General features: G+C 35.3%; 1 protein-coding gene, 1 long non-coding RNA gene, 2 other non-coding genes and 1 pseudogene across 4 annotated transcripts; 1 reads left to right on the forward strand and 4 right to left on the reverse strand.

Annotated features, from left to right (window-relative positions):
- Positions 1-15,779: 15,779 nt before the first annotated feature.
- On the reverse strand, positions 15,780-16,750 carry LOC112778665 (probable ADP-ribosylation factor GTPase-activating protein AGD6; annotated as a pseudogene).
- Positions 16,751-34,452: 17,702 nt separating this feature from the next.
- LOC140181829 (uncharacterized) lies at positions 34,453-35,060 on the reverse strand. Its single transcript, XR_011877328.1, has 2 exons — positions 34,821-35,060; positions 34,453-34,733 (listed from the first exon to the last, which is right to left on the reverse strand). It is a non-coding gene; the product is annotated as an uncharacterized lncRNA (long non-coding RNA).
- Positions 35,061-38,652: 3,592 nt separating this feature from the next.
- LOC112777424 (protein SIEVE ELEMENT OCCLUSION B) lies at positions 38,653-42,463 on the forward strand. The gene is made up of 7 exons (XM_025821791.3): positions 38,653-39,123; positions 39,220-39,306; positions 39,631-40,052; positions 40,171-40,268; positions 40,492-40,637; positions 40,752-41,210; positions 41,532-42,463. Exons 1-7 carry the CDS (start codon positions 38,824-38,826, stop codon positions 42,210-42,212), a joined length of 2,193 nt encoding a protein of 730 aa, XP_025677576.1. The 5' UTR covers positions 38,653-38,823; the 3' UTR covers positions 42,213-42,463.
- Positions 42,464-62,316: 19,853 nt separating this feature from the next.
- Positions 62,317-62,424, reverse strand: LOC112781157 (small nucleolar RNA R71). Its single transcript, XR_003191951.1, has one exon. It is a non-coding gene; the product is annotated as a small nucleolar RNA R71 (small nucleolar RNA).
- Positions 62,425-70,679: 8,255 nt separating this feature from the next.
- Positions 70,680-70,787, reverse strand: LOC112780204 (small nucleolar RNA R71). Its single transcript, XR_003191056.1, has one exon. It is a non-coding gene; the product is annotated as a small nucleolar RNA R71 (small nucleolar RNA).
- Between the last annotated feature and the right edge of the window lie 1,302 nt (positions 70,788-72,089).

Below are 72,089 nucleotides of genomic sequence, written 5' to 3' on the forward strand. Positions count from 1 at the left end.
GATGAGGTGATTGTTAGGGTGAGTTTCCCTCTTGATTCTCATCCGGTTTCAAGAGTGATCCAAACATTCCAAGAGGCATAAATCAATGTTATTGATTCAAAACTCGCAGCTGCAAATGACACCATATTTCACACCTTTGTAATTAAATCCCAACAAGGATGTGAACAGCTCACAAAGATAATTTTGTTATACTGTTGGGGGATCTAAAAAGAAAAGCAATTGGAACTAGGGTAGTAGAATAATAGTTCCTATTAACTGTGTAGGTCAACCAATTTATTAATGTTTGTTTATAGTATACACAGTTTATCATAAGTATTATTCTTGCAATTGTCAAATTATTTTTGGTTTTTGGTTGTTTAGTTTAATGATCATAGGGTTTATTTGTTCTGTCTTCTTTTTTCTTATATCCCATATGCCTTCTCAAATCTCAAGTTCCTATTCTTTCTTTCTTGTATTCTATCAACTTCTGTGCATAAGACATAAGAGGAAAGTAGTGATTAGTTATGTTTTTGTCACCTATAGAGAGAATCATGTCTATATAAATATTTATATTGTAATTAAAAGTTGTAGCATTATTATTATTACCTTGGTTTTAATGTTTAGGCCTTATGAAACATTGCAGTATATATAGTTCTTAGCCAAGCATCTGCTTCTTTTGGTTTTAATATTTAGATATGCTTTTATTACTATTTAACTTTTGAGTTTGGATTTTGATAAGATCATATGTATTTGGTTGATGATATTTTATGTAGTGTTTTAAATTTTGAAGATATTTTAAGATTTATATTAGACTATAATTATATTTTAGGATGTGTATTTATAATTTATTTATTATTCTATTCTAAAACAGTTTTTTCGGTTGAACCACCGGTTGGACCGGTTAGACCAATAAACCAGTAAACCAGTGACTAGAGCGGTTTGATGATCGGTCCGATTTTTTGAACCTTGCTACGAACATATTCACTGCTATCGTAGGTTTATTGCATGCGATATAGATGGGACCAGTATATAACGCAGGCAACCCCTACACATTCACCTGTAGTCATTTTTTAAAATTTATCTGTTTGAATAGAGTGAAAATCGAAAAAGAAAGAAAAAAAAGAGAAGAGGAAAAAAAGAGTTGGCGCGATGACTCGGAGCAACAATGATATCAACCATTTGAATGAAGGCGGACATACTGTGGGTCATATTGATGATCAGATTTAAAACTTAAATTATTATTTTTATTATATTATTACTATTATTATTAGTTGGTTAGGTAATTGTTATAAATTTAGGATAAATCTAATATATCAGGGAATAAATATTTATAAATATATAGATTAGGAAGATTTTTATATTTAAATAGAAATTTTTATATTTAGACTATTTGTTATACATTAGTATTAAATAAGATAAATGTTGATGAGTTAGTAGATAATGAGAACTGGAGGTTCTCAGCATGGTAATGGTGCCAGTATACATAATACATAAGGTCCCGAGAAAGGCAGAGGTGATCTTAGAACTCTAACACTCAGATATAAAATCATAAATTTATAAATTGAAAATTGTAAATAGGGAAGGATATCTAAGGTCCTTATTTCTAATTCATTTCTAACCTAAACCCTAACTTCCACCTTCCTTCTATCCCCCAAAATTCCAGTGCACAGAGAACCATTACAGTTAAAGCAAGTACAAGTAAGATACAGATACAGCGGGTAGCAAATATAGCAGGTAAGCATAATAATCACATAGACAAGCCCAACTAATGCACAATCAAACAATACACACATATGCATATGATGTATACCTATCCTATGGCTGATGAGTCTCATCTGCCGGTTATAAAACCAGCTCGACATGTCTGGTAACTAACTCTAGATAGTCCCTCGTGCGTGCATTCCCAAGAGTCTACGCATAGTTTTCTCAATCATATTTATCAAATTCAGCTCATTGGAAAAATTTTCTGGGAGTTAAAGTGCCCGGCCACATCTTGTGACGTATGGTCAATAGAGTATCGAGTCTTAACCTAGAGCAAGTGGTGGCAAGCCCCTGCATCTACGCAGGAAAATTCGTATCTCATATAATAAGAAGTGCATACTCAATTAATCATTCATATTCAATTCATTTAATATCATCATAGCCATTTATCATCACATATTCAGTGTATAAGCACTTCTCAAGCTCAAATTCACCACATCACAATCACAATTCATTAATTCACCACTTCACAATCATAATTCATCATATCTCAAACTTTCTTCACTTCAAAGTTGCCACCCCTTCATAGTTCAACCCCCTTTACTATCATTACAACTAAGTTTTAGGATCTTGGAGAGTAAAAATAGAGGTTTAGAGGTTTAAAATCATGTTTAAATCACGAAACTCAAGTTGCTGAAAAACAAGATCCCGCGTACGCATGCCTGATCTTTCGTATGCGAGGGTGCATTTTTCTCTGCTCGCGTATGCGGCTAATGTCCGCGTGTGTGAGCCTGATAAACCCATATTTCATGAGTTCTTTTGTGCTTAATTTTTATTCAACTCTTCACCTACTTATTCACATTAATTGCATGGTTTTACTTTCCCTTCCTTATTATGTCATATTGTGAAAAACATGTTTCCTAAGCTTTAAAAAATTAATTATTTTAATTACCTTTATTTCCATTCGATGCCGTGATTAATGTGTTGAGTAGCTTCAGTTTCCTAAAGGCTGAATGACTTAAAGGATGAAAAAGGAAATATACAAAAATGGAAGGAGAAGGCAAAACAGAGCTTTAAGGAAACTGGTATCCACGCGATCGCATGGACGACGCGATCGCGTGCCAGAAGCAAAGAAGCAGCAACGCGGCCGCATGACTGACGCGACCGTGCGCCTTGAGTAGAACACCCACGACGCGGACGCGTGACTGACGCGACCGCGTGGAAAGGAAAAGTTCCAGATGACGCGACCGCGTGACCCACGCGGACGCGTGACAGAGGCCACGTATCAGAATTTACAGAATACGCCCCCAGCGATTTTTGAAGCCCTTTTTGGCCCAGATCCAAGTACAGAAAGCATAGATTAGAGGTTATAAAGTGGAGGAATGCATCCATTCAGAGAGAGCTCGCCAATTTCTAGTTTTCATCATTTAGATTTAGTTTAGAGAGAGATTCTCTCTCTCTCTTAGGATTTAGGACTTCTTCTTGTTTTGGGAGTAACTCTGGATCCAGGTTTTAATGTTCTTTTATTTTAATTTTACTTTTATTTATTTGATTCCAATATTTGAATTGATTATTATAATTTAAATTATGAATTATTCCATGTTACAGATTTCTATTTGAATTAATGATATTTAAGGTACTTTCAGTTTATGATTGTTCTCTTTGATTTAAGTTGCCATTGCTTCCCATCTAAGGACACTTTTATTATTCCAGCAATTTACTTTTTCCCCTTTTGGTCTTGGTTAAGAAATCAGTGACTCAACATTATCGAACTTAGCATAATTGATAATCGTTATCTTGTTAATTGATCTGAACTTCAATAATCCCAACTTTTTCCTAGGAAATAAATAGGATTCGAAGGTCAAACTAATTAGTCCCTTGACTTACCTTTGCTTCATAGGTTAACTAAGTGGAATTAAGATACAACTTTCATTATTGTTGAGAGGGATAACTAAGTTGGACTTCTAATTTCCCTTATCTTGCCAAAAGTTGTTTTACAGTTATTATTTATTTTTAATTGCCATTTAATTCACTCGTCATTTAAATTACTTGCTTCTCACCTTCTAAACCCCGATTACAACCTTTATAACCAATAATAGGAACATACTTCCACGTCGTTCCTTGAGAAGACGACCCGAGGTTTGAATACTCGGTTAACAATTTTTAAGGGGTTTGTTACTTGTGACACCCAAAACGTTTGTACGAAAGGGATTTTTGTCGGTTTAGAGACTATATCTACAACGCGACTCTTTTTATGACATTCTTTACTGGCAGAAATCACGATCATCAAAATGGCGCCGTTGCCGGGGAACTGCTAACGTGTGCCTTATTATTGGTTATTGTAAATATTTTTCTTTTGCTTGTTTATTTATTTTTGTTTTTCCTTTTTATCTTTATTTGCTACTATGAACTCTCACCCCTCTCGCTTTGAGTTTGGTTCTAATATTGTTAAAGGAAATAGAAGTTACAGCAGGAATGTGCATCAAGGTCAGACCAATCAAGGATGGATGGAACCAAGAGGATCTAATCAACCCTTTTGGCAGCAACACCCTCCGAGATATCCTGGACAAAGACCATTCTACCGTGCATACCCAGCTGAAAGACATGGTGGACAACCTTGTAACTACCAACAAGCCCCACCCCGTGCATATGAACCATCCTTTCAACATAACCTCGAACCACCACACTCACAAGCTTCTCTTCACCATTCGCCATCATATGATCCTTCCCTACCCCAATACAAATCCAATCATTCCCAATCATCACCACTTTCCTTTGTATCATGTCCAAGTCCGGCAAACCGCGAAGCAGAGGATCGCCTAAAAGAAACAGTAATTAAATTTCAAACAACCATTCAACAACTGGAGCAAGCACTAATTCAATGGGCCACTAGGCGCTCAAATATACAAGGATCAACCACAGCTCCATGTGGACAGCCCGATGAAGAGCGTAGCATGAAACAAATACTAGAGACTCCAGTGGACAAGACAGAGAATGAATTCATACTAGAACAAGTGGAAGAAGCTGTCATTGTTCAAGAAGAAGAGTTGGTTGAAGATCTAGGAGATGCTGAACTTCCTTGGGAATCTAGAATTGAGGAAAACTCCATCCAAGATGCTACAGTTGATGCTAAGAAGGATACCGTACAATCTCCAAGGCAAGTCGTTTACGAAGAATCAGACGGAATAATCCAAGAAGCAAATTTCCTTGATGATGATAGTCACAAGTCTAGTTCTCCTAGTGATGAACTTGCGTCCGTAAGTGAATTCTCTGAGATCGAAGAATTTTCCCCAAGAGAATATGAAGATGATGCGGAGGTAGATTTCTCTCAACCTCCAATCTATGACTCGAGTGATGAGGAAGACATAGAAGACTTTGACCAGGATACAGATACAATTGAAGATCTTTGCAAGGAAGTGGAAGAATTCACAGAAGAGCACAAGGAAACGGAACTTGCAGAACCACCAAAAACACCTATCCCAAGGCCATTACCACCTAATACAAGCTTCAAGTGGGTACAATCCTTAACTTATAATTTTACTTATTCACTTGAATATGGTTTGCTTGAAACAGATGGCCAACTTAGAGCTCTCTGCGGCTTTAAGAGTAAGAGGGAATTGGCTCGTACTCAGAACTGGTGCACCAGGTTCAATAAGGTTCCACGCTTCACCTCGAAGTACACGGATTGGTATCATGCTCAATTGCATGGATCACAGAGAATGTTTGGTCACCACGGTGAGATTCTACTTTTTAACCCGCTGGAATGAAAACTTACAAATCAAAACGGAGGCGGATCTAAAAACACAGCTTGGGATCATGGATTATATTCTGACATTCGTCATCCCGGGAGGCTGAATATTTGTTTGAAGCTGCTCAGAAGCTTTACATGCCTAGTTTGGGACCCCGGAGGCTATTGGCATTCCAAGCACTGGTGAAAATTTTTGGACGAATTTAAACATAAGCCACCATAACAGGATACTCTCCCAATGTCCAACTTAAGGACTTTAACTAAAAGTGCTAGGTGGGAGACAACCCACCATGGTATGGTCGCTTCTTTCTCAATCTATTTCTTGTTTATTGTTTTCAATTTACCCTTTTTTTTTATTTTAACATTAACCTGGAATCATGCATAGCATTCATGTTAATCATTGCATCCTGCATTTTTCAGTTAAAAAAAAAAAGGGTTGCACGACGCGACCGCATGCCCCATGCGATCGCGTCATATCGCGAAAAACACCACCCATGCGACCGCGTGACCCACGCGGCCGCGTGATATATATATCGGCGTAAGGATCCAACGAACAGAAAGTTGGGCTGGAATCGTGCGGCTCTTGTGCGTTTCGCACAAATTGGCCCACGCGATCGCATTCCCCATGCGATCGCGTCACTTACCCAATACCAATCCCACGCGACCGCGTGAGCGACGCAATCGCGTCGCATGGATTGTATATCACCCCAAAAGGAGACAGAGAGTTGCGCTGAAACGGCGCTGGAGTCGTGCGTTTAGCACGAATTCCAGCGACACAATCGCGCGACCCACGCGATCGCGTCACCTCTCTTTCCCCCCCTCTCATGCGATCGTGCGCCCCACGCGGTCGTGTCTCCCCCATTTTCACCCCAACCATGCGACCGCGTGCCCCACGCGGCCGCGTGGATTCGAAAATATAACCCCCAGCCATGCGAACCCTATCAGTCGCGCAGCCCCCCTTCACCCCCAACCCTCTTCTCCTTCTCTGTTCTTCTTCCCCCAGCCACCGCCGGCCAGCCACCACGCCACCACCCCGACGCCGCCGCCGCCCAGACCCCGCCGCCGTACCACCCCGTCCCCTTCTCTCTTCTTCCTTCTTCCTCTCTCATCCCCTCTCCACCACAGCCACCTCCGCGAGCACCGCCCAGCCCCTGCTGGCCATCCAGCCGCGCCCCCTCAGCCGCCACCGCGACGCCGTGCACCACCACCGCGCCGGACGCCACCGCAGCCACCTTCTTCCCTGTTCCACCCCTTCCGCTTACCAGGTTCCGCAACACGCAACCCTTTTTATCCGTTCGTCACTTTTCTGTATTTTTTATTCCGTTTATGTTCATGATTAGGATAGCTAGACTTGCATGTTGTAGTGGATTTTTAGGTTGTTAGGTAGCTTAGGCTGTGGTTAGTGGATCTAGGTCTGTTTACTTGCACTGTTCTTACTTCTGTTTTATCCTATGTGCAAATCTGTTGCTGCTATAATCATGATTCATATGCTGCTTTCTTGTATGTTGCTGCTGTTTACATTGAGTTTTTATGTTTATTTTATATCTATGTACATGCAGCTTGATTTTTTTAATTTATATGAACTGATATGATTGCTGTTTATTTTCCGGGACAATCCAATTTTAGCCGGAATGCTGCCCAAATTTTTTTGAAAATTGTTTTCATTCTTGTTTTGGTTTGGCAACTCTGTTTTACTCTGCTTCTCCTAAACCATTTCATGAATGCTAGGGCCACTTTCTTATCCTCTTTGATTTCCTGGTTCATAACCTACATTTGTGATTCACTTATTCCAATTTCTGATTTCTTTATTTCTATTCGAATCAGCATCACCCTGTTTTCTTTATTCGATTATGAGTACTTCTATTCTTACCTGTGAATCCTTGTTATATGAAATTTTTTCTATGCCACTTACTTTCCTAACTCACTAATTTTAATTTACTAATTTCTTTTTACCATACTAACCCTCTTTATCTCTTTTCTGATCACTTTCACTTCCTCTAACTTTCTCACTATGGCACATTGAATTTTTTTCTTTCCATTTAATATTAATTCAATCACATTTCAATTACTCATTTTCCTTATTCTATTTCTCCCTTACCGTTTTGAGTTTCCTTTGTTTAAATTGCCTATTTGCTTTCCTATTTTATCCATTTCCTGGTTTTCTATTTTTCAGGATGTCTGCCTCACAAAGGAAAGGCAAAGGCAAGGCTACTGGCAAGCGCAAGAGATGAGATTCCTCCCAGTCCATCATTGCTCTAATGCACGATTCCTCATGGCGGGAGAAGAACTTCACACAGCAGGAAAAAGCTGACCAACTGCTCCCTTCGACTGATCCTATAAAATTTGCAAATCGGTACTGTGAGCTGAAGTACCCGACTTTTGCAAACTCTAGAAATCTATACCTGGAATGTACCTTGAAAATTCCAGAAGCCCTCCAGTAATACACCACTGAGCAAATCAAGCAAAGGGGCTGGTTCTTTCTGGAGAGACCACTGACAGAGGTCAATGCATCTTGGGTCCGGGAATTCTATTGCAACTACTACCTTACTACCCTAGATGCAGTGAACCTGAGGGAAAAGCAAATTCTGGTCACTGAGGAGGCCATAGAGACCATTCTCCAGCTCCCAGCCAAGTCCGATCAGCCAGATGGTTATGCACAGGCTGAGGAGGACATGGGCCAGATGCGGTTTGATTGGGATGCTGTGAAGGCACGGATAGCTCTCGACCCTGCTGTTCCTTGGGAGATGGGTCAGGACACCACTATGCCTACAGGGATCAAGAGATGTACTTGAATGATGAGGCTCGGCTATGGCATCAGATCTTGAGCAACTATGTAATGCCGAGTACTCATGAGACTGAGATCCCGGCTGCCATGATCACCCTCCTCTGGTGTGTGTAGGAGGGTAAGGACATGTACTTGCCTCGTTTTATCCGGCATTATATGGCCAGGGTCCACGTCCGAGGCACCCTCCCCTTTCCTTATCTGGTTACACGGCTAGGCCGTCAGGCTGATGTCCCTTGGGAGGATGCCGATGAGGGACCACCAGCAGCAGACTGCAGGAAGATCATCCCTCACAGTAGGAACTTCCTTGCTTTGGGCTACAGACCACCACCTGTCACTGCTAATGATGAGACAGCCCCTCCGTCTGCTGGACCCTCTTCATCCACAGCTGCCCCAGCTGCCCCTGCTGCCACCACTGCACCTCCACCCGCCTCTGAGCCGGTTTATCGCCTCGTGCACCGTCTATTCCGCCAGCTTGATCAGATGGAGTGCCGTAACAGGCGCCGGTATGAGAGATTGGAGCGCCGCAGCAGGCCACGCTATTCCCATCTGAAGCTGATGATCCGACAGGGCGCCGACATCTCCTCCGAGCCCGACACACCATCAGAGCCATCAGAGGAGGAGGAGGATGAGCACGAGGAGGAGCCTCATTCCCAGGCGGAGACTCATCAGCAGGCAGGTACAGAGCACGCTACACCACAGCAGGAGGCCCCACATCAGCTTGAGGCTGCAGATCCGGAGATCCCGCTCCAGTCAGTCCCCCCTCTACAGCAACCAGACTCTCATCCCACCACCGCCACAGAGACCCCAGCTACCATCCCTACCAGTGATGACACTCCTTCACACCCGGCTTGATTGAGCATCGGGGACGATGCTTTATTTTAAGTGTGGGGAGGTCGCCATCTCTGGCGTTTATTTTGGTGAACTACTACATACTTTTTCTTTTATTTTGGATATTTTTCTGTATTTTTCTCTTTTTCTTTTATTGTTATTTTCTGAGTACTTATACATTGCTACTTGTGTATTTTACTCTATTTTCTGCATTTTGCATTTTTTGTTCATATTTTAGTTATTTAGTTCATTTTAGTTATTTAGTTTAGTTTGCAATTCTAACTTATTAGTGGATCAATTAGTATAGTTTACCCTTTTTACATAAGATAGCTTAGTTATAGCTTAGTTTAAATTGACAAATATAAAAAAAGAGTAAGCTAGGAACTTGAACATAATAGATTTAGATCCATAAAACCTTGTATATATAGCATTACCTGATGTAGTTAAACTGACAATATTTCATCAAGGAGAAACATTAAAACTTCAAAGGCTACCCTAAATTACTTTTTAAGAGAATAATGAAAATTTTTAACTAAACCTGCATGACATACATAAGTGATAAATGATTTTTCAGCTAGAGAACACATAGCCTGTGAGTTTTGAGCTTAACTGTATGGTTACATTCAAACCATAATTTTTATTCTGTTCCAACCTTCTTTCTTATTCTGGTGTTCTTTACTTTGTTTTAGTCTATATGTCCGATTATAGAATATAGGTACATCTCAAAATAATGATTGAGGCCATCATTTGATTTTAGCTCACTTACCCCAAATTAGCCTACCTTTTACATCGCCTTTGTTAGCCCCCTTTGAGCTTTTTAAAAACCCCCCTTATTCTATTTTAGCCAAATTACTAGCCTTAAGCAGAAAAACAAAAGAAAATCCCAAGTGAATCCTTGGTTAGCTTAAGATAGAAAATTATAAATAGAGTAAAATGTGGGAAACTTATTGGGAACATAGTTGATAAAGACAAAAGGTAGAAAAATTAAAAAGAATAAAGCAACTCAAAATTTTGGGAAGCAGGCTCATGAAAATTCAAATTAATTAAAATCACCATGTGTATTCAAAAAAAAAAGTTAGTTTTCAAGCATGTAAATAAGGGGATACAAAAAGAACTCCCCAATGCAAAATAAAAAGCAATGCACATGGGATGAAAACAAGAATTGAAGCATGAGCATGTGACATCAAAAGCGAGAAAATAAGGAGAATAGGTAAAGAAGCATTGTTTTACTAAGTATGTATGTTAGGTGAGATCTTAGTCTAATTAAGGATTCACTTATTAGCTCACTTAGCCTTATACATATATCCTTACCCTTTGCCTTGACCCCATTACAACCTTAATTAAAGACCTCATGAGTTTTGGTATGACTATGTTCTATAATTGTTGATTGGTTAGACGAAAAACAAGGTTATAGAAAGGAAGAATAAAAAGAAGAATAGAGTGATTAACCCAATAAACACTGAGTGATTAGAGAGAAAACACAAAATCCAATGAGGGTTCAAAAGCTCATTAACATTTATCTCTGATTGTCTTGCAAGTTTTTTTTTCTCTCATCTTATTTGCAAAAAAGTGCTTTATTATTTGAGGGTTAGATATATATGTATATATATCTCCTTGAGAATGTGAAATAATTTGACTACATGTAGGCTTTATATATGAGTGGATGAATTAGAATTGCATGACTCATTAGGTAGATGCATTTAGCATAGGTTGCATTTCATAATATTCCATCACTTTAACCTTAATTATTTACCTTGGATTTAGCATGAGGACATGCTAGTGTTTAAGTGTGGGGAGGTTGATAAACCCATATTTCATGAGTTCTTTTGTGCTTAATTAGAGTGATTTATTCAACTCTTCACCTACTTATTCACATTAATTGCATGGTTTTACTTTTCCTTCCTTATTATGTCATATTGTGAAAAACATGTTTCCTAAGCTTTAAAAAATTAATTATTTTAATTACCTTTATTTCCATTCGATGCCGTGATTAGTGTGTTGAGTAGCTTCAGGTTTCCTAAAGGCTGAATGACTTAAAGGATGAAAAAGGAAACATACAAAAATGGAAGGAGAAGGCAAAACGGAGCTTTAAGGAAACTGGTATCCACGCGATCGCATGGACGACGCGATCGCGTGCCAGAAGCAAAGAAGCAGCGACGCGGCCGCATGACTGACGCGACCGCGCGCCTTGAGTAGAACACCCACGACGCGGACGCGTGACTGACGCGACCGCGTGGAAAGGAAAAGTTCCAGATGACGCGACCGCGTGACCCACGCGAACGCGTGACAGAGGCCACGTATCAGAATTTACAGAATACGCCCCCAGCAATTTCTGAAGCCCTTTTTGGCCCAGATCCAAGTACAGAAAGCATAGATTAGAGGTTATAAAGTGAAGGAATGCATCCATTCAGAGAGAGCTCGCCAATTTCTAGTTTTCATGATTTAGATTTAGTTTAGAGAGAGATTCTCTCTCTCTCTTAGGATTTAGGACTTCTTCTTGTTTTGGGAGTAGCTCTGGATCCAGGTTTTAATGTTCTTTTATTTCAATTTTACTTTTATTTATTTGATTCCAATATTTGAATTGATTATTATAATTTAAATTATGAATTATTCCATGTTACAGATTTCTATTTGAATTAATGATATTTAAGGTACTTTCAGTTTATGATTGTTCTCTTTGATTTAAGTTGCCATTGCTTCCCATCTAAGGACACTTTTATTATTCCAACAATTTACTTTTTCCCCTTTTGGTCTTGGTTAAGAAATCAGTGACTCAACATTATCGAACTCAGCATAATTGATAATCGTTATCTTGTTAATTGATCTGAACTTCAATAATCCCAACTTTTTCCTAGGAAATAAATAGGATTCAAAGGTCAAACTAATTAGTCCCTTGACTTACCTTTGCTTCATAGGTTAACTAAGTGGAATTAAGATACAACTTTCATTATTGTTGAGAGGGATAACTAAGTTGGACTTCTAATTTCCCTTATCTTGCCAAAAGTTGCTTTACAGTTATTATTTATTTTTAATTGCCATTTAATTCACTCGTCATTTAAATTACTTGCTTCTCACCTTCTAAACCCCGATTACAACCTTTATAACCAATAATAAGAACATACTTCCTCGCAGTTCCTTGAGAAGACGACCCGAGGTTTGAATACTCGGTTAACAATTTTTAAGGGGTTTGTTACTTGTGACACCCAAAACGTTTGTACGAAAGGAATTTTTGTCGGTTTAGAGACTATATCTACAACGCGACTGTTTTTATGACATTCTTTACTGGCAGAAATCACGATCGTTAGAGCCTCCTAGACAGAATTGATTGCTCGTGTTGTGTGCCACTCAGTCGCGTACACAAGCGTGTAAAACGCACCTCTTACGTATGCATGCACCCTTCCACGTACGCGGGACATCAAAATAGAATATAATGCTTGCGTCGCGTGTGTGCCAGCGTACGCAAGTTCTGCAGAATGGTTAAACATTGTTAAGTGCTGTAGAATCCATTTTACACATCAAACTTTCGACGCGCATAACTTTTTCATTAGAAATCGGTTTTAGCCCGTTATTCAGATGGCATAAACTTTCTAATTTTCATATGAAACAAGTTTAAGAGAAATTGGAGGTCTAGAAGCCAAGTTATGACTCGTCAAAATTTGGCCAAAAACCAAATTTTCATTTCAAAACATAAACCTCGATCCATTTTTACAATTTCTTAACTCAATTCCAAAAATCCAAGTTTCACAACATTAGAAAAACCAACCAAACCATATTCCAATCATACCTAATTACTTCTCATTTATTTTCATAGCCCATTATTATACACAAACTCATCAAATTCAACCCCGAAAGTTCATATTCAATGCAAAATCATATTCAATAATTATTGTATCACCATTACTCATTCAAATTATCATTTCATCAACCATCAACCATAAGCATCAACCACCAATACATTCTCAAACTAATTCAACATTTATCATCAAGGCTACTAAACATTTAACATAATCATGCATTCCAACCTGCTTAAGTTTTTACAAAGCATTATATATTACATACGAAAAACCAAAACTATATCTTAGCCTATTTCTCTCTAAGCCCAAAGACACCTCAAATTGACACAAAACTCAAGCCTCCACCACTAAATATTTAGCACCCAAAGCTCAATCAAGCTTTACATTATCAATTGAATTGAATGTAATGTAAAAGTTCTGTATTAAAAAGAAATATTTTTCTGTATTTGGGTGTAACACGAAGATATTTGGATGTAACACAAAGATATTTGAGCGTATTGTTTAAGAATTTTTGGTGTATATGTGCTGATAAGTTCTGCATAATTCAAAACTCTTCTTCTCCCTCCTCCTCATTTTCTGCTGCTTCTTCTTCTTCTTTTTTATCATCATCATCATCATCATCATCTTCTTCTTTTTTTTTTTATTTTATCTTCTCAAGTTTCTTCTTGTTTTACTCTTTTAACAATAATAAAAACAAAAAAAATCAAACAAAGAAGAAGAAAAAATACATAATGGTACAAAATTACTTGGAAGATGATGAACTTACATTCGTTCAACTAAAAGAAAGAAAGAAATAAGAGGAAAAAAAAAGAAAAAAAATACAACATTAGAAGAAATATTTTTTGTATTTGCAGCAAATTTGGGTGTAATACGAAGATATTTGGGTGTAATGCGAATATATTTGGGTCTATTATTTAAGAATTTTCGGTATATGTGTGCTGATAAGTTCTGCATAATTCGAAACTCTTTCTCTTCCTCCTCCCCATCTTCTACTGTTGCTTCTTCTTCTTCATCATCTTCTTATTTTATATTCTAATAATTCTTCTTGGGAGGAAAAAACAAATAAAGAAGAAAAAAATACATAATATTGCAAAATCAATAGAAAGAGAAGGAGAAAAAAAATATCAATAACAACAATAATTAAAAAATGACGATAAAGATGAAACACGCGAAGAAAAATGGAGTGAAATGCAAAGAAGAAGGAGAAGGAGGAGGAGGAGGAGGAAGAGGAGGAGGAGGAATGCAGAGAAAAAACAACAGTTGTGGTTTTGATCGAAGAAGAAGAAGAAACGTCTTTCATAATAGTGAGTGAGTGCTATGAAAACTGTTGAGTAGCGCATGTTAACACGCTCATATGGGTGAGCGTCCTTTTTATTGGGTTTGACCCAACTTATATGACTTGTAAGTAAAAAAAACTTGTATGTGTAAAAGAATCTTTGGTATTAACGACAAATCTTTTTGATAAATTTATATGTGGATTAGATATGGATATTGATATTAGCGACAGAATTAGCAACAAATGTTATCGCTGGTCAAAGTGGAGTTGATAATAGTTTTTGACGAAATTTTTCATTCATCATTAATTTTTGCACTTTTTAGACTTTAGTGACGAATTTTATCCATCGATATCTTTGGCCAAAATACTGATTTTAGACAACCAGATTGAGGTGTGTCTCCATAATTGTAAAAATACATTGCTTTTACAGCTCAATTTACCTTTCTTGAGTTTTTTAACCGAATAACATGTATTATATCACAAGACTAATATAGATATATTGCACACTCACTATAAATTTTTTAAAAAAAAAAGTGATGAATATTACGATAAATATTTATAAATAATAATAAGTAATATATATATACACTAGCGTCAATACTCAACCTAATTATAGCAGAAAATAGAATAAAAACAGAGTAAAAGTAAGAGTAGAACAAGTTTAAGGAAGGAAGGACCTAAAGCAAAATAGAGGCAGCAAAAATACCTCTAACAAGATAATGAACATCACCATGTCATGAAGGAACGAAGCAGATACCAGTTACGTATTTAATCTTTGAAATTCTATAACCTGCTTAGCCGTTGCATAATGTTGGTTCTTCAATATAGAAAATTTCGTCATGTCAACTGTGCCAATCAATAGCATTAATGCTAGTTATATATATCTTATGAGAATAAGATTCTCATACGAAAATGTGTGAATGTATTTATAGCCACTATATTTATAGTCATTATTATTTTTAATTTTTATTAAAATATAACTAATAAATAAATTAAAATAATTAAATTCTTTATCCAAATAAAATTAAAAATATTTTTGATAATAGAATATGTTTTTAAAAAATTTATACAGATATAAAATAAAATTTCTTAAAAAATATAATTTTTAAAAAATATGAAAAATTAAGTATTTTTTAAAACTAATCGAAACAAACACTATATTACGTTATTTTTTAAAAGCCTAGAATGCAATCAAGTGCTTCCTAAATGATGGTAAGGCGAGAATAAAATATACGAGATGAAATGATAAAGCCATAAAGCTATGGATTCAACTTGACAGCAGAACTAAAGAAATTCTCATATGTACAGTATTATAATTTTTTTTAGAAAAAATGACAAATAGGTTCCTGACCTTTTATCCTACAGACATTTTTGTCCCTGACCATTCGAAAATACTTTTAAGTCCCTGACGTCCTTAAAATTAGGACAGATCAGTCCCTCCGTCAAAAAGCCACCATCAGACCCAACGGAAAAGTCTGACGTGGCTCCCCTTCTGCTTACCTGGCATGACGACTGCCCACGTGGCACGTTAAGGAGATGGAACATTTGAAAAGTGGACAAATAAGTCCCTTGGCGCTCAGAACGACGTCGTTTAGATCGCTGCCCTAATCCTGAAATTCGTTTGGGTTCTTCGTTTGATCCAATTGAACGAACTCAAAACATAAATTATTATATATAAACCCAGATAGCAATTAACACCTTAGCAGTGATTTCCTTGGTGCTTGCCTGAGCAACACTACCAGCAGATTGAGCGGCAGATGCAGCAACCAATGATAATTTACCAATCCCCTAATCACAAAGAGAAACACATCTCCATTCAAATATAAAACAAATTAACAAGCAACACACTCAATTCACTGCAATCGAGAACCACCTGCGAAACAACAGAGATAGTCGTTTTGGGCGGTTTATGTTCTTCTGCGAAGGGGCAGGGCTTGATCCGAACCCGACGTACTTTTCGCCCTGCGACGGCGGGAGCCCCTCAGGCCTCGTGTCATTCTCCGCCATCTTCCGAGCAAAGAAGCTCTCCTTGTTCGCGGCGGAGGCCTCCAATTCTGACTGCCTCCAACCTCCACCACCACCGCCACCGCCGGTGTGCGACAAGTGAGGTTTCCCGGCAGAGGAGCGGAGATCCTCCTTAACAACGGGAGGATCGCGCTAGGGACGGCCTTTGGCGAGGGCCTGGATGCGGTCGCGGTAGATTTTGGCGGCGCTGGTGTTGTACTTTGTGACAATATCAGTTTCCTTTGGAATACCATACTGAGAGAGGAAGGCGTTAAGGGCGTCGTTGCCGCCAGCCTCCATCTTCTTGATCTGGATTTTGGACCAGGAGTCCATGGTGACGGATCTGACGAAGGAGATGTGGACACAGAGGCCGCAGTGCTTGCCGGAGCACTCGAGGCACATGAATACGCCGTCAGAGACGGAGGCCCACTGTGGGTTCTTCTGAGAGCAGTCGACGCAGATCTTGTTCGCTGCCTGGGATTGCAGTTCCCATAACCGCCGCGATACTGCCATGTCTTTTATGTATCCGATCCGGAAAGAACGATAGAAATGAGAATTGGAAATGAACGAGAGTGGGGAAAAGAAAAAAGGGGAAAACAGAGATTCAGAAGAGTTTTGAGTTTTGAAGACACATATTTTGGGATTGAGTGGCCTGTGGGATCACCGACACCGTTAAACGACGTCGTTCTGAGCGCCAAGGACTTATTTGTCCATTTTTCAAATGCTTCATCTCCCTAACGTGCCACGTGGGCAGCCGTCATGCCAGGTAAGCAGAAGGGGGAGCCACGTCAGACTTTTTATTGGGTCTGACGGTGACTTTTTGACAAAGGGACTGATCCGTCCTAATTTTAAGGACGTCAGGACTTGAAAATATTTTCGAATGGTCAGGGACGAAAATGTCTGTGGGGTAAAAGGTCAATGACCTATTTGTCATTTTCTCTTTTTTTTATATTAAAAAATTGCCTAAATAATTATTAAAAAATAATTGTAAATCTGGTCAAATCGTAATTAATTAAATAATAAATTAAATAGGAGTGAATATGGTTAGAAAATCTAGAAATCGGAGTTTGATAATTTAAATATGATATTTGGACTCAGTAAATTTTTCTGAGTCAAAAAACATAGCTTTCTACGTAAAAATGCGCACTGGAATTTTGACCGGCAGTACCAATCGAGATCTGTCTGGTACTACAGCTGAAAAAAATTAATTATAAGTGAATAAGGCTAAGAAATTAGGATTTATAATTAGGGAAGCTAGAAATATTTAAAATTCGATTTGAAACTCTAATCTTAAAGGTTTTGGCCCAAAATTGGGCCAACGGACTAAACCAAGTGAACGGGGCCCAAGTGGGCGCAAGACCCAACATATATAAACATTAGTTATAAGCAATTCAGCTTATTTACCCTAAAGGAAGAGGGTAGGGGCGCAGCTTTGGAGAAGAGAGAAGAGAGGAGAAAATCTAATCCTAGCTCCACCTTCAAATGTCCATAACTTTTGCTACAGAAATCCGATTGATGAGCTGTTTGTGGTCACACGTCGCTCTTCTCATCCTCTACAATTCTATCTAAGTTTTATGGTGATTATTTCATTCATCTCTGCCCCAGTTTTTGAGATTCTCCACTGTTATATATTTTGGGATAGTTAGTGTTAAAATCTTGTGATTTTGGTTGTTTAGGGATACTCTAACATAGATTCTAAGTGGGCTCTATCTCTATTTCATATGGGCTGAGGTAAGATGTGCTCAAACCCTTGTGATTTGTCAATTTCATGAACCCTAGGTTAATGTATATATGTGAAATTGGTTATGTTAGAGTATTGCGTGATTTTGGTGCACAATTGGGAGGTTGGTATTGCTTGAGGAGCTTTGGTAAGACTTGGAGCTAAGGTTGGTGGAGACTTCCAAAGAAGAGGCTCAATTGGTTTGGCTACAAGAGGTACGGTTTAAGTTTCATTTAAGTACCATGTGGTGTGATGAGAATTCCTAGGCTAGATGCCCCTAGGATTAAGTTTAGATTGTGTGAATGGTTGGTGCTAATATGCATAGTTGATATGTAATGTAAATTAATGATTAGGTTGAGAATTGTGTGAAATTGTATGTTTGGTGTGTTGAGAATATGATGAATTGAATAATGAGTATTGATTTGTGGAATATGCATTTAAATTGTGAATTTCGATCGGAGGCCGTGAATTTTGGGCCGGAGGCTGGAAAGAGGTAAGGAAGGTAAGTTGATGTGTGTATTGTGTGATGATATAAGTAAATGGATGGATTTTAGATATTGAATATGTGAATGATTAGGTTGGTTATTGAATAATAAGGTTGAGGAATTGAAGTGTGGAATTTGATGGTTTTGGGTGAAATTGTGTATATGAGGTAGGTTTAGTTTTGGTTGAGTGTAATTATGTGAAAGTGATTGGGTTGTGGTCATTTAGATGAGTGAAAATGAATTTGGCTTGTGAACATTGGAAAAATTGGTGATTTCTATGTTTGGGTAAAAACTAATTTTTGACCAACTTTGGCGGTTTGTAACTCGGTCCACAGAGTTTGGAATTCTTCAAAATTGAATTTTTATGAAAGTTTATTCAACGATCTTTCCAACGGTTCAGAAATGGTTGAAAAAGGAATTTTGTAGAAGGAGTTATGTGTGTTGGAAGTTTGGGGTTTGAAACTGTGAATTCTATAGCTTTTTAACTTAGTAAAATTTTTGGCAGAACGCACCCCCTGATGATTGGACTTTTGACAGTTTAGAATTCACAATAAATTCTCGTTGCAAGTATAGTCTCTAAACCATCAATAATCCTTTCATACAAAAATTTGTTTGTCACTAGAACAAACCCCTAAAATTATAAACCGGAGTATTTAAACCTCGGGTCGTTCTCCCTAGGAATTGCGATAAAGTGTCCTTGTTATTGATTATGGGGTATGTTTGGGGTTTTTGAGATTTTAGACAAGAAATATAAATGGCAAAGAAAATAAACTAACAAATAGCAAAGCTCTTGGCAAGGAATGAGAATTAGAAGTCCTATCCTAGTTATCCTCCTCAATTGTGACCACAAATTGTCCATTGCTACCACTTAGTTAACCTCTAACCATGGAGGAAAGTCAAGTGGATGAATCAACTTGATTCCACAAGTCCTAGCCAACTCCCAAGGGAAAGACTAGCTTTAGTGGTATCCAAATCAATTAGCAACTTCTAATTGTCAATCAACAAAGGAATTAGATAACTCAAGCGTCACTAACTACTCTACCTAGGCCAAGAGGATCAAAATCTATACTAAAACTAGAAGAAGCATTTTATCAAACACATAAGAGACATAAAAGGAAAGCATATGAAATCTACAACAAGAATGAAATCTAACAACAATTATTGCAAGGAATTAACAACAACAATCAAAATGAACATTATTGACATGAATTACCTCAAATTGAATGGAAAAAGAATAGAAGAAACAAGAGTAGATCTACAACAAAATATAGAAACAAAGTAAAAGAAATTACAACAAAAGAATAGAAGAGTGATGATTGCAACAACAAAGAATTGAGAAGGAGAAATAGAAGAAAGCATAAATTGAAACCTAGATCTAAGAACTAAACCTAATCCTAATCCTAATTCTAGAGAGAAGTGAGAGCTTCTCTCTCTAGAAACTACTTCTAACTAATCCTAATGAGTGTAAAATTATGCTAAATGATGCTAAGTTATGATTCCCTTCAATCCTTGGTCCTTATATGCATTTTGGCGCCAAAGTTGGTTGCAAACTGGGCTCCACAGCTCTCAGAAATTGCTGGGCACGTTTTATATTTAAAAAAAATCACGTGCGCCCATCGGCGCGTACGCGTACAGTGCGCGTGCGCGTGCGCGTCCCTTGTGTTTTCGCGATCCACGCATGCGTGTACAGTGTGCGTGCGCGTGGATGAAGATATCCAAATTTTTGGCTTTTTCATGTGTTTTTTACTTTGCATGCTTTCCTCTTCACTCCTTTGATTCATTCCTAGCCTTTTCAACCTGAAATCACTTAACAAACAAATCAAGGCATCTAGTGGAATCAAAGGTGAATTGAATTTAGCTAATTAAGGACCTAGAAAGCATGTTTTCACACTTAAGCACAAATTGAGAGACAATCATGAAACCATGCTATTTCATTGAATAAATGTGCGAAAAAGGTCATAAAATCCCCTAAAATAAACACAAGATAAACCCTACAAATGGGGTTTATCACCCCCACGCATAGGCGTGGCTGACGCGCACGCGTTGTTTTCAAATGTTCACTACCCACGCGTGCACCTGGCCGACGCATACGTGTCAATGTGCTGATCCAATTGCCCAGCCAAATTCCCAAGAGTTGTGCGAGAATTGCGTACGCGTACGCGTGGATACAAAACACACCCACGCGTACACGTGGCTGACGCGCGGGCGTCACTTGGCTTTTCTCCCATCCACGCATACCCGTGGGCGACGCATACGCATCACTATACTTTTTGGCTTTCCACGCGTGTGCGTGGCGTGACCCTGTTTTCACCCCAAGGTTGATTTTTGAGTTTTCAAAGCCAAATTTCAGACTTCTAAGTCTCCATTCTCACCCTTTATGTTCTAAATACTTATAGTATGCCTAGCGATAGGAAGAATCTAGGACAAGTGGTAACTTGTGGATGAAGTAAAGTAAAAATCAATGATGAATGATGATTAATGATGACTGTATGAGTTGTTGAGGGTGATGATGGAAGTGCGGTGTATGCCGTGAGCCAAAGGGCTGTATTTGATAATGATTATTGGCTGGTTAAGGGTTATGCTATGAGCCGGATGGCTATGATAAATATTGATTTATGGATGGAAATAAAAATATGACTTTGAATGATTGCTTTATCTTGAGCTCTCTTTCTCGGAAGTGCGACCCCAAAGAGATGAAGGAAGGTGAGGATCCCCTTCCTTGTTTCTCCTGGTATTGTAAAATCACCCCCAGCGAGATGGTTGGAGGTTAGGATCCCCTCCTTGGTTTCTCCTAGGCATATGAGAACATACCTCTTAGGTAGATGCAAGGGTTGTGATTGCGCCCCACTTGCTCCAGGTTGGTTAGTATAGAGGCTCCCCGGGTGGACGCAAGGGTTGTGGTTTCGTCCCACTTGCGCTGGGTTATGATGAGTGATGTATAAATGTGCAAGCATGTGATGTATAAATGACGACATGGTCATGACAAATGATTATGGAATGTTATGAATGAATGTGGAATAAATATTTGAGATACGAGTTTCCCTAGATGAAAGCAGTGACTAGCCACCACGTGCTCCAGGTTGAGACTCGATACTCTGCTGACCCTATGTCGTAAGTGTGGCCAGACAGTGTGAAAGTTCCAGATGAGCTCGTCCCCGTGGATAAACACCAGTGTGGGTGTGATATGGATAAACACCAGTGTGGGTGTTGTATGATTATGATTATGATCATGATTATGATTGAGAATAATTCGAGTTGGGGATGCACGACAGAGGGACAGTCCAATGGTTAGCTACCAGGACTTGTCGGGTTAGCTATATAACCAACAGATGATATCATCAGCCATAGGGCAGGCATACATCATTTGCATATGTTTGAATTGTTTGGGTTTGCCTACTTATTTTGGATTGCTATATCATATATGCTATGTTACCTGATTATGTGCTACTTGTTTTGAATCTTTGATAAGTTTGGACTTCCCACCTAACCTATGACATTCTATACAATTAAGTTCTAACCTAACTACCCATTCTGCTCACTTTTTTTTTCTTCACATACTCATGCATTCTTTTCTTGATTACAACTCATATGCTCTGATCTTTTTTGAGCTTCACTTTGGGGCATTTTGTCCCCTTTTTATTATTTTTTTTCTTTTTCTTTCTTTTTCTATTTTTTCATTTCTTTTCTTTTTTCACACACACACACACACACACACACACACACACACACACATATATATATATATATATATATATATATATATATATATATATTTCTTTTTCTTTCTCTTTTATTTTTCTCATTTATTTTTTCTTTCTTTTCAAGCTACATACAAGAACATCAATGCATAAGGTCTATACATTTAATCAATACATGAGCATGTACCCAATTCCCAATATTTACAACAAAAATATAAAACTACCCTTTTATTCTCCCAATGTCCCAAGTTTTCCTACACTTGAATGATACACACACTAGCCTAAGCTAATCAAAGATCCAAATAAGGACTTTTATTGTTTTCCGCTTTGAGGCTTGTAATGTGCTAAATTAAGAACAAGTGGGTTAATCGTAGGCTCAAATTGGCTAACAATGGATGATAAAAGGTAAGGCTATTTGGGTAAGTGAGCTAATGAAACAATGGCCTCAATCATATAAATGCATGAATACACAAAATAATGGACTTAAAGAATCAAACAAATCAAAGATTACAATCATAGAAAGAGAACAATTGCACACAAGAAGGAAAATAAGTGGTTATAAGATGTAACCACACCATTAGGCTCAAAAACTCACTTGCTTGTGTTCTTAGCTCAAAAACATGATCCACAATATATATATAACTCAAGAAAGCTCTACGAAAAGTTTTTACTCAAATCAATTGAGGTGTCCTATAGATAAAATTCTTGAAAAATCTCATCATTTTGACTAAGCTTATTATGTTATATATGCAAAATTGAGAAAATGAAAGTAAAAATCCTAGAAGACCTAAAGAAATGAAATGCAAAAGTGTTGAGATTAGAAATTTTGTCACCCAAAATCGCCGAACGGTCAGACGACCTCTCCACACTTAAAAGTTTACACCGTCCTCGGTGCACTCAAAGATGAGCAAGGGGGTACGGCGACTCTCCGGATTGCTACCTTCAGTTAGTAGATCAACCGGTTGTTGCGTATTCTTTCTTCCGCTTTGTTGTTGCTTGTGGTGCATCAATCATGAAAAGTAGAAAATAGCACCATAAGATAAGAAAATACAAAGCAAGGAAGCATAATTGTTGGGATGAGGTAGTAATCACTAGAATTGAGTGGGTGAATTAGTGTGACATTTAAGGAGAGTAGGTGTGTGAATTCTAAGATGCATGCAGTCTAGAACACACACTAGCATAAAAAGCGATGTCACAAAAGAAGTATGCACTTCACTCATTCTAATGTGCTTGAGATGCTTTAAGTATACTTGTAAGGTAAAACAAGCATTAAAGAAGCATGAAAGTATTCAAGCCATAAACATATGGATGTATATAATCATGAAATACCATGTATTAAGATAAATGCATAACATCCATCAAGAAATTACCTAATCGAGGAAAAGGAATCCAATTACATGGTGGCCAAATCATGCAATTCAAAAGGGTGTACAAGCTCGTAGGCAATTCTCATCACTTGGTGTTCTCAAAATGAAGCATGAAGAATTCAAAACCAAGTAGAAAATTATAACCTCAACAATAGACTCCAACAATTGAAATCAACAAAAATTGATGTTAAACTAACATCCTATCAATTATCAGCAGCAAGAAATAGTAAACATGGTTAATAATCCAACACTTATAACAAAAAATAGAAAATGAAATGAAAATAAAACTAACTAACTAATTGACTAACTAAAATAAATGGTTATCAATGGTGTTTGTAAGTGTTGGATGAGTGGTAGGAGAAGGGAAGAAGAAAGGAGGAGGAAGAAATGGAAAGAAGAGAAGAAAAGAAATGTAGTAAAGGAAGGGCATCCGCGCGTACGCGTGTATGGCGCGTGCACGCGGATGATGGTGCAATGGACGCAACACGTACGCGTGCATGGCGCGTCTGCGTCGATGGCTTATTTCGAGAGTGACGCGTACGCGTCAGGTACGTGTACGCGCAAGTTAGTTTGTGCGAAAGGCACAGTGCCAGCACAATGTAGGCGCAACTCTAGGGTCAATGTATGGAGGAATGGAATTTTTGAATCCACGCGTACGCGTGCTTTGCGCGTGCGCGTGGGTGGGCAAAAATGCTTGATGTATGCGTACGCATGGAGTGCGCGTACGCGTGGATGGTTCTCTGTTTTTCAAAAAAATTTTCTATGTTTTTGCACCAATCCAAGCATTCCAAACCTCCAAACAGCTTCCAAAACACCTTAAAACCTTATTTAACATACTAAACTACCAATTAGACTCAATAAATTCAACAAAACATGAAATTAAACTAATTCTACCAATATGTACAAAAAAGAGAAAAATGTAAAGAAGTTACCATGGTGGGGTATCTCCCACCTAGCACTTTTGTTTATTGTCCTTAAGTTGGACTTATGGGGAGCTCCTCTCAAGGTGGCTTGTGCTTGAATTCATCTTGGAACTTCCACCAATGCTTGGTTCTCCATTGTGCCCCAAGATTTCTCATGGATTGAGCCAAGTCTTGATGGAGTTCTTCACAAGTTTGGGGCTCCCAAAGTTGATCCTCTTCTTGTAATTCGGGATCTCACACTTTATTTTCACACCCGTCTTGAAGTTGACTCTCATTATTAGTCCATCCGGGTGATGAACAAGATGAATTCTCTATGAAGTTCCCAACAATCCTCCTAGACCCATCATGTTGAGCACTATTCCAACCTTTGTATTTCATGTTTGATGCATCAACCATAACGAACCTTGATTTGCAATGCCAACCACGAAACATCTTTCTTTTACGCTTCATCCCACAAAGTTCCCTTAGTTGGCCATCCGTTTCAAGCAAACTATATTCAAATGGGATAATAAAGCTAATAGAAATGAATTTCACCTACTCAAATGAAGGTGTAGATGGCAACCTAAGCAAAGAAGCGTCCAAAGATCTTGACAAAGCGTATTCAATTCCCATCCTCCTTTTTCTAAGGACTTCCACCTCTTTACAAGTTTTCTCAAATGTAATCCTTTGTTCAACAATTTTATCTAAGCCTTTTCCCTTACTCAAGTCATAAATGGGAGAGAATTTTACCTCCATATTGCCTTCAAATTCACCGGGAGAAGGTTCTTCAAGCTCAAAGGATTCTTCACCACTAATACTTGATGCTTGATTGTCATCACCAAGGGAATTCAATTCTTGCTCTATCCCATCCAAGTCTTCATAAGGGATATGCGTTGGAGGTTGTGCACATTCCTCCTTAGCATCAAGTTCAATCTTCTTAGAGGGGTTTTCTTCAACTCTATGTTCCCAAGGAGGTTCTGCATCTCCTAAGTCTTCAACCACCTCTTCCTCTTCTTCAACAATTGTAGTTTCCTCCAATTTTTTAAATACAAAGCAACTTCCCTCATTCTCCACCAATCTTTCTTTCATGTTATGCTCTTCATTTGGTTCTCCACATGTAGCCATGGGAGTCCCTTGAGTGTTCAAGCATTGGGATGCTATCCGGTTTACCACCTTATCCAAGGCAGCCGTGAATTGTTGCACATCCCTTTTCATTTCCTCTTGTCCTTGAATAAGAACATCAAGGATGTCATCCATTGGAGGTTGGGGTGGATGGAAGGGTTCATCAAATTGGGGGAAGGATTCATAGTAGGAAGGTGGTTCTTCTTGGTAGAGTTGTGGTGGTTCAATATTTTCCATTTTTTTCACTTGTTGCACAACACACTCCATGGTTGCTTGAAATTGATCCAATGCTCCCTTGAGACGATCCCTTGACTCTTGTTCGGCTTGGATATCATGAGTAGGATCATATGGCTTTTGGATCGATGCACATGAGTATTCTTCCATGAGAGGTTGTGGTGGAAAGTAGTATTCATCTTGTGGTTGAAAATTTTCATGCATTGGAGGTGGTTCATCTTGGTAATAGTATGGAGGGGGTGGCTCTTGAAAATGTTGATGTTGGAGTGGTGGTGGCTCTATGTGTGGTTCATATGGCTCATATGGGTGTTGGTAGGATGGATATGGATTAGGGTCATATGAAGGTAGTTGGTAAGAGGGGGCTTGTGAGTATGGTTGAGGGTTATGTTGAGGATATGGCTCATGGGCATATGGTGGTGGTTCTTGAAAGTCACAAGGAGATTTACCATAACCACTGGATTGATATGCATCATAGAATGGCTCTTGTTCATAGTGTATTGGTGGAGGTTGTTGCCATGAAGATTGATCATATACATATGGCTCCTCCCACCTTTGATTGTCCCATCTTGGATACACATCCTCATTGAAGCTCTCATTGCCTACAACATAGCTAGAACCAAACTCATAGCCAAAGTGAGAATTCATGATGAAAAGAGAAAATAAGAAACAAAAGCTAATAAGAAATAATGAAACAAAGTCCTAAACTAGCAAAAACTAACAAGCAATCCAAAAATCAAGCTATTCATAATATTCACATATATACAATAACCAATAACATAACACCATTGTAACTCCCCGGCAACGGCGCCATTTTGATGATTGGACTTTTGACGATTTAGAATTCACAATTAATTCTCGTTACAAGTATAGTCTCTAAACCAACAATAATCCTTTCATACAAAAATTTGTTTGTCACTAGAACAAACCCCTAAAATTATAAACCGAAGTATTTAAACCTCGGGTCGTTCTCCCTAGGAATTACGATAAAGTGTCCTTGTTATTGGTTATGGGGTATGTTTGGGGTTTTTGAGATTTTAGACAAGAAATATAAATGGCAAAGAAAATAAACTAACAAATAGCAAAGCTCTTGGCAAGGAATGAGAATTAGAATTCCTATCCTAGTTATCCTCCTCAATTGTGACCACAAATTGTCCATTGCTACCACTTATTTAACCTCTAACCATGGAGGAAAGTCAAGTGGATGAATCAACTTGATTCCACAAGTCCTAGCCAACTCCCAAGGGAAAGACTAGCTTTAGTGGTATCCAAATCAATTAACAACTTCTAATTGTCAATCAACAAAGGAATTAGATAACTCAAGCGTCACTAATTACTCTACCTAGGCTAAGAGGAACAAAATCTATACTAAAACTAGAAGAAGTATTTTATCAAACACATAAGAGACATAAAAGGAAAGCATATGAAATCTACAACAAGAATGAAATCTAACAATAATTATTGCAAGGAATTAACAACAACAATCACAATGAACATTATTGACATGAATTACCTCAAATTGAATGGAAAGAGAATAGAAGAAACAAGAGTAGATCTACAATAAAATATAGAAACAAAGTAAAAGAAATTACAACAAAAGAATAGAAGAGTGATGATTGCAACAACAAAGAATTGAGAAGGAGAAGTAGAAGAAAGCATTAATTGAAACCTAGATCTAAGAACTAAACCTAATCCTAATCCTAATTCTAGAGAGAAGTGAGAGCTTCTCTCTCTAGAAACTACTTCTAACTAATCCTAATGAGTGTAAAATGATGCTAAATGATGCTAAGTTATGATTCCCTTTAATCCTTGGTCCTTATATGCATTTTGGCGCCAAAGTTGGTTGCAAACTGGGCCCCACAGCTCTCAGAAATCGCTGGGCACATTTTCTATTTAAAAAAATCACGTGCGCCCATCGGTGCGTACGCATACAGTGCGCGTGCGCGTCCCTTGTGTTTTCGCAATCCACGCGTGTGTGTACAGTGCGCATGTGCGTGGATGAAGATATCCAAATTTTTTGTTTTTCATGTGTTCTCCACTTTGTATGCTTTCTTCTTCACTCCTTTGATTCATTCCTAGTCTTTTCAACCTGAAATCACTTAACAAACAAGTCAAGCTATCTAGTGGAATCAAAGGTGAATTGAATTTAGCTAATTAAGGACCTAGAAAGCATGTTTTCACACTTAAGCACAAATTGGGAGACAATCATGAAACCATACTATTTCATTGAATAAATGTGGGTAAAAGGTCATAAAATCCCCTAAAATGAACACAAGATAAACCCTACAAATGGGGTTTATCACCCCCACGCGTAGGCGTGGCTGACGCGCACGCATCGTTTTCAAATGTTCACTACCCACGCGTGCGCCTGGCCGACGCGTACGTGTTGATGTGCTGATCCAATTGCCCAGCCAAATTCCCAAGAGTTGTGCGAGAATTGCGCTGGCTTTGTGCGTGGGGCACGAAACGCACCCACGCGTTCGCGTGGCTGACGCGCGGGCGTCACTTGGCTTTTCTCCCATCCACGCGTACGCGTGGGCGATGCATACGCATCACTATACTTTTTGGCTTTCCATGCGTGCGGGTGGGCAACGCGCACGTGTGACCCTGTTTTCTCCCCAAGGTTGATTTTTGAGTTTTCAAAACCAAATTTTAGACTTCTAAGTCTCCATTCTCACCCTTTATGTTCAAAATACTTATAGTATACCTAGCGATAGGAATAAGTTAGGACAAGTGGTAACTTGTGGATGAAGTAAAGTGAAAATCAATGATGAATGATGATTAATGACGGCTGTATGAGTTGTTGAGGGTGATGATGGAAGTGCGGTGTATGCCGTGAGCCAAAGGGCTGTATTTGATAATGATTATTGGCTGGTTAAGGGTTATGCCATGAGCCGGATGGCTATGATAAATATTGATTTATGGCTGGAAATGAAAATATGACTTTGAACGATTGCTTTATCTTGAGCTCTCTTTCTCGGAAGTACGACCCCAAAGAGATGAAGGAAGGTGAGGATCCCCTTCCTTATTCCTCCTGGTATTGTAAAATCGCCCCCAGCGAGATGGTGGGAGGTTAGGATCCCCTCCTTGGTTCCTCCTAGGCATATGAGAACGTACCTCTTAGGTAGATGCAAGGGTTGTGATTGCGCCCCACTTGCTCCAGGTTGGTTAGTATAGAGGCTCCCCGGGTGGACGCAAGGGTTGTGGTTTCGTCCCACTTGCCTCGGGTTATGATGAGTGATGTATAAATGTGCAAGCATGTGATGTATAAATGACGATATGGTCATGACAAATGATTATGGAATGTTATGAATGAATGTGGAATGAATATCTGAGATACGAGTTTCCCTATATGAAAGCAGTGACTAGCCACCACGTGCTCCAGGTTGAGACTCGATACTCTGCTGACCCTATGTCGTAAGTGTGGCCGGACAGTGTGAAAGTTCCAGATGAGCTCGTCCCCGTGGATAAACACCAATGTAGGTGTGATATGGATAAACGCCAGTGTGGGTGTTGTATGATTATGATCATGATCATGATTATGATTGAGAATAACTTGAGTTGGGGATGCACGACAGAGGGACAGTCTAATGGTTAGCTACCAGGACTTGTCGGGTTGGCTATATAACTGACAGATGAGATCATCAGCCATAGGACAGGCATACATCATTTGCATATGTTTGAATTATTTGGGTTTGCCTACTTGTTTTGGATTGCTATATCATATATGCTATGTTACCTGATTATGTGCTACTTGTTCTACTTGTACTTTAATTGTGTATTACTTGCCTGTATTGCTTGTGTTTGTACAATTGAGAGGTCCCTCATGTTGGTGTCGATGGACGCTGAGGGCTGTTCTTGATGAGATGAATTGATGATGTGATTGAATAATGATGATGATTATTGAATGAGATAATTTGAGCTTCCTGGGTTGACGCAGTGAAGTGAATTCACTTGCTCCAGGTGAGCATATGATGGACTGATATAAAAATTGCTGAGGCAGAATAACTGGTGGTTGTTTTGTTTACATTTCTGATTCGTGGGGGAGTTAGAAAGTTAGGAAGTATGAGGAAGATAAATTAGATTTAGCATTCCCTTATGACAGTTGCCTATTTATGGATTAGCGAGAACATAGGGTGAATGTTTGGTGAAAAGAAGTTTAGGATGCTTAGTGAGTTTTTATTGCAGTGCATTGTATTTATTTGGCACTTTTACCGTACTGGAAACCCATGGGTCGGGGGTTCTCATTCCGTATATATCTCTTGTTTTTCAGATACAGGTCCAGGTGCTCAGAAGTGAGTTGTGGTTCATCTGAGATATGGCGAAGATCCTTACATTCTCTATTTTATATTTTGCTTAGAATCTCTCCACCTTTATTTTGAAAAGCTTATATTATGTAGTGAAATCTTTTGAACTTGCCTATAGAGGCTCTTATGTTTCTTTGGGAGAGATTAGGAGATACTGTTGTCATCTACTTTTATACTGTATCCTAGCCGGCCTAAACTTCGTGGGTCGCGACTAGTGACTATTTACTTATGCTATATATTCATGTACTGTACTTCTCTTACTCTTCTTTATGCCTTTATCTGTATATCGCTTTTGACGTCACGCCTTATCTTTTAGTTGTCAAAACGTGAGTGATACGTCTTCCCAATTTTATTTTTACTCTTTTCAGGCTTCTCGATTAATACTCCCTTCAAATATACTTATATTTATATACTAAAAATCCACCCGAGAGTCATACCACCGTAATATCATTGACTTATGACTCGAGCATAAAGATTTGAATATTAGGGTGTTACAATAACTTTATTCCTTCTAATAAATTTTATATTATTAAATTTTTTTAAGAATTATCAATAACATAATATAAAGTTAGTATTGGATTAGTTTTAAAAAATACGTATTTTTTATTTTTTTTTTAAATATATATTCTTTAAGAAGTTCTATTTCATATTTTTGAAAAATAGATTCAATTTCAAAAATAATTTAATTTTGTTTGGATAAAGAAATTTAATTATTTTAATTTATTTATTAATTATATTTTAATAAAAATTAAAAGCAATAGTTATAAATATAATGACTATAAATACATCCACACGTAAATTTAATGACTATAATAAATACATTACTTATATATTATTTATTAAGTATATTTAATTTTAACAATTGAATTTATTCAATAACTATAAATACATACATTTTCATATTCTCATATAAAAAACTCATTCTCATCAGATACATCCCTATGTAAACTCGATTAAACTTAATTCATTTAATATATAAACTCAAATTCAACTCAAGTATAGTTTTTAAAATTTATAATTCAAGTATCAAACTGTTAATAAAGACTCAAACTAAATAATCCACGAATTGGCTTGATTCATTCTAGACATAGCTTCCATATAATTTGTCAAAATGATTGATGTGTTCAAATTTATTATCATATCATCAATGATTAAATAATTATAAAGAATGATTTTGACAATAAATTTATTGCAGGTAAAAGATATATGTCAAGTAAAATATTAACGTAATAATTTTTATGGTAATTATTATTTGTTCTCTTTAAAAATATTTTTAATATTTTTTTACTATTATTTAACGTTAACATATAAATAATAAATACTTGCTTTATCAATTAATGGCCTCAAAATTAAGGATATTCTATTAGAATAGTATTTTTTATATGGTAAAAGGATTAATGAATATATTTTTACAACCTGTCCACATGTCCTGTAACTTCTTACTTATTTAATTGTGACTTTTATAGTCTATGATCTGTTTATTTAGTCAACTTATAAAAATATATTTTATAAATCTTAATTAAAATGATGAAAATTTTAAATGAATTTTAATATCTCGAGAAAAAAAAAAACTATACATGCTCTAATTATATACTATAGAAGGATGGATAGAAACAGTTTAAAATTTAAGGAATATAATCACCAAAATATCATTTATCTTCCTCTCCCCCTCTCTTTTTTTTCCCTTTCATTTCTTTTCATTGGCGTTTTTTTTTTCCCCCTTCTTTTCTCTTTTTCATGAAAAATTAAAAGTATATTATCAAAGGAGAATTGCAAGCCAAAAATTAAATCTGAGATTGGAAGAAAAGCAAGGAGTCCAGATCAACAGGTATGTTGGAGGTAGAATAAAAAAGGACACATAAGACGGTTTTGGATTTGAGGCTTAGTTGGGATTTGACAGAAAAATAAAACTTGTTCACATAGTAGCAATTTTTGATTTAAAAGCGTGGCCATATCTTGCTCTATCGCCATGCTTTAAAAGTGTGGCCATATCTCTTTTTATCGTCACGCTTTGAAAGCGTGGCCATAGCTCTCTCTATCACCATGCTTTAAAAGTGTGGCCATATCTCTCACATACGGTCACGCTTTAAAGGGTGGCCATTTGTAAAAAGCGTGGCAAAAGAAAAAACGTGGCGATAGATCACCAAAAGCGTGGCGATAGAGCAACCGTCACCCTTTCAAAGGTCACCCTTTCAGAAGCGTGACGGTAGTTCAAAAAACATGGCGAAAAGCTATCGCCAAGCTTTTTTCAACTTTTCCCCACGTTTTAAAAGCGTGACAATAAAACTGTTTTCTTGTAGTGATAATAGTTTTTGACAAAATTTTCCATTCATCGTTAATTTGTGCTCTTTTTACACTTTAGTGATGGATTTTATCCATCGATAACTTTGGCTAAAATACTGATTTTAGACAACTAGGAATGAATTTCTCGTTGCTACTAAACCCATGAAAATTGAAGTGTGTCTCCATAATTGCAAAAATACAATGCTTTTATAACTCAACTTACCTTGAGTTTTTTAACCGAATAACATATATTATATCACAAGACTAATACAGATACATTGCACACTTACTGTAAATTAAAAAAAAAAAAAAAGCGATGTATATTACGATAAATATTTATAAATTATAATAAGTAGTATATATATATATATATATATATATATATATATATATATGATCTGTCATGCTTGAATGTTTTTTCTTTTGTATTTTTTTTTGTTCTATTTATAAAATAAATGTGAGAGATCACATTTTATCCTCTCAAATAAAAATTCAAATTATATATATGGGAATGTATGTTATGAGAATAAGATTTTTATACGAAAATATGTGAATGTATTTATAGTCATTAGATTGATTTTAATGGTTAAGATGAAATGCACATAATAAATAATATACGTGTAATGCATTTATTATAGTACTTAAATTCATGTGTGAATGCATTTATAGTTAGCCATTACATTTATAGTTATTGCTTTTAATTTCTATTAAAATATAACTAATACATAAATTAAAATAATTAAATTTTTTTTACCAAATAAAATTTAAAATACTTTTTATAATTGAATATATTTTTGAAGAATTTATACAAATATAAAATAGAACTTCTTAAAAAAGATAATCTTAACAAAATGAAAAATTAAGTATTTTTAAAATTGATTGAAACTAACCTATATTACGTTAGTTTTTAAAAGCCTAAAATGCGATCAAGTACTTTTTGAACGAGATTTGGATCCTCTAAATTTTAGATTTTATTTGAGAGAGTAAAATATGATGATCTCTTATCATTTATTTCATAGGTAGGAACAAAAGAAAATATGAAAGAAAAAATATACTCTCTCAAATAAATATCCAACATTTAGAGAATCCAAATTCTCTAGAATGATGGTAACGCGAGAATGAAGTATACGGGATGAAATAATAAGGTCATAATAAAGCTATGGATTAAATTTGACAACAAAACTAAAGAAATTTTCATATATATGTATATATATAAATTTTTTTATATTAAAAAATTTCTTAAAATAATTATTAAGAAAGAACTTTATTTCTCCCAATAAATTTTAAAATATTAAATTATTTTTAGAATTATTAATAACGTAATAAAAAAATTAGTTTAGATTAATTTAAAAAAAATACTTATTTTTATTTGGGTAAAGTATATTTTTTGTCCTGAAGTTTGGCAAAAGTTTCAAAAATATCCTTAAGTTTTATTTTCTTTCAATTTTGTCCCAAAAATTTTCGATTTGCATTAAATATATCCCCGACGGTTAAATTTTCAAAAAATTTAAGACCAATCTAACAATAATGCATGAAAATGATACTTAATTTGCTTGTGTTGAGGGTTGTTCTTATGAAATTGTTGTTGAATTGGTCTTAAATTTTTTGAAAAATTAGCCACCAAGGGTATATTTAATGCAAATCGAAAATTTTTGGGACAAAATTAAAACAAAATAAAACTTAGGGGTATTTTTGAAACTTTTGTCAAATTTCAGGGACAAAAAGTATACTTTACCCTTTTTATTTTTTTAAAAAATATATTTTTAAGAAGTTCTATTTCATATTTTTGAAAAATATATTCACTTATAAAAAATACTTAATTTTATTTGGATAAAATTTATTAGTTATAATTTTATACAAATTAAAAGCAATAGATATAAATCTAATGACTATAAATACATTCACACATGAATTTAATGACTATAATAAATACATTTTTGTATATTATTTATTAAATAAATAGTCATTTTTAACTATAAAAAATTCAAAAACTGACAAAATTAACCATAAAAAATTAAAATTAAAATTATACACATACAAAATAAATTTTGTTAGACAAAAATAATTTATTTATAAATTTTTATTGATAATTTCGTAAATACCCCTCCCTCATCCTAAATTGATTCATCCCCTTTCTCTCCCTGCAATCCATAGCCACAGCCACCACTGCTATTGCAGTTGCCACTGCAAATTTTACTCCCACGTTAGTGTGCACGTCCCAATTAGAGTAAAGAAGACGAGAACATTATTTTAATAAGTTCAAGTATTTTTACATTACCAATATCACAGAATAAAACTGAACAATAACACACCAGATTTACAACTCTTGAATGAACAATTAATTGAAACGAGAGAAAATTGAAGAAATTGAAAGCACAGAAGATGAGAAAGAAAAAAAATCTTAACATAGGCATGGTCATTAAACTTAAAAAGAACCCCATCTACTGTAGCTTGATGAAAATGACACTTAGCCTTCAAAACGTTGCCGTTTTTAGTCTTTCCACTGCAATATTATACCCATTCAAAAAATTCACAACCCAAATATAGTAATTGTAAAATAAACAAGAAAAAAGAAAATGGAATGACCGACTTTGTTACCGATCCTTTATAGCGTGCAGGCCATTTGGCTCGGACCTCGTTTGGCGAAATGCAGTTCCAACAAAACAGCAGTCTGTGGGGTTAGGGGTGGATGAGGAACACTTGGACTTTTTCTTTGACTTGGAAACGGTATTATTTGTGGGTTCGGTTGGGGTGTTTTTCTCTTAACCATTTCTGCCGCAACTGTCACCGTCCTGCACAGCAAGAGAAAGGAGATAAATCGATTTAGAATAGGAAAAGGGTATTTACAGAATTATTAAAAAAAAATTAATAATGGATTATTTTTGTCGAACAAAACTTATTTTATACGAATAAAATTTTTATTTTAATTTTTTATAATCAATTTTATCAACGTTAGAATTTTTCATGGTTAGAATTTAAAAATGACTATTTATTCTTATTATTAGGTATATTTAATCTTAATAATTAAAATCAATAAAAAATTATAAATTCATTTTCATGTAAAAAATTCATATATATATATATATATATATATATATATATATATATATATATATATATATATATATATATAAGGGCAGAGCTACATTGTACTAAAGGGGGATAATGATCTCCTAATTTTAATTTTTTACATATAACTTATATGTAAATTTCAGTTTAATCTCTCTTAAAATTTTATTTTAGTCTTATTTTTTTGTGTAAATATTTTTAACTCTTCTAATATTTTATCTAACTCTGTCCATATATATATATGAAATAACTCATAAGTTAATGAACTAATGAGCTAAATTACCCAAAATTAAACTCAACTTGGTTAATAAATTCAAAATCAAGTCAACTATAATTTTTAAAATTTACAAGCTAAATTTATCAAAATATTAAAGAGTCAAATTAAATAGTCCACAAATTGGCTTCATTCATTCTAGACATAGCTTCCATATATATAAAATAGAAATGTTTGGTAAACAAAGAAAATTAGCCAAAAACAGACATAAATTTATTATTTAGCATTCATTAATTGCTGCAACAATTAATGAATGCTAAATAAAATAAATTTGGACCTTTTTTTATCTCGCTAATATTACTGAATTTCGACAATAAATTTATTGCAGGTAAAAGATATATGACAAGTAAAATATTAACGTAATAATTTTTATGATAATTTGTTCTCTTCAAAAATACTTTTAATATTTTTTTACTATTATTTAACGTTAACATATAAATAATAAAATCTTGCTTTACCAAAAAATGGCCTCAAAAGATATTCTATTAGAATAGTATTTTTTTAATATATAGTGACAACTTGTCCACATGTCCCGTAACTTTTTACTTATTTAATTGTGACTTTTAGTGTATGATCCGTTTATTCAGTCAACTTATAAAAGTATTTTTTACAAATCTTAAAATAATGAAAAATTTTAATGAATTTTAATATCCCAAAAAAAAAAAAAAAACTATTACATACTCTACTTAATGCTATAGAAGGATGGTTATTAGGAACAGTTTAAAATTTAAAGAATCACCAAAACATTTATCTTCCTCTCCCCCCTCTTTTTTTTTTTTTTTTCTTTTACCTTCCAGTTCTTTTCCTTGGTGTTTTTGCCTCCCTTCTTTCTTCTTTTTCATGAAAAATTAAAAGTATATTATCGAAGGAGAATTGCAAGCCAAAAATTAAATCTGAGACTGGAAGAAATTAAAAGCAAGGAGTCCAGATCAACATGTATGTTGGAGGTAGAATAAAAAAGACACATAAGACAGTTTTGGATTTGAGGCCTAGTTGGGATTTGAAAGAAAAATAAAACTTGTTCACATAGTAGCAATTTTTGATTTAGTTTGATAAATATAAACTAATATGTTTAGTATTTAAATTATTAAGATGTTATACAACAAAAATATATTATTATGGAGGGAAAGTGGTACGATGCATGGGTGATGTCAATGTATTGCGTCACATAACATGTCCAGAATGCAAGCAATACGTAACCTTAATAATCTGCAAATTAAATAATAAACAAAAGGTTAAATGTATCGGATCATGGATCTCTTTATGTTCTGTAGCAGTTAATCAAATAATAATATGATGATGAAATGCTTTTCCCAAGCTAGTTGAATAAGAAAAAGAAAAGGTTGAATGCATGCAAGATAAGCTACAAGAATCTGTGATCCACTTCTGTCGCCATTAGACGCGCCATCAATTACTTCTGTATTCTTTAATTTTCTGCATATGCAATTAAAACAAATATAATACAACCACTTCATTTCAAGTCTATATATATAGTGAGAGAATTTGTTATTTTATTCAATTAATTAGCCATCAATAATATTTAAAAATAGATGAATTCTATTCGATTCTTTTTAAAATAAAGGATAAATTATTTCTCGTGATATGTCTAATGATTATTACATGAAATTAATTAGCTTATCATGATTAATTTTAGGTAGAAATTAAATTTAGATGCAGTCGACTTTACGTGAAATTAATAACTGAGAGTCGTTATATGATTTGACTAATTTGATTAAATTTTCATCTAACACTCTCAACTATTAACTTCACGTAAAGTTAATTACACTTGAGTTTTCACCTTAATTTTAACAATTAATTTAACTTCAATTTTAATAATCTAACCAATTAATTATGGTATAATTTTTTTTTTTTTTTTTGCAAATTATAACAATCACTGGATAGTTGGATTAAATGTTAATATTCATCATTTTGGTTAACATTCATGAAATTATGTGTTTAACTTTTTCTTTTTCTTTTAGATAGTTGGGTTTAATGTCTGATGTTGACGGACATTTCAAAAAATTTATTATGATGGTATTTATTTAAAAAGTATATATTATAAAATAAAAAATATATATTTAAATAGAATATTTAAAACTGCTAAAATGTTATTTTATTAATATATTAAGGTACATCTTTTGATAAAATTATTTTTATATATTTTATGAATGAATTATTATCTAACTTAAATTTTGATGCTATGATTTTAACCCAAAAAAAAAAAATATTTTTCAATCGTATTTAAACACCTACTTTTTTTTTATTATTTGATAATGTAATTTTTATTTTTCGTTTATACGGTTCATAAAAAATGATAAGATTCAATCAATAACTAACTAAAAAAAACTTATCAAACATGTTTGTTGACTATTGAATATTTTTATTTTTATGTTTTCTTAAATTTATTCTATTTCTTATATATTTTTTTTATTATTACATAGTAAACTAATTAGTTTTATCCAATAACTATTAGTCATGTTATAAGAAATAACTTATCCTTTATTTTAAAGATAGTTGGATAGAAATTGGACTAAAATATATTATTAAATTACTATACTAAAAAAATTAGATTAATAATTAAAAATAATAGTTAAAAATAATAAATTCTAATAATTTTATAATATTTTCCCCCAAACAAACAAACACACACGCTGATACGCATATATATATTATTCACTTAAAAAAAATACTAAGGATAAGAGAATTTATTATATATTTTTTGTTAACAGTTTATTATTAATATTTAAAAATATAGACTAAAAACATGTTAATGAATTACTATAATAAAAAAAATTTGACTAATAATTAAAAATACTAACAAAATATAATAAATTCTGCTTACCTTTAAACTTTTCTCACTTAAAAATAAACAATTGATCATACATGAGTACATTTCATAGCAAAGTAGACTTCAAATTCCAACCTCTTAATTAAAAACATCAAGTGATAAGATGCTGGCCGACATCAATTAGTTAGAGTAATCGATTAATGCTAGATTTTTTAACTGGGTCTGCGAGTGTGAACACGGAACACTTGTCATTAATTATATATATTAAGACCCTACAAATTAAAGAAAATTAAAAGAGGGTGTAAAAAGTGTAACCCCTTGAGAATTATAAATAGGGATAAGGTATGCAGCTAGGAGAGGCACACCAAAACCGCACAAGCTAAGAAGAGTTGGTTTTTTTCTGCTTCTTTAATTAATCTGAGAGCGCTAAGTAACTCTTGTTCTCTTTTGAGTTTTGTGATAATGTCAAACACAATCGGAAGCCCTCAATTCCCTGGAATAATGAAGCCAGGAGAGTCTCGTCCAGGAGTTCCACTCATATCCACTTCCACCCCTCATCCTGCAATTATTCCAGACCTCCCAGCCGATTGTGCTCCTCCAATATGCCCGCTGAACCCATTCAATGTGCCTAATGATAATTTGATCTCTTGCAACATCAGCCCCATCCATGGCGCTCCAGCAATCAGCTATGATGTCGATTCTCTTTTCAATGTTCTGTCTGGCATTGTTATTAGCACCTCAACCATTTCTCTTGACCTCCAGGTCCTCATAACTAACTAACTATTATAACATTGTACTGCATTTTAACGTGACTATATTTATATTATTGTTTATTTCTGAATATTATTATTATTTCAGCAAGTGACCCTCGATCTTGGGCAAAACAAGGTTCCTCAAGTTGCTCTCCAGCCAGCTTACAGCCTTCTCAGCGAGATTGCTTGCAAGGTCAACTCATTAATTACCTACTTTTACAATAACTTAGCTCATTGTATTGTATGGTGCCAATCAAAATTATTACATATTTAAGATGGTTCATTATAATCATATGGTGAATTTAAGTATGCTTATATTTATAGTGAATCAGAGGTTATAAAGCGTTATTAAAATTAAAATTATATTTTTTTATTATTTTTTTAAATATCATAACTACCATAATCACCATAATATATACATATAATATTTTTTAAAAAATGTTATTTTAATTTTAAAAATATATTTTTAAATAGCTTAGTATACGGATACTAGAATGACATTGGATAATTATTACAGATGACATGCCACTCGTTCGACGAATCAAATGCGCACAAGTCAGTGGTGGGAGTTCTTGAGAAGCTGAGGAGTTACGCATGGGATGCTAAAGCAGTGATAGCACTCTCTGCTTTTGCTTTGAACTATGTAAAGCCATTGCGACTGACAGTGGCACAGGAAGCGAGCCAGAAGCAGAACGCGCTTGAGCTGCATCTGTTCACGCTTGCAAAAGAGGGGATTCTGCCCGCTCAATCGGTTTCAAATGTTACAAGTAATTTGGTTAAAATTACACTGCAACTCATAAAGGGGATCATCACATTGGAGAAGCTCTTTGCAAACAGATCATCATACTCTCTAAAGCATTTTCCAACTCTCTGCAACGATCCTCGTGCTCTTTACGCTTATTGGGCAATTTTCTCCCTTTTTGCTTGTGCTAATCTAACGTATGTCCGAATTTTAACATCCGAGCTGCTCTCTCATTATATTTTTTATATTGGTTAAAATCAAATCTATATTACCACAATCAAACTTCTACTTTCATATGTTGGATTGACTCATCAGGGGGAGCGAGCAGATCGAGTATTCTTGGGTTCTTCAGAAACTCAATGATATTCTGGCTCAATTGAAAAGTTATTTGCAGGAAATCAGAATCCAACAAGGTTACGTTATCTACACACATAAATAAATAAATAAATAAATAAATAAATGCTACTAGTACAACTTTCACACTCTAGTACTTTATTAGTAACTCGGGCAAAAATTAATTAAGAAATTTAACATTTATTTTTTAAATTATAAAAATACAAAAATTAAATTTAAATCATTTCTCGTTATTAAATCTATACTTACTAACTCAAAGGTTTATCTTCATTTGTATTGCAGGGAAATTGCAAGATCTAATTTGGCGTATAGAGGTCTTACAAAATCCTTCATCAGTAGGAATTTGGCAACTCCTCAAAGCTCTAATCTATCCCAAGAATGTTGATAATCCTGGTAATACAATTGCCAAAAATGCTACCAATGAACTGGTAATTAGTGCGAAAGTAATAATAAAATTTCAACACCATGCCGTGTGTTATATATAGATTTGCAAATTTATGTTTCTGTCGTTTCTAATTGTAATTTGGTTCGTCAATGGACAGCTTACCCTGGATGAACTAATAGCAACAGAGAACTTGTTTTTATTCATTTCTGGTCTTGAGATTGACCATGAGATAACGTCTCTAACATCGATTCACGGATACAAGAAGGGTAAGATTGTGTGGGTGCCTATTGTGAAAGATTGGACCCTTGAAATCAGGGAAAGGTTTAAGAATTTGAAGTCTACGATGCCATCATGGTATGTGGTGGAATATTACTTACCCATAGAAGGTTACGAAGCATTGCAACAAGTGTGGAATTACCGAGGTAAACCTATTGTGGTGGTGCTTGATGCTTGTGCAAATATTTTGAACCAAAATGCACTGGACGCGATCACTCTGTGGGGCACACAAGCCTTCCCGTTCAATCCTGCTACCATCTCAACTGTTGTTTCTCAACCATGGAATTGGTTTTGGTCCGCAGCATTTAAAATTTTTCCTCCTATTCAAACATGGGTCACGGTAAGAACTACTACTTTTCAATCCTTGCTACTTTTATTTGCGTAGAGTATGTACATATCATTGACACATGAGAACACTACAAATATGCTCACTAAAGTTATAGTAAGTTGTCAAACGAGTTTAGTATAAAGTTCACTAAAAATAAACTTTTGTTGGTTTTAAATTTCAGATGTTATTTTTAATTGAGTTTTAAATACTTTTATGTTTAAGAGTTTTAGATAATTTTTTTCGTATATTAAATGTTGGCTGTAATGTTAGCTGTACAATATTAGTTATGGAGACTTTCTCTTGTCTAATATTCTTTATATTCACGCGAGTCAGAGCCAAGAGAAGTACGTCTTTTTCTACGGAGGAACAAGCGAATGGACTGAAAAGTTTCGTGTTCATCTTGATGGTATAGAAAAGCGCCTGGAAGGAACAAACACAAACATTGTACAATGTAACCTTACAACAATTGAGCAAAACCTTCAAGCCGACTTTTGGCATAGCATCAAGTACTCACTCCTCAGCATCACTCAAAATGTTGAAACCATCAACATGAACTTGGGCAACATTCAAATGCTTCTCTCCATGAAAACTCTGGACTTCGGATGGGCCATCGTGACCAACGGCCAGAATGTAATCTTAACTGGGTACAATGAAGTGATGGTGAATGTGCTCGAGGGCTTCGAATTCTGGTGGCAACCCAATATATCGGGGTTTGGCGGCTTTAGCACCGCTATCTGCAATTATTACTATGTCCAACTCGCCAAGCAAGCGCTTCGGCCTTGTATGAAGCTCCGATTGGATAACATTCCTTCTAGTGGGCTGATCCAATATACGTGCCCCGAACCGACATGCCACCGCAAGATGCATATCGAAACTGTGACCTTCAAGTGCTGCCATGGGAATATAGGTACTGAGGATGTTGATAATGCTTTTTCGTTTGAAAATGGTAAAGGACCAGCAATGATACCCCCATCCGCCTTCAAACCGCTTGGTCCTGTGATCGAGTATCTTTAACCATAACTTCATTAAGTTTAAAATTCAGCTGGCTTTGCTTTCATTTAGCATTGAATAAAATAGATTATATATCTATCATCATCAATTATACATGCTTTTGAGATTTAAAGTTTATGTAAGTCTATGTTAGCTAGTGACACACTATGCCTTGTGCCTTAGCTTGTTGCGTACCACACTATTTGTATTCTCTTGTCTCTGAAATTTGGATTCAGTCAAATAAAATAAAGCCGTTGGGCTTGTTCACAGTTAAAGTCTTTGCTAGGTCATTTTTTTCTTTTTACAGATAAAACATTTTCATTTATAAACAGTGTCACTTCCTCCCTCATACACCCACGAAAATGCCGAACTAACACTGCTCCTCCCTTCCTAGTTGTGTCCTTTCCTGTGGAGTTTACTTGAATTTCTTTTAAGTTTAATTTTAAGGTGTTGAGTATTGACAAAGTAAAATATTTGGTACGATCATCTAATCATGTACACCAAAAATCAACACTACATATTTTTATATAAATACATGTATTTTTAAGTTATTTTTAATATATATTTTATATAAATAACTGATTTTTTATATATACGTACTCATTTAAATAAGTTTATAAATAATGTATAAAACTCTTTTAACACATATAAAAGTTAAATTGTCAATTGAAATTCAGAAATTCTCTATTTAAAATAGCAACCCTCGTATTTGGTGAAATATTTCAACTAAAATTCTTGTTGATTTTATTATTTTCACATTTATGCGTAGTTGCACATTTATAATTTTAGAGTTATATTTTGAATAAGTAGTTCTCTTATGTGGCAATGTTTAGTTTTTTTTTCCTCGCAGAGATTGAAGCAATTGTTTAGGTATTATTATTATTTGTTTGTACACCCTTTTTTACTCTTACATATAATTCTTTTCTATTTTTAAAATAATATTTATTAATTATTATTAAAATAATTATATAATATTAGATATAATAAATATATAATTTTAAATATTATATATATAAATTATAAATTTCATATTAATGATTTTAGTTATTCTCAACCTAGCATTATCGTATTTTCATTTATTCGAAGTTTCGCACGTGACGGCGGGACCATTTAGTTATCATAGCTTCTGTTGCTTAAGTGCATTGGTAACATTAGAAGAACACAACCAATTAGTGATAACAATTTTAGCTAAATGAGTTTTGTTTTGTACCTACTATGGTGAGTAAATAATCACTTCATCCAAATGATTCAACATTCAAGACCTGATGCATACATGTAACGCTCAATAATGTTAATAATTTTTTAAAAAAATATAATGTGCATCGTAAAATTCAATTATTAAAATTAATTATTATATATTTATTTATAAATTTATGTATTATTTAATTTATTTTTAATATAAATTTTTATTTTAATATATATTTTATATTAATCACTAATTTTATTTGTTAATTTTCGGTGTATACTTAATGTATAATTATCTTTTATTTATATATATGCTGCGTATACTTATGTTAATTTATGGTGTATATTCATTTTTGTCGGTTCTTTTATTAATGTGATATTTTTTTAAAAAATTTATTATTAAAATGTTTTTATTTTAAAACTATTATCTAAATGCTATTTTTTAGTTAGGATGACATTTAATATGCTATTTTATATTTAGTTATAATTGATTATAATAAAATAAAAAGAATAACATCTAAATAATTAGTTTTAATTTAAAAAGTGATATTTTGATGGTAAATCTTAAAAATAAAGGCGATACATTAATAGAAAAAATCTACTTCTACTAATTAATTTTTTTATATTATTATTAGTGTTCTCAGTAAAAATATTTATTTAATTTAAGATAAATGATGTCGATAATAATTGTGATGCAATAGATAAATAATCTAAGAGTTGTACCCAACTTGGAAATCAAAGTATTGCTATACAAAAAATCTCTTGTATAATTGGTTGAAGCTCTTGCGATTTATTATTATTATTATTATTATTATTATTATTATTATTATTATTATTATTATTATTATTATGCTAGAAGCTCTTGTTTTTATGGAGAGCCAAATGTTACAAAAAAATATGCAAATGCTGCACTGCTCAATAGTAAACATACATAATTATACATACATATATGTATTATATATAACAACATCGCAGACTCGCAGTCATATAGCACAACATAACGATAATATTACAATATAGAAAAAAGGTCATAAACACTATAGAGTTGTTGGGGTCAGCCTTATTTATTTATAAATCTCATTAGTCATAAACTATGATCGATATTAATGTTATTTGAGTAAAGTTATCATAATAAGTTAACCTACAATATTATAAAAAGTCTATTAGATTTTCTCAACTTAAATAATAAAATCTTAAAAAGTCAACCATTAATAACGTGTAAAAATAATTAAAATCATGTTAATTACATTAATTATTCAACTACTCTAATTCATTAATCATGAAGTTAATGAAGTAGGTTAGAAATATAATAATTTATGTTGTCTCATTTGATTAGTTTAAGTTTTTAGGAGAAGCAGTATCATGATATAGTATCAGATCTCTATGTTCAAAAGATCTAGAGTTTGATTCTTAGTGAATCTGTAAATTCCGTAAAATTAGCGAATAATTAATTAATAAATTAATTTTTAATAAAAGGGACTAGAAATGTGAATTTTATAGTTTAATAAGATAAAATTAATTAAAATAAGAATTTTGACACTAATTTTAAAAAATTCGACTTAAGATTAGACCGAACGAACCGAACCGGATCCAAAATAGGCCCAAAGCCCAACTCATCAGCCCAATAACTTAAGAAGAGCCCATCTTCTTTCCCATTCAGCAAAGGCACGCTGAAACAAGCCAAGGGAAGAGAGGAGAATGTTCCAAACCCTTGATTCCACTTCAAATCACCGTATCTTCTCACTTCAGGATCCGATCGCCGCACCGTTTGCGGCCACACGTTCGCAGCGTCAAACTCTACAAAGCCCGGTGCATAAATTGGTAAGAATCCTTCATTCTCGTTCTCAGCCTCTCCTTTTCCAAAATTTTAAAAATTATATAGAGTGGTATTGAGATTTTGGCTCTTTGATGTTATAGGATTTAATTAGCTTGAGAAAAATGTTCAATCTTGCTTTTTTGGTGCTTGGGTAAGGCGAAAATCCTAGAACTCTAGCTAATTCATTGATTTTGTGTGTTGGGTATTAAGTTTTGGATATATATGTTGAAATGTGAATTAGGTGTGTGTATATGTAAATTGGAGCTTGATTGTAAACATTGGAGACTTGGTGGAGTTTGGGTGTCATTGCTTTGGAGATTTTGGATCCTTGGGGCTGTGTTTGGTGCCTTTTGGTGGTGTCTTACGTTATACGAGAGAATCGACCAAGGTGTGGTTTTGGTTTCTCGTATATAATATATAATGTCTTGTGTGAAAACTTAGGCTAGAGGACCATATGATAGGTTGGAATGATTAAGTATGTTGTATGCTTAGTACTTGTGATAGTGATTGATGATATGGATTGATCATGTGTTGGAGATCATTGTTATGGTAGAAATAGGATGATAAATGGTGATTAAACAATGATTTACTAGTTGATGATATTGAATTATGCAAGTAAGATGGATTATTGATAATTTTGTTGATTAAAGTGAGAAATTTAGATGTAAAATTGTGTAATATTGAAGCATGATTGATCGTGGTATGATATGGGGATTTTAGTACTGTGTTAGTATGCTATGGTATGTTGCTATGTTGAATATATGTGTACGAGGTTGGATTTGAGTTTAGTTTTTAATGAAAATTGAGGTTTGAGGTTTTTGTGTCAAATGGATTTTCGGTTGAACTTCGGTGAGCCATAACTAGGCTTCCGGACCCTCAAATTATTTCAAACTTGTTTCATATAAAAATTGGGTCCGTGAAATTTACGCCGTTTGAAGAACGGATGAAAAATGTTTAAAAACGAAAAAGTTATGGCCGTTGGAAGTTTAGAGTGCAAAACTGAAAATTCTGCAGCATTAAGCATTTTTGCATTCTGCAAAGCTTGCGTACGCGAGCAGGGTGCCTACGCACGCGAGCAATGGTTTTTGAGGATTTGCGTACGCGACCACCTGCATACGACGCGATCAACCTATTCGAGTTGGGCATCTCGCGTACGCGTGGCTCCGGTTTCACCAAATATAAGTTTTGTGTTTTAAAGCTAAACTTCGAACTTCTAAACCTCTAATTTCATTCTTTTAGCCCTAGATCTTAATAGTATGTCTAGTATATAAGATGAAGCTACGAAGAGGTGGTAACTTATTAGGGTTGAAGTAAGGTTGAAAAATGATGAAGTATGTATGAAAAACGCAGAGAACTGAAGTATATGTGATGCCATGGATTTAAAGAATAATTATGCAATGATTATAAATGATTATGAATGTTTATTTGCTTATGCACTAAATTATCTGAGATACGAATTTTTCTGGGTAAAGTACCATGACTTGCCACCATGTGTTCTAGGTTGAGACTCGATACTCTGTTGACCCTATGTCATAAGGGTGACCGGGCACGTATAAATTTCCAAAAAGGATACTCCCAATAAGCAAATTTTTATATAAGAAAAAGCTATGAATAGACTCTTGGGGATGCACGATAGGGGACAGTCCAGGGTTTAGCAGCCGGACTTGTCGGGTTGGCTTGATAACCGACAGATGAGACTCATCAGCCATAGGACAGGCATGCATCATTTGCATATTGTTTGAGTTGATTGTTTGTGCATTAATTAGGAATACTTAAGTGATGTTAATATGCTAATTGTTATACTTGTTAACTGTATTACTTGTATTCTACCTGTGTTTGCCATTGTCAGCTTATTTGTCTATATGAATTCATCGAAGTTGGAGGAACGGAGGACAGGCGGATAGATTAGGGGTTTTTAGTTCGGTTTGGTTAAGTTAGAACCCTAGAGAGCCACCCGCTTATGGTTTCTATTTTAAGTCGTTTAAGTTTTATAATCTGAGTGTCGGCATTCTAGGATTGCCTCTGGCTTTCCTAGGACCTTATATCTTATGTACGTGACACCTTTATCATGCTGAGAACCCTAAGTTCTCATTCCATACGAATATTCTGTGTTTTTCAGATGCAGGTCGAGAGACACCTCGCTAGGCGTCTGGAGCTCTGTAGTGAAGTGCATCTTTTGGGACTTTGTTTTGGTGTATAGAACTCTCCTGATAGCTTATTTTACTTTTATGCCTTCTAGAGGTATATGGAGAACTAGGGTTTTTATATATGTATTTTGGGCTTTGGGTTATGTATATATATATGTATGTAAATATTCTCTGGCCAGCCTTAGCTTCGCAGGCTGAGTTAGGAGCTTGTTATTTTGTACTCTTGACCCTCCTACTCATGTTTTCTGCATATATATGTTAGTGGACTATAGCTTTCTTTGTACGCAAGATACGTTATTTTTTAGCGTTGCGCTTTTGATTTTCGCATTTTTATTTTACCTATTCTTCAAGGCTCCTAGTATATTACTTTCTTTCAATTATTATACACATGTATATCTTATTATAAAGGTCATAATACCACACCATCTCTATTTTACGACTTAAGCGTAAAGCTTTAGGTGGTAGGGTGTTACAGAATCCAAAAAGAGAAAAAATTAGCATAAGAAAATAAAAAAATATCTATGAAAAAAAAAACTCAAAAGAGACTCTTTCTTAAAGAGACGTATTAGCGATATAATCAATCATAACTCAAGACTCTCCTGAGCTTTATCCATGAGGAAAAAATAAGAATTTCTAGTTCATAATGACTAGAGACATTTCACCAAGTACTTGGAGTGCACAAATAAAACTTAACATTAGAATATTTAAGAACAAAATCTACTTTACTCAAATTGAACAAAAAAATAAAAATTGATCAACTAAACATAAATGCAAGATAATTAATAGATAATCATTCATAAAATTTAAATAAACACTTAAATCAACAAGCTAAGCATTCATAAACGTAAACAAAGTATTATGAAAATAAAGTATAAAGCAACTAGAACTCGAAGGAGATGAACTTTGTGACTTAAATCATGTAGAAAATTTAAATAATTAACAATAAATTTTAACCTTAGAGACTAATTTTAAAGAAGAAAACTAAAATCTTACAGAGAATGGAGAGTTTCTCTCTCTAAAATTGCTCTAAAACTTAAAACTAACCTAATAAAAACTTAGCTCCTCATCCCTTTGAATTTTCCCTTTTTATCTTCAGAAGCCACATTAGTGGAGGGGCAGTGGGTCTTGGGACACGTATTTCATTAATGTGAAATGTGGCGAAATTCATCTCACATACACAACATTATCTCGTGTATGCAAGCCTTCGCTAGCACGGAAAATCCACATCCACGTGAACTCTTGCAAGCGTGAAGTGGATTCGTGTGTGTGACGTAACAAGGCTGTCGACTTTGCTTTGTTAGTCTTTTTTCCTTTTTCATCATGCTTTTTTTCTCTACTTGTATCTCTAATTTATCTCTGAAATACTAATAAACATGTCAAAGCACCAAAGCAAATATAGGTTAATAATTATGTTCGTATTATGGGTAAGAAATCTTGTAATTTGCAACTAGTTGCAATTATAAAAGAGAATCGCAAAAGAAAGCAATCAACGTAGAAAAGTATAAAGAAACTGAATAAAATTCCCCCAAAAACTATCCAACTAAACATGAAAACTTAGATTCTATCATTCACATGTTTGTAATATACTCATACTAGTATATCACACCAGATTACCAAATAAATTTTGAGATGTTCATACATTGCATAATATTGATGCAAATTTTACAAACCACAAACTACTGGCAAGTGCACCGGATCGTATCAAATAATAATACCACGAGAGTGGGTTATCCTTCCCACAAGGATTAACAAATTAAGCAAGCAATAGTCAATTGATTATTCTAGTCAAACAACCACAATTTAGGTTTTTAGAAAGCTTTAACATAAACAATGAAGTAAACAAAGGCAAACAGTGAGTATTGAAAAGATGATATGATTAAAAGAGTCAAGGTTTTAGAGATGTTGAGACTTTCGAACCAATATTTTAACTTTCCACCTTTATCATGCAAAGATACATCCATGTAAAATCATTAATAATCAATTTCTCTTTAACGTAATTAATCGCTAATTCCTTAGTCAACTACTTAAGAAAAAAGTTAAGGCACGTTCATTGATTTATACGCCATACAATTCATAAGAATCTCCCATAGTTGATTCGATGTCACTTATCAAGTCTAGTTTCAAAACTTAAGAACTGTTAGAATAAGTTTTCAAGCTTAATTCAATTAATTAACTTTTCAAAGAAATTAAAAGAATTCAAGTTAGAGAAGAATTGTTTCCCAACACATTCAAACCCTTTGGATGAAGAACGAAAACTTTTTTTAAGAAGATATGCATAAATCAAAGGTAGAAAAGCTAAAGTATTTTCATAGGAATCAATAGAGCTCCTAACCTTAACCAAGGAGATTAGTTGCTCGTGTCTTTAGAGAAAAACAAACATTATGAAAAGTAAAAAGTGCCCAAGAAGGGAGAGGAAGAGAATCCGTTAGTGAATTCTCCCTTTAAATCCTAACCATAAACAACTTGAAATTCAAAACCTAAAACAGAATCAAAATTCAAATAAAATCAAATCTTCTTCATAGCTATTTTCCTCTAGCAAAGCTCTAAATCTTATTTCCTTGTAATCCTCTATTAATTGCTGTGATTATTAGGCTTAAGTTGAGCCTTCAATTGACCATATAAATGATGAAGAATTGGAGGTTTAGTTGCTAAGTTGAGTCCCCTGGAGGGTAGCCAGAGTCTCACGTGGCACGTGGGTACTTCACATTACACGTAGAGCCCACTCTTGATTCAATTCACTCTTTGGCTATCACACGTTGTATGTAGAGTGTCTCACGTGGTACGTGATTTTGTTTTTCCCTTAATTTTGGCCACTGTTTTCTCCATGGCATTACATATTAAAAAACCCACATTCCACATGAACTAGGTGTTGTGCGTACGCATGCCTGACGTGTACGCATGACACTTCAAAAACCTCTTGTTGTGCGTACGCATGCTACATGTGTACGCATGATATCCCTTTTCGTCCTGGTTGTGCGTACGCATGCTAGATGCGTACACATGACATGCCTACGTCCCATGTTGATTTCTTCATGTCCCGTGGATATGCTTCTACGTCCCACGTTGAAGTGGGGGTCATGCGTACGCACGACTGAGCATATTTCGCAACATGTCCGTACACATGGGAGATGTATACGCACGGCTTCCATCTTGGTGTTGGACGCCAATGCTTTCACGTCCCACGTTCAAGTGGTCTTGTGTCACGGGAGTGCATAGTTGGTTTGGCGTGGCACGCTTGCTCTCCTACGTTGCACGTGAAGCTTGATTTCAACACTTTGTGTCCAGGGAGCTCTCTATTTAGTCTAGAGAGCTCTCTGAGTTGCTTCTCTATCTTGCTCTTCTTGCTCAAAATGATTCTTGGCTTCCTTTTTCTCTTTAATTTTTGCCAATTCTCTTTCAAATTCTCCTGTAATCAATGAATAAACACTAACTTAAAGTATTGCTCAATTAACCATGAAATCACTGCTTATCTTGCAAAATTTCTTAGTTTATTGAATAAAATTCTAAGAGAAAAATATCAAAGATGCAAATGCATCACAATACCAAACTTAATACTTTGCTTGTCCTCAAGCAAAAGAGGAAAAAAAAGGAATTGATTTAGCTGAAAGGGGGTTGAATCATTGTTGAATCTCATGTCCTTCTTAGGAGTGGGGTTTAGCAAACCATGTGAGTGTCACTAATTCTCTTCCTTCTTAATGAATCTTGAATTCTTAAGAAGGAAGTATCCCTAAGAGCTAAGGCTTGGATGATATTGTGAGACCCTTTTGCAAGTTTCTTTGATTGATCCTTGAATCATTTTTTTTGTAACAGAGAGCTTTTTGGGTTGACAACTCTAAGTGCTCTATGTTCAAGGAGACTCTTGATTGTGAGTGTTCAATTGATAATCCCAGGCCAGTTGGCCCAAGTTACCAGGTGATAAGGCACCCCTGGGATCTAATTACCCAAGCCTCTCCTTGACATGTTCACACCACAAGCATATAGTTAAAGATTTTAAATTCTTAGCCATTGATGTCCAGAGTGTCTTTGGGCTTCTAAATGTTTTATCTCAAGGGAACTCTTAATAGTGGGTTTTCGATCAGCAATCCCGACTAGTTGGTCCAAGTTACTGGGTGATGAAGCACCCCTCGGGTATAATCGCTCGAGCTCTATCCTTGGACACTCGCACCACAGACACATAGCTGGGCTCTTTAACCATTGATGCTTAGAGCTTTGCAACCTTTGATCTTTATCTTGATTTTCTTTCTTTGTTCTGTTTCTTTTGCTATTTCTTTTTTCTCTTTTTGTTTCTTTTTTTTTTTGTTCAATTCAAGTTTAAGGATCATTTTTTTTAGTCAGAAGTCTCATAATATTTCTCTAAGCCTTATGCTCATAAGAGATCATTCTTTCCTTTCATACAAGATCATCAACCTTTTAGCTCAATCCATGATCATTACAAGTAATGTACTACCACTTATCATTAGAGGACTTTATTTATCAAGTTCAAATTTCCTCCATCTAAATAACTCTTCTTCATGTGATTAGATTGCTCAAGAGGATATTACAAGTAATAAGTTCAACAGACGAGATATTGTGTAAAAGAGCATAAAAATAGAAAAACTAGAATAAAAAGAACAGGAAAGGATTGAAAGTTGGGAGCTTAAAGGAAACGAGACCACCTTAATCATTATTGTTGCCTTCATCCTCTCTAAGGCTATGTAGAGCATAGCCTCCAACACCAAACATAGAATGGTTGTTTGTCCCAATAAACAAAGGAAAAAGAAATAGTGAAGATGAAAGTAGGAATGGACAGGATTATCAAGTGAAAGCAATCAAGTAATGCAGATGATTATTCAAATAAAATAAACCAAATTAAAACAAAAAGAAATGAAAGATAAAACAATGTAACATAAGGAGGTTGCTAATATGTATGCATGGGGGGTAGACATTGCATAGGTGAAGTGTGGGAACTCCAAACTGGGTGTGAAAACACCAAACTTAGTGTGACACAATCAATGTGAAACTAGGCCAAATACCTAGTGAAATGCAAACATCCTATTGGTGTCGCACACCAAACTTAAGCCATGAAACACATACACAACCTTAAACAAAGCAAAAAGAAGGGTAAAAAGAAAATACCAAACATTGGGTTGCCTCCCAATAAGCACTTCTTTAACGTCACTAGCTTGACGGTTGTTTCTTGCTAAAGTAGAGGTTGAGCATAATGCTTCAACTCTTCCGCTCTCATGGTGAATCTTCTCCCTGTGTCTTCATGTATTAGCCTCAATATGCTCAAGAGAAAGGATTTGATTCACTGTATATGGTAATAATGGATGGTGAGATACCACCACTTTCTCTCCTGGTGAGAAGTCTTCAGTAGGGATTTTCTTGTTTCTCTACCCTCTAGGCACTTTTTTCTTGGGATCCTCCTCCTTATTTGATGATGTATACCCAACACTAAACTGAGGTTTGATGTTAGGGGATTGTTTGTTGATTACAAAGGGAGGTTTTGGTTGCAAACTCTTGTATGCCTCATTTGTGTTTTTATCTTGTTGCACCTTCTCTTTCTCTTCTTTTCTTCCTAAGCATGAATTTAGACCCTTCACAATTACTTCATTCAAAGGTTCTTGGAGGCTAGGATTAATTAGCTCAACCTTCATGCAATTCTCCTCCCCACTTGAATGATACATGGTTTTTAAAACATGGAAAATCAAGTGCTCATGATGGACCCTCAACATTAATTCACCTTTTTCAACATCAATAAAGGCTCTGCTAGTGATTAGAAAATGTCTCCTTAGAATGATGGAGGCATTCTCATCTTCCTCCATGTTAAGAATAACAAAATTCACTAGGAGGAAAAATTTTTCCACTTTGATCAAGACATTTTCAACAACTCCATGTGCATGCTTGATTGATTTATTTGCCATTTGTAGAGCTATTTGTGTAGGCTACATCTCTTGAATTTGAAGCATCTTCATCACAGAGAGAGGCATATTGCCCCCAAATCACATAATGCTCTCTCAAAGGTGGTGTTGCCAATGGTTCAAGGAATTTGAAAACTACATGGATCTTTCTTCTTTGTTGGCAAATTCTTTTGAATGATTGCACTACACTCTTTGGTCATGAATTTAGCATACATGGTCATTTGTTCAAGTGCTTCTATGAATAGAATATTGATGTGCCGTGACTTGAATATCTCCAAGAATTTGGAGTATTGCCTTTCCTTGTTCTCCCACTGGAGCCTTTGAGGATATGGAATATTTGGCTTGTACTTAGACAATGGGACTCTCTCTTTTGGTGGATCTTTTGAAACTTGAATTGAGTATTCCAGAGAAATTATGATCTCGTGCTCCTCTTGAGGATTGTCTTTTTCTAGGGCCTATTTCTCTTGTTTGTCAATGGCATCCTTCTTGGCTCATTCTCTCACCACTTTTTTACTTCTAAATAGTATTGTACTCTTTCTTGGGGTTTGGAATTGTGTCACTAGGAAATATTTTATTGGGTTTGGTTAATTGTTGAGAAATTTGGCCTATTTGTACCATCAAATTTCTAATTAAATCACCTTGATTTTGAAAGTTGGCCCTTGTCTCCTCCATAAATGCGGTTGTGGCTTGGGAGAGTTTCTCCACGGTTAGTTCAAGATTGGTAAGCCTTTGAGAGTCTTGAGATGGTTGGATGGGGGGTGATTGTTATTGGTGAGAATTTTTCTGAGAGTTGAAAGGGTGGTTATTATGTTGATGATGATTGAAGGTATTATGTTGGGGGTTGAAGTGGTTCTGTTGATGGTTGTTTTTTAAATTATTGGGCCTCTGACCTTGATTTCTAAAATTTGGACGATTTCTCCATCTAGAATTATAGGTCTTTGAGAAAAGATCATTTTGAGGTGGCTTTGGAAGATTACTCATGTAATTCAGTTGCTCCAGGGAAGATTATCCATACTCCATACCTTCACTTTGAGGTAGTCCACTAATCATGCCATAGGAATTCTCTTGAGCACTCACTGCTAAAACTTGCATGCCTCCTAATTGTTGAGTAATTGCATTAATTGTTGCGACATGACTTTATTCTGAGCCAAAAATAGTGTTCAATGCATCTAATTCTGTAACACCTTTCCTCATTGATCTTTCGGAGGATCAGAGGTACTGATTGCTGGCTACCATTTTAATCAACTCCAGTGCTTCTTCAGTGGTCTTCTTCATATACAGAGATCCTCCAGCTGAATTATCCAATGAGACTCGTAAGGCAGCGGTGATCCTATCATAAAAAATTTGGAGTTAGACCCAATCGCAAAACATGTTTGGAGGGCACTTTCGGAGCATCTCTTTGTACCTTTTCCAAGCTTCATAGAGGGACTCTCCATCGTGCTGTCTGAAAGTCTGAACGTCTATTCAGAGCTTTGTCAACCTCTGAGGTAGAAAGAACTTGTTTAGGAACTTAGTGACCAAGTCCTCCCATGTGGCTATTCTCTCCTTGTGTTGATTGTCCAGCCACTGCTTAGCCCGATTCCTCACAACAAAAAGGAATAATAACAAATGATATACTTCAGCTGGAACGTTATTGATCTTGACAATATCCCAGATTTGCAGAAAGTTAGAGATGAACAAGTTAGGATCTTCCTGCGGGCTTCCACTAAACTGACAGTTTTGTTGAACCAATGTGAAAAGTTGAGGCTTCAGTTCAAAATTGTTGGCATTAACAGTAGGTGTCACAATGCTACTTTCACAACTCCCTGGATTGGGGGTAGTGAAAGATCCAAGAGTCCTCCTAGGTTGAGGAGCATTAGCATTATTTTTTGCATTGTTAGTCATGGTGTATTCAGGTTCTTCTTCAACAACCTCTTCGATTTCTTCAACTCTTTGATCTCTAGCTTGTTTCCTTTGTCACCAAAGAATTCTTCAATCTCAGGATCGTAGTGAAGAGGTTCTTTATCCCTGTTATTCTGCATAGACAAAAACAACAAGAATATTAAATTGGAATTCCCTCCTTTACAATGACGAAGGAAACTCCCAGGGGGATGAATAATAAAAAGTAAATAACTAAAAGCTAAAAAGGTCTAATTAAGGTAATGAACTGATTTGTATTTTCTTAACCAACGGCACCAAAAACATGATGCAAATTTTACAAACCACAAACTACCAGCAAGTGCACCGGATTATATCAAGTAATACCATGGGAGTGGATTATCATTCTCATGAGGATTAACGGATTAAGTAAGTAATAATCAATTGATTATTCTAGTCAGACAATCACAATTTAGGATTTTAGAAAGCTTTAACAAAATCAATAAAGTAAACAAAGGCAAACAGTGAGTATTGAAAATATGATATGATTAAAAGAGTCAAGGTTTTAGGATATTGAGACTTCTGAACCAATATTTTCACTTTTCACCTTGATCATGCAAAGATATATCCATGACAAATCATTAATAATCAAACTCCAATCTCTTGGTAATTCAATTTTTATTTAACCTAATTAAATACTAAGTCCTTAGTCAATTACTTAAGAAAAGAGTTAAGGCATGTTCACTGATTTATACGCCACACAATTCATAAGAATCTCCCCTAGTTGATTCGATGTCACTTATCAAATCTAGTTCAAAACTTAAAAACTGTGAGAATAAGTTTTCAAGCTTAATTCAACTAATTAACTTTTCCAAGAAATTAAAAGAATTCAAGTTAGAGAAGAATTGTTTTCCAACACATTCAAACCCTTTGGATGAATAACGAAAACTTTTTCTTAAGAAGATAACAATGCATAAGGTACAAAAACTAGAGTATTAGTCCATAGGAATAAACAGAGCTTGTAACCTTAACCAAGAAGATTAGTTGCACATGTTTTCAGAGAAAACCTAAAATTATGAACAGTGAAAAGTGCCGAAGAAAGGAGAGGAAGAGAAGTCGTCTGTGAATTATCCCTTTAAATCCTAACCCTAAACAACTTTAAATTCAAAACCTAAAACAGAATCAAAATTCAAATAAAATAAAATCTTCATCATGATTTTTTTCCTCTAACAAAGCTCTCAATCTTATCTCTTTTCAATCCTCAATTAATTGTTGTGATTAGTGGGCTTAAGTTAAGTGCGTACGTACACTAACTCCAAATTCCGTATTTTGTGCGTACGCAACTAGATGTGCGCACACAAACTCATTTACAACCCCTCTGTCGGGAGCATCCATACATGCTTGTGCATTCGCACCCCAGCCTTTTTCACCACTTGTGCGTGCACACGCCCATGTGCACACAGTCACATGATCCTTTTTCATGTTAAAAAAAAAAATCTTAGTGTGCATACCCACACATGTGTGTGTATGCACAAACCGATTTTCACCCTCCGCAGGGAGTGTCTGCACATGCTTGTGCATGCGCACAACCCCCATTTTACACTTTTTATACATATGCAAAGCCCTGTGTGCGTACGCACAATTGCTTTCTTACCACCACCACACTTCTTCTCTTCTTCTTCTTTTTTTGTTCTTCTTCTCCTATATCTCTCTTTCTCTTTTCTCCCACTTAATCATCACTCACCACCCACCACCCTCTCCATTTATTAGTTAGTTAGTTTAAATTTTCTATTTTTGGTAGATTAGGTTATTAGTATAGGTTAAAGATTTTGGTTATAAGTGTTGGGTTATTGATTTAATTTGTTGATTATGATGAGATATTGCTGCTGATTACCGACATGATGCTATTTTAGCATCGTTATTGTGAATGTTCATTATTGAATATCCTTGTTGATATCATACTTTGTTGCTTGGTATTGAGTTTTGAATGTTGGACATTGGTACACACCAAGTACTTATGACATTGCCTTCAAGAATATTTTTTGGATTTCTAAATTGCATGTTTTAGCTAGCCACCATGTAATTTGATTTCACTATCTATTATTAGGCAATTGTATGTAGTTGATGCATTTTTTGTTTAGGTGATAGTTATTTATGATTGATTTTTATTTACGTCACCTAGTTGATACATTGAAATTGAGGAATTGTGAAATTAGATCGTAGGCTCACTTAGTGACACTTTTTTTTTTGCTTTTTAAGCTTTGTAGACCATGTTTGCTATGTGATTGATCTCATCTTATATCTCTCTTTTCCTAAATTGCATAGCAACCATGTTTTCCACTTCATGTTAATTAAGTGATGCAAACAAACTTCAAAGTGTGTCATTTCTTGATGTGCGAGTTCTATATATTATTTGGTTCATTGAATTCTCTTGCACATCAACCAATTTTCATCTATCATCCTTTCACAATTACTTGATTCTTGCTTGAATACTTTTATGCTCCTTTATTACTTGTTTGTTTATCTTAACCTATAAGTTTATTTTAAAGTATCTCAAGCACACTAGAATGAGTGAAGTGCATGCTTCCTTGGTGTAATTGTGGCATAGATTTTCATGCTAGTGTGTGAGTTCTAGACCGTGCGCAACTTAGAATTCACACACGTATTTCCTTTATGTCACAACTTATTCAATCACTTCATTTTAGTGATCATCACCTCATTCCAACAATCTACGCTTCCTTGTTTTTGCATTTACTCATCTTACTTGTTATTTTCTATTTTTTATGGATGATTCACCATAAGGAAAAAGGGAAGCAGAAGAAAGAACACGCATCAGCCGGTTGATACATCAGCTGAAGGTGGCAATTTGTGAAGTCGTCATAACTCCCTTGCTCATCTCTGAATGCACTGAGGACGGTGCAAACCTTTAAGTGTGGGGAGGTCGTCTGACAGATCGGCAATCTTTGGTGAAAATTTCTAATATGAAACACTTTCACATTTTATTTTTTTTCTTAGTTTGTATATATTTTAAAGCTTCAATTGCATTTTTTCTTAGTTTATTGCATTTCATTGCATATATATATAATAAGCTTAGTCAAAATAATAAAAATTTTCCAAGAAAAAACATTCTTAATAGGGCATTGATATCCTAATTGATTTGAGTTGATATTTGTTTCATTGAAACTTACTTAAAATATATTGTGGAACATGTTTTTGAGCTAAGAACATATAAACATGTGAGTTTTGAGCCTAATTGTGTGGTTACAGCATATAACTACTATTTTCAATCTTGTGTGTGTTATTCTCATTCTATGATTGCTGATGAGCGGATAATTTATACGCTTTTTGGCATTGTTTTTAATATGTTTTTAGTATAATTTAGTTAGTTTTTAGTATATTTTTATTAGTTTTTAAATAAAAATTATATTTCTGGACTTTACTATGAGTTTGTGTGTTTTTCTATGATTTCAGGTAATTTCTGGCTGAAATTGAGGGACTTGAGCAAAAATCAGATTCAGAGGCTGAAGAAGGACTGCAGATGCTGTTGGATTCTGACCTCCCTGCACTTGAAATGAATTTTCTGGAGCTACAAAACTCCAAATGGCGCACTCTCAACTACGTTGAAAAGTAGACATCCAGAGCATTCGAGAAATACATAATAGTCTATACTTTGTCCAAATTTAGATGACACAAACTGGCATTCAACGCAAGCTCTCTGCCCTTTTCTGGAGTTAAATGCCAGAAACAAGTTGCAAAGCAGAGTTAAACGCCAGAAACATGTTACAAACTGGCGTTTCACTCCAAGGAAAACCTCTACACGTGAAAGCTTCAATGCTCAGCCCAAGCACACACCAAGTGGTCCCAGAAGTGGATTTCTGCATCATTTACCTATTTCTATAACCCTAGTAACTAATTTAGTTTAAATAGGACTTTTTACTATTGTATTTACATCTTTAGTTTTATGTTTGGATCACGTTTTAGAGGCTGGCCATTCGGCCATGCCTAGACCTTGTTCTTATGTATTTTCAACGGTGGAGTTTCAACACCCCATAGATTAAGGTGTGGAGCTCTGCTGTTCCTCGAGAATTAATGCAAAGTACTATTATTTTTCTATTCAATTCAAGCTTATTCCCATTCTCACCTATGAATGCGTGCCTGACAACCACTTCCATTCTACATGAAGATGAGATAGAATGAGTATCTCTTAGATATCTAATACAGGGGACCGAGTCCGAGATATTAGAGTCTTCGTGGTATAAGTTAGAACCCATGGATGGCCATTCCCGAGATCCGAAAAGTCTAAACCTTGTCTGTGGTATTCCAAGTAGGATCTGGAAAGGGATGGCTATGACGAGCTTCAAACTCGCGAGTGCTGGGCGTAGTGACAGACGCAAAAGGATAGTAAATCCTATTCCAGCATGATCGAAAACCAACAGCTGATTAGCCATGCAGTGACAGCGCATTGGACCATTTTCACTGAGAGGACGGAATGTAGCCATTGACAACGGTGATGCCCAACATACATCTTGCCATGGAAAGGAGTATGAAGGATTGGATGAAAGCAGTAGGAAAGCAGAGATTCAGAAGGAACTAAGCATCTCCATACGCTTATCTGAAATTCCCACCAATGAATTACATAAGTATCTCTATCTTTATTTTATGTTTTATTTATCTTTTAATTATTAAAACTCTATAACCATTTGAATCTGCCTGACTGAGATTTACAAGGTGACCATAGCTTGTTTCAAGCCAACAATCTCCGTGGGATCGACCCTTACTCACGTAAGGTTTATTACTTGGACGACCCAGTGCACTTGCTGGTTAGTTGTGCGAAGTTGTGACAAAGAATTAAGATTATGAACGTGCGTATTAAGTTTTTAGCACCGTTACCAAGGAATGAACGATCACGATTTTGCATACCAAGTTTTTGGCATCGTGGTCGGGGATTGTTCGAGTTTGGACAACTGACGGTTCATCTTGTTGCTCAGATTAGGTAACTTTATTTTAATTTTAAGCTTTTTGTTTTAACTTTTTTATTTTCGAAAAAAAAATTATATTTTAAAAAAAATAAATTATTCTATGACTTCAGAATTTTTAAAAATAAATTCTAGAGTTTCATGATGATCTGTTGAAGTCTGGCTGGCTGTGAAGCCATGTCTGATTCTTTTGACCGAGGTTTCAACTTATCATCACAAGAGTCCTTGGACTCTCATCTAATTAGCTGTTATATGCCTGATTTGTATCTGCTGAAGCTTGGCTGGCCATTGGCCATGTCTAGTGTTTTGGACCGGAGCTTTCAATGAAAGCTTGGCTGGCTAGTAAGCCATGTCTAATTCCTGGACCGGAGCTTTAGACTAACATTACATGATTCCTGGAATTCTTATTAAAAATTTTGAAATCCTTATTTTTCTTTTTCCAAATAATTTTTGAAAAATCCAAAAAAATAAATTTTAATAAAATCATAAAATCAAAAATATTTTTGTGTTTCTTGTTTGAGTCTTGAGTCAAATTTTAAGTTTGGTGTCAATTGCATGTTTTTAAAATTTGTGCATTTTTCGAAAACTCATGCATATGTTCTTCATGATCTTCAAGTTGTTCTTGATGAATTGCTTTGTTTGATCTTTGCATTTTTATATTTTGTGTCTTTTCTTGTTTTTCATATGCATTTTTAATTTGCTAGTGTCTAATTATTGAAAATTTCTAAGTTTGGTGTCTTGCATATTTTTCTTTTCTTAAAAATTTTCAAAAATAAGTTCTTGGTGTTCATTTTCACATTCAAAGTGTTCTTGCATATTTTCCTTGTTTTGATTCATAATTTTTATGTCTTGCGTCTTTTTTGTGTTTTTCTCTTTCTTCATTAAAAATTCTAAAATCAAAAAATTATCTTTCCCTTTTTCACTCATAAATTTTCGAAAATTTGAGTTGACTTTTTCAACACTTTTTAAAATTTAGTTGTTTCTTATGAGTCAAATCAAATTTTCAAATTAAAAATTCTGTCTTTTTCAAATCTTTTTCAAAAATCAAATCTTTTTTATTTTTTTTTCATATTTTCGAAAATTTTAAATTGATTTTCAAAAATCTTTTTCTTATTTCTATTTCATATTTTCAAAATTAATGCTAACAATTAATGTGATTGATTCAAAAATATTAAGTTGTTACTCTCCTAGTAAGAAAGGCTCAATCTTTAAATTTTAAAATCATATCTTTTTGTTTCTTGTTAGTCAAGTAATCAACTTTAATTTTCAAAATCGAATCTTTTTAAATTTCTTTTTCAAATCTTTTTCAAAATAAGTTTCAATCACATCTTTTTCAAAATCAATTTCAAAATCTTTTCTAACTTCTTTTCTAACTTCTTATCTTTTCAAAAATTGATTTTCAAATCCTTTTCAATTAATTACTTGACTTTTTGTTTGATTTTAAAAGTTTTCTATTTCAATCATATCTTTTTCAAAACTACCTAACTAATTCTCTCTCTAATTTTCGAAAATCACCTTCCTCTTTTTCAAAATTTCTTTCTAATCATTTTATTTATTTACTAACACTTCTCTTCATCTAAAAATTCGAACCCTCTCTTCCTCTTGGTGTTCGAATTTCTCTTTTTCTATTCTTTTCTTCTTCTACTCACATACAGGAATCTCTATACTGTGACATAGAGGATTCCATATTTTCTTTTCTGTTTTCTTCTTTTTCATATGAGCAGAAATAAGGATAAGAACATTCTTGTTGAAGCTGATCCTGAACCTGAAAGAACTTTGAAGAGAAAGCTAAGGGAAGCTAAAGCTCAACTCTTTGGAAAAAATTTGACAGAAATTTTTGAAAAACAAGGAGACATGGCCAAAAATAATAACAATGCAAGGAAGATACTTGGTGACTTTACTGCACTAAATTCCAATTTACATGGAAGAAGCATCTCAATCCCTGCCATTGGAGCAAATAATTTTGAGCTTAAACCTCAATTAGTTTCTCTGATGCAACAGAATTGCAAGTTTCATGGACTTCCATCCGAAGATCCTTTTCAGTTCTTAACTGAATTCTTGCAAATCTGTGATAATGTTAAGACCAATGGGGTTGATCCCGAGGTCTACAGGCTTATGCTTTTCCCATTTGCTGTAAGAGACAGAGCTAGAATATGGTTGGACTCTCAACCTAAAGATAGCCTGAACTCTTGGGATAAGCTGGTCACGGCTTTCTTAGACAAGTTCTTTCCTCCTCAAAAGCTTAGCAAGCTTAGAGTGGATGTTCAAACCTTCAAACAGAAAGAAGGTGAATCCCTCTATGAAGCTTGGGAGAGATACAAGGAACTGACCAAAAAGTGTCCTTCTGACATGCTTTCAGAATGGACCATCCTGGATATATTCTATGAAGGTCTGTCTGAATTATCAAAGATATCATTGGACCATTCTGCAGGTGGATCCATTCACCTAAAGAAAACACCTACAGAAGCTCAAGAACTCATTGACATGGTTGTAAATATCCAGTTCATGTACACTTCTGAAAGGAATCCTGTGAGTAATGGGACGCCTCAGAGGAAGAGAGTTCTTGAAATTGATACTCTGAATGCCATATTGGCTCAGAATAAAATATTGACTCAGCAAGTCAATATGATTTCTCAGAGTCTAAATGGATTACAAGCTGCATCCAACAGTACTAAAGAAGCATCTTCTGAAGAAGAAGCTTATAATCTTGAGAACCCTGCAATAGCAAAGGTGAATTACATGGGTGAACCCTATGGAAACACCTATAATCCCTCATAGAGAAATCACCCAAATTTCTCATGGAAGGATCAACAAAAGCCTCAACAAGGCTTTAATAATGGTGGAAGAAACAGGTTTAGCAATTGCAAGCCTTTTCCATCATCCACTCAGCAACAGACAGAGAATTCTGAGCAGAATCCATCTAGCTTAGCAAATATAGTCTCTGATCTATCTAAGGCCACTCCGAGTTTCATGATTGAAACAAGGTCATCCATTCGAAATTTAGAGGCACAAGTGGGCCAGCTGAGTAAAAGGGTCACTGAAACTCCTCCCAGTACTCTTTCAAGCAATACAGAAGAGAATCCAAAAAGAGAGTGCAAGGCCATTACCTTACTTGGTGTGGCCGAACCCAAAGAAGAGGAGGAGGACGTGAATCCTAGTGAGGAAGACCTCCTGGGACGTCCAGTGACCAATAAGGAGTTCCCTTTTGAGGAACCAATGGAATCTGAGGCTCATACAGAGACCATAGAGATTCCATTCAACTTACTTCTGCCCTTCATAAGCTCTGATGAGTATTCTTCCTATGAAGAGGATGAATAAATTACTGAAGAGCAAGTTTCTAAGTACCTTAGTGCAATCATGAAGCTGAATGCCAAATTATTTGGTAATGAGATTTGGGAAGATGAACCTCCCTTGCTCACCAATGAACTGAATGCATTGGATAGGCAGAAATTACCTCAAAAGAAACAGGATCCTGGTAAATTCTTAATTCCCTGTACCATAGGCACCATGACCTTTGAGAAGGCTCTGGGTGACCTGGGGTCAGGCTAAAAATTAATGCCACTCTCTGTAATGGTGAAACTGGGAATCTTTGAGGTACAAGCTGCCAGAATCTCATTAAAGATGGCAGACAACTCAAGAAAAGAGGCTTATGGACAAGTAGAGGATGTGTTAGTAAAGGTTGAAGGCCTTTACATCCCTGCTGATTTCATAATCCTAGACACTGGGAAGGATAAGGATAAATCCATCATCCTTGGAAGACCCTTCCTAGCCACAGCAAAAGCTGTGATTGATGTGGATAGAGGAGAGTTGGTCCTTCAACTGAATGAGGACAACCATGTGTTTAAAACTCAAGGATCTCCTTTTGTAACCGTGGAGAGGAAGCATGAAAAGCTTCTCTCACTGCAGAGTCAACCAAAGCCCCCACAGTCAAACTTTAAGTTTGGTTTTGGGAGGCCACAACCAAACTCTAAGTTTGGTGTTGAACCCCCACATTCAAACTCTAAGTTTGGTGTTGGGAGGTCCCAACAATGCTCGGATTATCTGTGAGGCTCCATGAGAGCTCACTGTCAAGATAGTGACAATAAAAAAGCGCTTGTTGGGAGGCAACCCAATGTTATTTAATTATATCTATTTTATTTTTATTACTATTTCATTTTTTATCAGGTTGATGATTATGTGAGGTCACAAAAACTACTGAAAAATTAAAAACAGAATGAAAAATAGCATTAAAAACAGCACACTCTGGAGGAAGAGCAGTCTGGCATTTAAACGCCAGAAACAAGCATCAACCTGGCGTTAAACCCCAGAAACAGGCTACATTTGGGTGTTTAACGCCAGAAACAGGCAGCAGTCTGGCGTTAAACGCCAGTATTGCATACAAGGGGCGTTTTGCACGCCTAATTGGAGCAGGGATGCTAAGTCCTTGGCCCTTCTAGATCTGTGGACCCCACAGGATCCCCTCAGGATCTGTGGATCCCAAAGGATCCCCACCTACCCCACTTCTTCTTCTCTTTCTCTCTAACCTTTTCATAACACTCTTCTCCAAATACCCTTCACCAATCAACTCCATTTCTCCTCCAAAACCATCATACAACCCACCTACACCCACCCACTCAAATTCAAACCATCACTCCTTCCTTTTCACACATCATAACCACCTAAAACCCCCCTTGGCCGAACCATTCACACACCTCCATCTCCTCCATTTCTTCTTCTTCTTCTACTACTTCCTTTCTTCTTTTCTCAGGGACGAGCAAACCCTTTAAGTTTGGTGTGGTAAAAGCATTGCTTTTTGTTTTTCCATAACCATCAACGGCACCTAAGGCCAGAGAAACCTCAAGAAAGAGGAAAGGGAAGGCAATTGCTTCCACCTCTGAGTCATGGGAGATGGAGAGATTCATCTCAAGGGTCCATCAAGACCACTTCTATGAAGTTGTGGCCAAGAAGACATCCTCATTGAAGAGGACAAACCCATCACTAAGAAAAAGATGGAGCAAACAAGAGATCATGGACCTCAACAAGAGCATGAGGAAATTTCTCACCATGAAATCCCTGAGATGCCTCAAGGGATGCACGTCCCTCCACAGAACTATTGGGAGCAAATCAACACTTCCCTAGGAGAATTAAGTTCCAACATTAGACAACTAAGGATGGAGCACCAAGAACACTCTATCATCCTCCATGAGATTAGAGAAGATCAAAGAGCTATGAGGGAGGAGCAACAAAGGCAAGGAAGAGACATAGAGGAGCTCAAGAGCACCATTGATTCTTCAAGAAGAGGAAGACGCCACCCTCACTAAGGTGGACCCGTTCCTTAATCTCCTTGTTCTTATTTTACTGTTTTTCATTTACTATGCTTTATGTTTATGTTTGTGTCTTATTACATGATCATTAGTATTTAAGTGTCTATGTCTTAAAGCAATGAATGTCCTATGAATCCATCACCTTTCTTAAATGAAAAATGTTTTAATCACAAAAGAACAACAAGTACATGATTTTAAATTCATCCTTGAAACTAGTTTAATTATTTTAATGTGGTGACAATACTTTTTGTTTTCTGAATGAATGCTTGAACAGTGCATATGTCTTTTGAATTTGTTGTTTATGAATGTTAAATATGTTGGCGCTTGAAAGAATGATGAAAAGGAGAAATGTTATTGATAATCTGAAAAATCATAAAAATGATTCTTGAAGCAAGAAAAAGCAGTGAATACAAAAGCTTGCGAAAAAAAAAGAGAAAAGAAAAATGGCGAAAAAAAAGAGAAAGAAAAAGAAAAAGCAAGCAGAAAAAGCCAAAAGCTCTTTAAACCAAAAGGCAAGAGCAAAAAGCCAATAGCCCTTAAAACCAAAAGGCAAGGGTAAAATAAAAAGGATCCAAGGCTTTGAGCATTAGTGGATAGGAGGGCCTAAAGGAATAAAATCCTGGCCTAAGCGGCTAAACCAAGCTGTCCCTAACCATGTGCTTGTGGCGTGAAGGTGTCAAGTGAAAACTTGAGACTTAGCGGTTAAAGTCGATGTCCAAAGCAAAAAGAAGAGCGTGCTTAAGAACCCTAGACACCTCTAATTGGGGACTCTAGCAAAGCTGAGTCACAATCTGAAAAGGTTCACCCAGTTATGTGTCTGTGGCATTTATGTATCCGGTGGTAATACTGGAAAACAAAGTACTTAGGGCCACGGCCAAGACTCATAAAGTAGCTGTGTTCAAGAATCAACATACTGAACTAGAAGAATCAATAACACTATCTGTATTCTGAGTTCCTATAGATGCCAATCATTTTGAACTTCAAGGGATAAAGTGAGATGCCAAAACTGTTCAGAAGCAAAAAGCTACTAGTCCCGCTCATCTAATTGGAGCTAAATTTCATTGATTGTTTGGAGTTTATAGTATATTCTCTTCTTTTTATCCTATTTGATTTTCAGTTTCTCTGGGACAAGCAACAATTTAAGTTTGGTGTTGTGATGAGCGGATAATTTATACGCGTTTTGGCATTGTTTTTAGTATGTTTTTAGTATAATTTAGTTAGTTTTTAGTATATTTTTATTAGTTTTTAAATAAAAATCACATTTCTAGACTTTAATATGAGTTTGTGTGTTTTTCTGTGATTTCAGGTAATTTCTGGCTGAAATTGAGGGACTTGAGCAAAAATCAGATTCAGAGGCTGAAGAAGGACTGCAGATGTTGTTGGATTCTGACCTCCCTGCAATCGAAATGGATTTTCTGGAGCTGCAGAACTCTAAATGGCGCGATCTCAATTGCGTTGGAAAGTAGACATCCAGGGCTTTCCAGAAATATATAATAGTCCATACTTTGTCCGAGTTTAGACGATGCAAACTGGCGTTCAACGCCAGCTCTCTACCCTTTTTTAGAGTTAAACGCCAGAAACAGGTTGCAAAGCAGAGTTAAACGCCAGAAACACGTTACAAACTGGCGTTTAACTCCAAGGAAGACCTCTACACGTGAAAGCTTCAATGCTCAGCCCAAGCACACACCAAGTGGGCCCGGAAGTGGATTTCTGCATCATTTACTTATTTCTGTAACCCTAGTAACTAGTTTAGTTTAAATAGGACTTTTTACGATTGTATTTACATCTTTAGTTTTATCTTTGGATCACGTTTTGGAGGCTGGCCATTCGGCCATGCCTAGACCTTGTTCTTATGTATTTTCAATGGTGGAATTTCTACACCCCATAGATTAAGGTGTGGAGCTCTACTGTTCCTCGAGAATTAATGCAAAGTACTATTTTTTTTTATTCAATTCAAGCTTATTCCCATTCTAAGATATTCATTCGCACCCAAGAACATGATGAATGTGATGATTATGTGACACTCATCACCATTCTCACCTATGAACGCGTGCCTGACAACCACTTCCGTTCTACATGAAGATGAGATAGAATGAGTATCTCTTAGATATCTAATACAGGGGACCGAGTCCGAGATATTAGAGTCTTCGTGGTATAAGTTAGAACCCATGGATGGCCATTCCCAAGATCCAGAAAGTCTAAACCTTGTCTGTGGTATTCTGAGTAGGATCTGGGAAGGGATGGCTGTGACGAGCTTCAAACTCGCGAGTGCTGGGCGTAGTGACAGACGCAAAAGGATAGTAAATCCTATTCCAGCATGATCGAGAACCAACAACTGATTAGCCATGCAGTGACAGCGCATTGGACCATTTTCACTGAGAGGACGGGATGTAGCCATTGACAACGGTGATGCCCAACATACATCTTGCCATGGAAAGGAGAATGAAGGATTGGATGAAAGCAGTAGGAAAGCAGAGATTCAGAAGGAACTAAGCATTTCCATACGTTTATCTGAAATTTCCACCAATGAATTACATAAGTATCTCTATCTTTATTTTATGTTTTATTTATCTTTTAATTATTAAAACTCTATAACCATTTGAATCCGCCTGACTGAGATTTACAAGGTGACCATAGCTTGCTTCAAGCCGACAATCTCTGTGGGATCGACCCTTACTCACGTAAGGTTTATTACTTGGACGACCCAGTGCACTTGCTGGTTAGTTGTGCGAAGTTGTGACAAAGAATTAAGATTATGAACGCGCGTATTAAGTTTTTAGCGCCGTTACCAAGGAATGAACGATCACGATTTTGCATACCAAGTTTTTGGCGCCGTGGCTGGGGATTGTTCGAGTTTGGACAACTGACGGTTCATCTTGTTGCTCAGATTAGGTAACTTTATTTTAATTTTAAGCTTTTTGTTTTAACTTTTTTTAATTTCGAAAAAAAATTATATTTTCAAAAAAATAAGTTATTCTATGACTTCAGAATTTTTAAGAATGAATTCTAGAGTTTCATGATGATCTGTTGAAGTCTGGCTGGCTGTGAAGCCATGTCTGATTCTTTTGAACGAGGTTTCAACTTATCATCACAAGAGTCCTTGGACTCTCATCTAATCAGCTGTTATATGCCTGATTTGTATCTGCTGAAGCTTGGCTGGCCATTGGCCATGTCTAGTGTTTTGGACCGGAGCTTTCAATGAAAGCTTGGCTGGCTAGTAAGCCATGTCTAATTCCTGGACCGGAGCTTTAGACTAACATTACATGATTCCTGGAATTCTTATTAAAAATTTTGAAATCCTTATTTTTTTTTTCCAAATAATTTTCAAAAAATCCAAAATAAATTTTTTAATAAAATCATGAAATCAAAAATATTTTTGTGTTTCTTGTTTGAGTCTTGAGTCAAATTTTAAGTTTGGTGTCAATTGCATGTTTTTAAAATTTGTGCATTTTTCGAAAACTCATGCATATGTTCTTCATGATCTTCAAGTTGTTCTTGATGAATTGCTTTGTTTGATCTTTGCATTTTTTATGTTTTGTGTCTTTTCTTGTTTTCCATATGCATTTTTAATTTGCTAGTGTCTAATTATTGAAAATTTCTAAGTTTGGTGTCTTGCATATTTTTCTTTTCTTAAAAATTTTCAAAAATAAGTTCTTGGTGTTCATCTTGACATTCAAAGTGTTCTTGATGTTCATCTTGACATTCAAAGTGTTCTTGCATATTTTCCTTGTTTTGATTCATAATTTTTATGTCTTGCGTCTTTTTTGTGTTTTTCTCTTTCTTCATTAAAAATTCTAAAATCAAAAAAATATCTTTCCCTTTTTCACTCATAAATTTTCGAAAATTTGAGTTGACTTTTTCAAAACTTTTTAAAATTTAGTTGTTTCTTCTGAGTCAAATCAAATTTTCAAATTAAAAATTCTATCTTTTTCAAATCTTTTTCAAAAATCAAATCTTTTTCATTTTTTTTCTTTCATATTTTCGAAAATTTCAAATTGATTTTCAAAAATCTTTTTCTTATTTCTATTTCATATTTTCAAAATTAATACTCACAATTAATGTGATTGATTCAAAAATATTAAGTTTTACTTGCCTAGTAAGAAAGGCTCAATCTTTAAATTTTAAAATCATATCTTTTTGTTTCTTGTTAGTCAAGTAATCAACTTTAATTTTCAAAATCGAATGTTTTTAAATTTCTTTTTCAAATCTTTTTTAAAATAAGTTTCAATCACATCTTTTTCAAAATCAATTTCAAAATCTTTTCTAACTTCTTTTCTAACTTCTTATCTTTTCAAAAATTGATTTTCAAATCCTTTTCAATTAATTACTTGACTTTTTGTTTGATTTTAAAAGTTTTCTATTTAAATCATATCTTTTTCAAAACTACCTAACTAATTCTCTCTCTAATTTTCGAAAATCACCTTCCTCTTTTTCAAAATTTCTTTTTAATTAACTATTTGTTTTAAATTTTAATTTGATTTAATTCTATTTTCCTTCTTAATTTTCGAATTTTAACTTTAATTTTAAATTAAAAAAAACGAAAAATATTTTTATTTTAATTTATTTAATTTTCGAAATTCTCTCCCCCTCATCTCTTTCTAATCATTTTATTTATTTACTAACACTTCTCTTCATCTAAAAATTCAAACCCTCTCTTCCTCTTGATGTTCAAATTTCTCTCTTTCTATTCTTTTCTTCTTATACTCACATATAGGAATCTCTATACTGTGACATAGAGGATTCCATATTTTCTTTTCTGTTTTCTTCTTTTTTCATATGAGTAGGAACAAGGATAAGAACATTCTTGCTGAAGCTGATCCTGAACCTGAAAGAACTCTGAAGAGGAAGCTAAGGGAAGCTAAAGCACAACTCTCTGGAGAAAATTTGACAGAAATTTTCGAAAAAGAAGAAGACATGGCCGAAAATAATAACAATGCAAGGAAGATGCTTGGTGACTTTACTTCATCAAATTCCAATTTACATGGAAGAAGCATCTCAATCCCTGCCATTGGAGCAAACAATTTTGAGCTTAAACCTCAATTAGTTTCTCTGATGCAACAGAATTGCAAGTTTCATGGACTTCCATCCGAAGATCTTTTTCAGTTCTTAACTGAATTCTTGCAAATCTGTGATACTGTTAAGACCAATGGGGTTGATCCCGTGGTCTACAGGCTTATGATTTTCCCATTTGCTGTAAGAGACAGAGCTAGAATATGGTTGGACTCTCAACCTAAAGATAGCCTGAACTCTTGGGATAAGCTGGTCACGGCTTTCTTAGCCAAGTTCTTTCCTCCTCAAAAGCTTAGCAAGCTTAGAGTGGATGGTCAAACCTTCAAACAGAAAGAAGGTGAATCCCTCTATGAAGCTTGGGAGAGATACAAGGAACTGACCAAAAATTGTCCTTCTGACATGCTTTCAGAATAGACCATCTTGGATATATTCTATGATGGTCTGTCTGAATTATCAAAGATGTCATTAGACCATTTTACAGGTGGATCCAGTCACCTAAAGAAAACGCCTGCAGAAGCTCAAGAACTCATTGACATGGTTGCAAATAACCAGTTCATGTACACTTCTGAAAGGAATCCTGTGAGTAATGGGACGCCTCAGAGGAAGGGAGTTCTTGAAATTGATACTCTGAATGCCATATTGGCTCAGAATAAAATATTGACTCAGCAAGTCAATATGATTTCTCAGAGTCTGAATGGATTGCAAGCTGCATCCAACAGTACTAGAGAAGCATCTTCTGAAGAAGAAACTTATGATCCTGAGAACCCTGCAATAGCAGAGGTGAATTACATGGGTGAACCCTATGGAAACACCTATAATCCCTCATGGAGAAATCACCCAAATTTCTCATGGAAGGATCAACAAAAGCCTCAACAAGGCTTTAATAATGGTGGAAGAAACAGGTTTAGCAATAGCAAGCCTTTTCCATCATCCACTCAACAGCAGACAGAGAATTCTGAGCAGAATCTATCTAGCTTAGCAAACATAGTCTCTGATCTATCTAAGGCCACTCTGAGTTTCATGAATGAAACAAGGTCATCCATTCGAAATTTGGAGGCACAAGTGGGCCAGCTGAGTAAAAGGGTCACTAAAACTCCTCCCAGTACTCTCCCAAGCAATACAGAAGAGAATCCAATAAGAGAGGGCAAGGCCATTACCTTACTTGGTGTGGCCGAACCCAAAGAAGAGGAGAAGGACGTGAATCCTAGTGAGGAAGACCTCCTGGGATGTCCAGTGACTAATAAGGAGTTTCCCTTTGAGGAACCAAAGAAATCTGAGGCTCATACAGAGACCATAGAGATTCCATTCAACTTACTTCTGCCCTTCATGAGCTCTGATGAGTATTCTTCCTCTGAAGAGGATAAAGACATTACTGAAGAGCAAGTTGCTAAGTACCTTGGTGCAATCATGAAGCTGAATGCCAAATTATTTGGTAATGAGACTTGGGAAGATGAACCTCCCTTGCTCACCAATGAACTGAATGCATTGGATAGGCAGAAATTACCTCAAAAGAAACAGGATCCTGGTAAATTCTTAATTCCCTGTACCATAGGCACCATGACCTTTGAGAAGGCTCTATGTGACCTGGGGTCAGGCATAAACTTAATGCCACTCTCTGTAATGAAGAAACTGGGAATCTTTGAGGTACAAGCTGCCAGAATCTCATTAGAGATGTCAGACAACTCAAGAAAAGAGGCTTATGGACAA

This window comes from Arachis hypogaea, chromosome 19 (genome assembly GCF_003086295.3).
Source record: "Arachis hypogaea cultivar Tifrunner chromosome 19, arahy.Tifrunner.gnm2.J5K5, whole genome shotgun sequence".
Lineage (NCBI taxonomy): Eukaryota > Viridiplantae > Streptophyta > Magnoliopsida > Fabales > Fabaceae > Arachis > Arachis hypogaea.

Excerpts from the sequence above, each read along its gene's own strand:
- LOC112777424 (XM_025821791.3), top strand. The coding sequence starts at position 38,824 with ATGTCAAACACAATCGGAAGCCCTCAATTCCCTGGAATAATGAAGCCA. Across the intron at positions 39,124-39,219 it reads CCATTTCTCTTGACCTCCAG|CAAGTGACCCTCGATCTTGG; the intron begins GTCCTCATAACT and ends TTATTATTTCAG. Across the intron at positions 39,307-39,630 it reads TCAGCGAGATTGCTTGCAAG|ATGACATGCCACTCGTTCGA; the intron begins GTCAACTCATTA and ends TAATTATTACAG.